The sequence below is a fragment of the Bufo bufo genome, chromosome 4 (genome assembly GCF_905171765.1).
Source record: "Bufo bufo chromosome 4, aBufBuf1.1, whole genome shotgun sequence".
Lineage (NCBI taxonomy): Eukaryota > Metazoa > Chordata > Amphibia > Anura > Bufonidae > Bufo > Bufo bufo.
This window is the reverse complement of record NC_053392.1, coordinates 155,321,572-155,393,660: the sequence shown is the minus strand read 5'-3', so window position 1 is coordinate 155,393,660 and position 72,089 is coordinate 155,321,572. Positions and strand designations below refer to the sequence as shown.

The following is a 72,089-nucleotide window of genomic DNA, read 5'->3' as shown; positions in this document are numbered from 1 at the left end:
ATGAAAGCTCTATTAGTGAGAAGAAAAGGAGGTAAAATTCATTTGGGTGGTAAGTTGCATGACCGAGCAATAAACGGTGAAAGTAGTGTAGGTCAGAAGTGTAAAAAGTGGCCTGGTCTTTCAGGGTGTTTAAGCACTGGGGGCTGAGGTGGTTAAAAAATCTGCTCACATTGTCCCTCCCTCTTAGATGTACTGCAGTAAGTGAGAGAAATTTTTCTGCCAGACAAAACATTTTTTGACTGAGGGACATAAGGCTCAGAGATCTGGTACCTCCTTGCCTGTTGATGTAGGCAACCGCTGTCATGTTGTCTGAATAAATTCTGACATTTCTGCCTCTTATTATCTGGAGACTCTTAAGGCCATCAAGATTGCGTTTAGTTCCTTGAAATTGTGAGACTGGGACTGAGTTCCCTGATCCCAAGATCCCTGAAGAAGAAGAGATTCCACATGAGCCCCCCAACCGTAGGGACTTGCATCTGTGGTCAAGGGTATGACAGCCTGTCTCTGCCATGGAACCCCCCTCTGAAGTTTTGCTAGATTCATTCACCACTCCAGTGAGGAAAGCGTCTGAGGTTACAGATGAATCCGCGAGTCTAGAGAGAAAGGATTTCTGGGCCAAATCTTCAGAATCTGCAGTGTCCTCGAGTGAAACTGGGCCCATTCTACCCCCGGAATGGCTGCTGTCATGAGCCCCAGAACTGACATGGCCTCTCTCAGGGAGACTGACTGATGTGATAACAGGTACTGAACCCTGGATCTGATCAGACAAGCTTTGGAGTCTAGGATTATTCCCAAAAAGGTGCACACCTGACTCGGAAGCAAACTGGACTTTTCTATGTTTAGATCCCACCCTAACCTGTCCAACACCTCCCTGAACCATGAAATCTGTTCCTCTAGCTGCTGGTATGACTGAGAAAGAAGGAGAAAATCGTCCAGATATGGAATGACTACTAAATCCTTTTCTCTCAAATGGGCCATCATCTCCGCAATAATCTTTGTAAAGACCCTTGGGGCCTGAGACAAACCGAAGGGGAGAGCTCGAAACTGCACATGTAGGATCCTCTTATCCAGCTGAATTGCCACTCTTAGGTACTTCTGATGACTGGGATGTATAGGGACATGGTAGTAGGCATCCCTAAGATCCAGAGATTTAGAATGACAGACTTGATTTATTCCATACGAATTCTTTCGTACACTAGATACTGGTTCAGAAGTTTTAAATTTATTATTGTACGGTAGGAGCCATTCAGCTTCATTACAAAAAAGAGAGTTGAAGAAACTCCTTTGTTCTTTCTTGTAATAGCACCTTCATCAGAACATTCTTTTCTAGCAGGGAAGATACCTCTGAAATGATGGGCGCCTGTTTCTGAGGGCTTGAACGATAATCTGTTACTATAATAATCTGTTACCTTTCTGGCGGCAACCCCAGAAAATTTATTTTGTAGCCCTCTCTTAGGATGGAGATTATCCATGGGCTGTTTGAGATCTTCTGCCATTGTTCTGTGAAGTGAGAAGGCCGACCTCCCACTGGGGCCCTGGCGTCATTGAGGCTGCTTTTTTGAGGCCTCTGCCCCGGAAAAAAGATACCCCTTGGTTTTTCTGGCCAGATCTGAAAATTACCTAGACCCCTCCTTCCTCCTATATCCACCTTTATTAAACTGAGAACAGAAGGTTTTTTAGGGGGTTGCTGACTGGTGGAAGGAAAACCTTTCTTTTTGTCTGAGGCCTTCTCAAGCAAATCATCCAAGACAGGCCCAAACAAAAATTCTCCTTGACATGGAATGGCACACAGTTTGGCTTTGGAGGAAGAATCTCCCTTTTAATCTTTTAACTAAATGGCTCTCCTTGATGAGTTGGATAGGGCAGAAGCTCTAGCATAAAATCTTAAGGGGCTTCTGTCAGCCCACTAAACTTTTTTTTTTTTTTTGCTTAATAATAACCCCTACACTGCGATTTATCCATACATAAGTAAAATAAGAATTTTGGTTCAGTAGAATTTGCTAAAACCCTATTTTTATAATATGTAAATTACCTTGCTACCAGCTAGTAGGGCGGCTACTTGCTGGTAGCAGCCGCATCCTCCGATGGTAATGACGCCCCCTCTGCTTGTTGATTGACAGGGCCAGCGGACGGGATCTTTCTCCGCTGGCCCTGCCTGTTTTCATTCAATATCTGGCGCCTGCACCGCGGCCGTACCTATCTTCAATCGGCGCAGGCGCTCTGAGAGGCGGCCACTCACTCGGCCGCTTCATCCTCAATGCGCCTGCGCCGGGTGTAGATGTGACGTCATTAAAGAATCCGCTGAAGCATCCGCCAAGAAATCAAAAACATTAAATATGGTAGGAAAGGAAGATAGCAGTAGCTCTCTAGGGGTTCCCTCCTTTATATGCTCTTCTAGCTCCTTCATCCAAATCTTTAGGGATCTGGCTACAGAAATGGCCGCAATGGCTGGTCTAAAGGCTCCCGCTGTAGCGTCCCAGTTCTTTTTTTAATAAATTTCAGCCCTTCTATCCATGGGGTCTTTTAGGGAACCCGTATCCTCAAAGGGAAGAGCCGCCTTTGAGGATATGTGTATAAATTATGGAAAAAATATAATTGTTTTCGCTAATATTTTTTCCAATAATGGGCCTGACACACACACACTATTATAGCGCAGATGAGACAATTCACTGCAGGGACAGTTTATAGGAAAATTATGGAAAATATATATTTCTTGTCACTAATATTTCTCCCAATATCTGGGCCTGACACACACACGCTATTGCAGCGCAGATGAGACAATTCACTGCAGGGACCGTTTATAGGAAAATTATGGATAGATTATGGAAAAAATATAATTGTTTTCAATAATATTCTTCTTATCTCTGCCCCTGACACACAGAAGGTATGGCTGAACAGATGTCACAAGTCACTGCAGACACCCTTTATAGAAAAAGAGTTGCAAATATTTGAAGAAAAAAAAATCCAAGATTAAATTGCTGCCACCACACACAATAGTTCTAAAAAGGAGTTTTGGGTCTTTGAAATGTTTTAAAATCGAATAAATTACGATCACAAACTTCCTTCACTATCGGTCCTTTCCTAAGCGCGGCTCTCACTGACTCGCAATGAGCCGAACCCGCGTCATTGGGTGCTATATAGCACCCGATGACTTGTTCCAGCCAGCCAATCAGTGTAATGCCAGTAGCCAACATGGCTACTGGCATTACAGTGATGGCAGTACATACCTGCACGTTTATTGGCTGCTTAGCAGCCGCAAAACATCCGGGGAGGAGACTCCAGCATGGCACTTGAGCACATGCGGTACTCGGCCGAGTACCGCCATGTGCCGAGCATAGCGATGCTCGAGCTGTACAGATATTCGGCCGAACATGATCGCTCAACACTAATATTTACATAATGTTTGATGATGTTATTTTTATTTTCCATGTCACTTGTTATATTTAAACTAAAACCAAAAATCCTGCAGTTTAGGCACTCGCCGCTATGTTTAGTAATTGGCACCACATCTTTGTACAGACCACTTTACCGCAGTTAACTCATTCTAATCCTGCCTGTAATTATACACTCACCTAAAGAATTATTAGGAACACCTGTTCTATTTCTCATTAATGCAATTATCTAGTCAACCAATCACATGGCAGTTGCTTCAATGCATTTAGGGGTGTGGTCCTGGTCAAGACAATGTCCTGAACTCCAAACTGAATGTCAGAATGGGAAAGAAAGGTGATTTAAGCAATTTTGAGCGTGGCATGGTTGTTGGTGCCAGACGGGCCGGTCTGAGTATTTCACAATCTGCTCAGTTACTGGGTTTTTACCGCACAACCATTTCTAGGGTTTACAAAGAATGGTGTGAAAAAGGAAAAACATCCAGTATGCGGCAGTCCTGTGGGCAAAAATGCCTTGTGGATGCTAGAGGTCAGAGGAGAATGGGCTGACTGATTCAAGCTGATAGAAGAGCAACGTTGACTGAAATAACCACTCGTTACAACCGAGGTATGCAGCAAAGCATTTGTGAAGCCACAACACGCACAACCTTGAAGCGGATGGGCTACAACAGCAGAAGACCCCACCGGGTACCACTCATCTCCACTACAAATAGGAAAAAGAGGCTACAATTTGCACGAGCTCACCAAAATTGGACTGTTGAAGACTGGAAAAATGTTGCCTGGTCTGATGAGTCTCTATTTCTGTTGAGACATTCAAATGGTAGAGTCCGAATTTGGCGTAAACAGAATGAGAACATGTATCCATCCTCTGATGGCTACTTCCAGCAGGATAATGCACCATGTCACAAAGCTCGAATCATTTCAAATTGGTTTCTTGAACATGACAATGAGTTCACTGTACTAAAATGGCCCCCCCAGTCACCAGATCTCAACCCAATAGAGAATCTTTGGGATGTGGTGGAACGGGAGCTTCGTGCCCTGGATGTGCATGCCTCAAATCTCCATCAACTGCAAGATGCTATCCTATCAATATGGGCCAACATTTCTAAAGAATGCTATCAGCACCTTGTTGAATCAATGCCACGTAGAATTAAGGCAGTTCTGAAGGCAAAAGGGGGTCCAACACCGTATTAGTATGGTGTTCCTAATAATTCTTTAGGTGAGTGTATCATTTCTATGTATAGATAAGACAAGATCCACAATTCACAATAGGTGATTGTCAAATCTTATCTATTCTTTCCATGTACAATAAACCCTGCACAGGGCACAGAGAATGCCTAGAAAACGTCCCCATGTAAGTCAATAAGGTCCCCTTGTGACCATTGTGTCTGTGGCCCATGTGGCTGCTTTAAAGCAATTTTTTTAATGCTTTGTAAATGCTGTGAACAGCAGCTCAGGCAAGATGGCAGCCCCCATAATAAAGTTCAAAAAATACATTAAAAAAAATCTACAATTATAAAATTAAAACAGATTATAAAAAAGGAGATGTGATACTATTTGATTTTAACTGGCAGATAAAAAATTTGGTGACAATACCTATAATACAAGGCACTTACTAATGTATTTTGAGTGTCTATATGGCTTCATTTGCTGGCTTAATTCATTTTTCTATGTCATTATACACTTCTCATTTTTATGGTTACAAACACCCTGCAATCCAACAGCAGTTACTGTGCTAGTTGGCTAGTGAAAAAGCACCAACTAGTGTTGAGAGAATCAAAGTTAACAAGGTGGAATTCGATCTGAATTTCGGGAAAAATAGGATGCATCACAAATCCGAATTTCCTCACTCTTCGTTTCTAAAATGGCTGCTGCTCATGGTACAAAGTGAAAGTAAGAAGCCCAGGAATGAGGGATCACCCATAATGCCGTGCAGTTAGCAAGCCCCTGTGATGTCAGGCAGGCAGACAGAAGTATTCCCTGTGTAACTTTCACGTTAAAGAGGACCTTTCATGCGATTTTTATTAAGGGAGATATATACCTGCCACCCTGCTTGATTTTTTAAAATATGCCCCGCTGTGCCCCGCCGGATTTCTCCCGCTCAGTATGCTAATACTAAGCATCGGAGCAAAGGGACTGAGATGCAGTCTTTCTCCGTTGGCATCTACTTCTCCCCTGGCTGTAGCCCTGTCCAATCGCAGCACAGAGCTTCACAGCAGGGCGTTTATTTCCTCCCTGGTTGTGACGCTCTGCGCTGCGTTTGGACAGCACTACAGCCAGGGGAAAAGGAGATGCCCACGGAGAAAGACTGCATCTCCTCCCCATTGCTCCGATGCTTAGTATTAGCATACTGAGCAGGAGAAATCCGGCGGGGCACAGTGGGGCATAGGAGGCATATTTTAAAAAATCAAGCAGGGTGGCAGCATCAGCGGCGGTACCCCTCAAGTACAGGTATATATCTCCCTTAATAAAATCGCAAGAAAGGTCCTCTTTAACCATTGGCAGCAATGAAATTTTCATCAAGTCACTGGAGGACGCCAGCAAGGTTGTGTGTAGAATCTGTGGGCAGAAGGTGAAGCATGGCCAGGGTGGCAATGTTGCCGGTTCTGCATCAACATATGGAGCGTCACCATAAAGTGGCCTGGGAGAACCATGGCGCTAATGTTGTGGTACAGCCTGAGTCTCCTAGTGGCCTGCACCACTTTTATAGCAGTCAAGGTTCCACCACGTCAGCAAAAGGGAGCTTTGTTTCCTTCCCATAATCTACTACTCCTGATGCTCCTCTTTCTCCTACTCCTTGTCACTCATTTTGCCAGCAATCGATCAGGGAGGCGATTGCAAAAAAATAACAGTATGCATACACTCATCCAACAGCGCAGAAGCTCAAGGTGCTCCTGGCCAAGTTGCAAGTTGTTTCATGTAAACTGTGCTTGTATATGTGTTCTCATAAAGTTGCATAGGGAGGGGGAGGTTCTAATAAGCCTCCCAGGGCTAACTCTGCCCTACACACAGTGCACAGAGCAGAAGGGGGCAAGAAGGTCAGTGTGTGCAATGTCTGACTTCTGCAGCCATTTTGGAGAGTTATCCAAACTCCATACATAAGTTTACAGAAGAACCAGGCAACTCAGAGAGAGAATGAGAATATTGACAAAGGAAGGTAACTGTTGTTTATCAGACGCCAGCCTCCTTTACATCAGGTGGAGAAATTCCTAGCTACAAGCTACCCACCATAATTATTTAATTACATTAGTTAGCTCATATTATATACATTATACAGATAGTTAGTGGGAGATAGTTAGTGTAGGTTAGATATTAGTGTCGAATACCGCATGTGCTCGAGCGCAATGCTCGGGTCTCCTCCCCGCATGTTTCTTGGCTGCTACGCAGCCAATAAACGTACAGGTATGTACTGCCCTTACTGTAATGCTGTAGCCATGTTGTTTACTAGCATTACAGTGATTGGCTGGCCGGAACACGTCATCGGGTGCTATACTGTATAGCACCCGATGATGCGTGTTCGGCTCAGTCTTAGTCAGAGAGAGCTGTGCTGAGGAAGGGACAGACTGTGTAGGGAGTGTAAAAGGAATAATTTTATTAGAAATACTTTTCAGAGACCCAAAAGTCCTTTTAAGGACTATTGTTGTGTGTAGCAGCAGCAATATATATTTTTAGCGCAACCTGCGCTAAATAGCGTGCAATAGTTAGGCCGTTGCAGACAGCGACATTAGCTGGACCACATCTCCTGTGTAAAGTGTGCGCATCCCAAAAATATCTGTGACATACAGTGTACTTTTTCCGTATACAGTGTCCGCTGCAGACAGTGACATTAGCTGCGCCACATCTCCTGTGTAAAGTGTGCTCATCCAAAAAATATCTGTGACATCCAGTGTACTTTTTCCGTAGACGGTGTCTGCTGCGGACAGTGACATTAGCTGCGCCACATCTCCAGTGTAAAGTGTGCGCATCCAAAAAATATCTGTGACATCCAGTGTCCTCTTTCCGTAGACGGTGTCTGCTGCGGACAGTGACATTAGCTGCGCCACATCTCCAGTGTAAAGTGTGCGCATCCAGAAAATATCTGTGACATCCAGTGTCCTCTTTCCGTAGACGGTGTCCATTGCGGACAGTGACATTAGCTGCTCCACATCTACTGTGTAAAGTGTGCGCATCCAAAAAATATCTGTGACATCCAGTGTACTTTTTCCGTAGACTGTGTCCGCTGCGGACAGTGAAATTATCTGCAGTGTAACGTGTGCGCTGAAAAAATGTATCTGTGACATACAGTGTACATTTTAAATAGACCGTGTCTGCTTCTGTCAGTGACATTACCAGTGCCACTTCTGCAGTGTAACATGTGAGCTGAAAAAATGTATCTGTGACATACAGTGTACTTTTTCAATAGACTGTGTCTGCTTCTGACAGTGACATTACCAGTGCCACATCTCCAGTGTAACGTGTGCGCATCCAAAAAATATCTGTGACATTCAGTGTACTTTTTCCATAGACTGTGTCCGCTGCGGACAATAACATTACCATCGCCACATCTGCAGTGTAACGTGTGCGCATAAAATTTTTTGATTGTGCACGCAGAGGCCGTGGCCCTGGGCGCGGAGAAACTGTGCCTGCTGCCAGAGCACAAGAGCACAAGAAAAACAATCATCCACAATACCTAGCTTCATGTCCCAGTTTGCAGAGCAGCGCAGGACACCACTCTTGAAGTCAGACCAGTACGACCAGGTGGTCGGTTGGATTGCAGCAGATAATGCTTCCAGTCGGTTAAGCACCATTCTGTCTTACACCAAGTCCAGTCTCAGTAGCCAAGAGTCTGCTCAAAACAATTCTCACCCTGATCCTCCTTCCTCCCACCATGGAGAGTCTGGGCAAACAAGTGATCCCACACTCGGATATTCCGAGGATGTATTTTCAGTGCCATTCCTTGATTTGGCCCTCTCGCCAAGCACGCTTGAAGAGGGACAGATCTTGTGCCCTGATTCCCAACCTCTTGAGCATCCATGATGGTGGCGAACGGCAATTACTTTTTAATGAGGTAGACAATGATGAGACACAGTTGCCAGTAAGTCCAAAGCAATTACAGTCTCAAGAGGTTGATGAAGAGGATGAGACACAGTTGTCAGTCACTGAGGTTGTGGTTAGATCAACAAGTCAGGAGAATGAGCAGAGGGAGGAAGTGGAGGAGGAGGTGGTGGACGATGAAGTCACTGACCCAACCTGGGAAGGTGGAAAGCCGAGTCGAGGACAGCAGTACAGAGGGGGGGGGGATCTGCAGCACCGCAACAGGCTGGAGAAGGCAGTGGGGTTGAAAAAGGTTGAAGGCAGGCCACAGCAAACAAGCCCACAACTGTTCCACGGAGCATTCCCTTGTGGAAATCTTCCTTGCCAAGGGGTAGGTGTTCTGCAGTATGGTGCCTTTTTGAGGAAAGTGCGGACGACAACAGAATAGTAGTTTGCAACCTGTGCCGTACCAAAATGAGGTACCAACCTCACCACCACCAGCATGATCAGCCATATGGCATCCAAGCACCGTAATAAGTGGGACGAACGCCTGGGTCCACAATCTGTGTCTGCGGGTCACACCACTGCCTCCTCTTCCCCTGTGTTATGTGTTGGCCAATCCCCTGTCAAAGGTGCAGGCCCGGATGGCTCCCGCCCTGCACCTGGACCTTCGCAAGCACCATCAGCGCCCACATCCACTTCCGTGTCCCAGCGCAGCGTCCAAATGTCCTTACCCCAGGCCTTTGAACGCAAGCGCAAATACCCATCCACCCACAGGCCATAGCACTAAATGTGTAGCTTTCCAAATTACTGGCCCTAAAAACGTTACCTTTTAAGCTTGTGGACACTGAGGACTTTCAGCAGCCTGATGTCGGCGACTGTCCCACGTCACTCAGTCCCCAGCCGCCACTAATTTTCAAGGTGTGCTGTGCCCGCCTTACACCAACATGTGTCTCGTAACATCACACCTGCCCTGACCAACGCAGTTACTGGGAAGGTCCACTTAACCATGGACAAGTGCTTTCGGCCAGAGACACTACGTTTCCCGGACGGCACACTGGGTGAACGTTGTGGAGGCCAGGAGCGAGTCATACCCTGGGATGGCACAGGTGCTATCGACGCCAAGGATTGCAGGCCCTACTTCCATCAGTGTTTCCTCCACCACCTACGTTACTGGCTGCAACCCCCCCTTCTCCTCTTCCGCCTCCTCCTCCACTTCCACCTCTGAATTATCATCTTGCAGCACCAGTCAGCCATCAGTAAATAGCTGGAAGCAGTGTAGCACTGCAGTGGGGAAGCGGTAACAGGCCATGCTTAAACTGATCTGCTTAGGTGACAAACAGCACACCTCCGCAGAGCTGTGGCAGGGGATAAGGGACCAGACTGAGTTGTGGCTCTCACCACTCAACCTACAACCAGGCATGATTGTGTCTGATAATGGCCTTAACTTGGTGGCGGCTTTGGAGCTCGGCATGCTCACACACATACCATGCCTAGCCCAGGTGTTCAACCTAGTGGTTCAGTGGTTTATCAAAACCTACCTCAATTTGCCTGAGCTACTGGTGAAGGTGCGCCGCATGTGTGCACATTTATGCAAGTCATCAACAGCTTCAGCTGGTCTGTCAACGCTGCAGAAGCACTGTAAATTGCTAGCTCACCAGCTGTTGTGCGATGAGAGCACGCGCTGGAACTCCATGTTGACCCGGCTATGTGAGCAGCAGAGGGCAGTAGTGGAATACCAGCTGCAACATGGTTGTCGCCTTTCCAGTCAGCTTCCGCTAGCGAGGAGTGGGCATGAATGTCTAACCTCTGTGAGGTTATAAGAAACTTTGAGGAATCAACACAAATGGTGAGCGGCGATAACGCTATTATCAGCATAACTATCCCACTTCTGTGTCTACTCAAACGCTCGCTGCTCACAAATAAAGACGACGCTTTGCATGTGGAAGAAGTGAAAATGGGGGAAGACATTACACGGGGTGATAGCCAGACCACCCTCAGTTCGTCTTCTCAGCGCAAATTGGACGATGAAGAGGAGAAGGAGGAGCAGGAGACGGGTGCCTCCGCTACAGAGGGTAGTACTCATAAAAGTTTAAATCCATCTATTCTGGTTAAGCAGAAGAGGAGGAAGAGGATGAGGAGATTGAGAGTCATCCTCCTGATGACGACAGCGAAGTCTTGCCTGTTGGGACATGGCTGACTTCATGTTAGGTTGCCTTTCCAGCGACCCGCACGTTATACTCATTTTAGACAACGCGGATTACTGGTCGTTCACCCTTCTTGACCCCCGCTACAAAGAGAACTTCTCATCTCTCATTCCTCTGGTGGAGAGGAAGAGCCAATTGGTGCAATACCAGAAGGTCCTTGTTGAAAAATTTCTCCAAAATTTTCCATCTGACAACGCTGGCGGCAGAGTCCCTAGTTCCTTGGGCAACCGAGGAGGGGAGACAAGAGGAACACACAGCAGTTCCAACAGAGGCAGGGCAACACTCTCCAAAGCCTGGGACAGTTTCATGACACCCCGCCAGCACCCTCACCCTGATGCGCGGCCTACTGTCACAAGGAGGGAAACATTTTGGAAGATGGTGAAGGAGTACATAGCAGACCGTGTCAGCCTCCTCAATGATCCCTCAGTGCCTTACAACTACTGGGTGTCCAAGCTGGACACGTGGCACAAACTGGTGCTCTACGCCTTGGAGGTGCTGGCCTGCCCTACCGCCAGCATTTTGTCTGAGCGGGTATTTAGTGCTGCTGGTGGCATTATAACAGATAAGCGTATCCGTCTGTCAACTGAAAATGCTGACAGGTTGACTCTTATAAAAATAAACAAGGCCTGGATTAACCCTGACTTTTCGACTCCACCAGAGGAAAGCGGCTGAACATAAAGGCACTTCAAATGTGATGTTTATAATGTACTGAATACACTGTTCCCATGCACACCTTCCACCACAAAAAAGGGTATATGGTTGAATCTTCCTTTTCTCATCCTCCTCCTCCTCTTCCATCATATCAACATGCTTATTTGTCGCAAAATGCCCTTGCATATAATGTTTTACAAGGTCTGCTCACCTAGAGGCCCTCGCATGTAATGTTTTACAGGGTTAGATCACCTGCAGGCCCTCGCATATAATGTTTTACAGGGTTAGCTCACCTGCAGGCCCTCGCATATAATGTTTTACAGGGTCAGCTCACCTGTAAGCCCTCGCATATAATGTTTTTCAGGGTCAGCTCACTTGCAGGCCCTCACCTACAATGTTTTACAGAGTCAGCTCACCTGCAGGCCCTCGCATATAATGTTTTACAGGGTCAGCTCACTTGCAGGCCCTCACCTACAATCTTTTACAGGGTCAGCTCACCTGCAGGCCCTCAACCATCATTTTTTTATTGTCAGCTCAGCAGCAGGCCCTCGCCCCTAATGTTTTAGATGGTCAGATCAGCAGGCCCTTGCTTCAAATGTTTTTGAGTGTCACCAGCAGGCCATCAATCATCATTTATAAAGGGTGTGTATGATGCCCTCCTTTATGTGTAACAAAGGGTGTATTGGAGTGCCGATTCCTTGTAATTTTTGGCAGCCCTTTCACTTAATGCATAGGATTTATGAATGTAGGTCCCACTACCTGAACAATTGTACCACAATGTGAATGAGGCCCTACATTATGTGATATACAGGTTGTATCGGAGTGCCTCTTCTGTGTAATTTTTGGCAGCACTTGCACTTTATATAAAAGTAAATATACACGAAAGAATGGTTCCTAATAATTTTTTCGCTAAAATCAATTTCATCTTCGGTTTTTGGCGTTTTATTGTCAGTCTGTAAAAGTGGCGTACTACTCGGACAACATCGTTCCCAGCACAGACCTGGGAGTCCAATATGCATCCAGACATCCTCCCCATGCTGATTTCGAACCATTCTGGTGTTGTTTCTATCAATTTCTGACCTTTTCCTATGAACCAGACACCCTGCCCTCTTCAGAGCAGGGGGTGCCTGGTTTAATGCTCGGGTTCTCCCATTGACTTCCAATGAGCTTGGGTGCTCGATAGAGCACCCGAGCATCCTGAGGTGTTCGGCCCGAGCACCCGAGCACTTCGGTGCTCGATCAACACTAATTCTCAGTTCACTTATGCAGTTATATGTGGTGAAAGCATTTAGTGGCTTATTTCAGTACAAAAAGAAACATATTCTCAGTTCGCATTGGCGGTGATATGTGTTGAAAGCATTTAGTGGCCTATTCCAGTACAAAAAGAAAAATATATACACACTTCACTGTTGCAGTTATTTGTGGTGAAAGTATTAAGTGGCCTATTTCATTGAAAAGCCTGTTGTGTAAAAATAGAACAAAATGTGGGCCTAGTTGCCGTTCTGCAGTGCAGTGATATATTCTGAAGCCCTGTTTTCAGTGTATTACTGGCGAAATAAAAATATATTCGCCGTCCAGCGTTGCATATATCTGTTGAAAAGCCTGTTGTGTAAAAGTAGAACAAAATTTAGGCCTAATTGATGTTCTGCGGTGCTGTGATATATTGTGAAGCCTTGTTTTCAGTGTATTAATGGCGAAAAAAAATATATTCGCCGTCTAGCGTTGCATATATCTGTTGAAAAGCCTGTTGTGTAAAAGTAGTACAAAATTTGGGCCTAATTGACATTCTGCGGTGTTGTGATATATTCTGAAGCCCTGTTTTCAGTGTATTAGTGGAGAAATAAAAATGTATTCGCCGTCCAGCGTTGTACTTTTCTGTTGAAAATCCTTTTGTGTAAAAGTAGGAAAAAATTATGACCTAATTGCCGCCCAGCGGTGCAGTGATATATTCGGAAGCCCAGTTTTCCGTGTATTAGTGGAACAAAAAAAATTATATTCTCTGTTCATCGTTGTATTTATCGGTTGATAAGCCTTGTGTAGTGTAAAAGTTGAAAAAATTTAGGCCTGTTTGCTATTTAGCGGTGCAGTTATATGTGGTAAAGGTCTTTTTGCTGTGCCATTTTTTCTGCGAAACAAGCTTTTTTGTGGAAATTTGGTATATGAAACAGGCTTTTTTTCATCAAATTCCTGGGTGACTGTACACCTCCTTTTGCTGTATGGACCGAATTACGTAGTGGTGAAATTTGTTATATGAAACTGGCTTTTTTTAATCAAATTCATGGGTGACTGTACACCTCCTTTTGCTGTATGGACCGAATTACGTAGTGGTGAAGTTTGTTATACGAAACAGGCTTTTTTTCGGCAAATTTATGGGTGATTGCACACCTCCTTTTGCAGTACTGGACGAATTACGTAGTGGTGAAATTTGTTATATGAAACTGGCTTTTTTGGGGAAAATTCATGGGTGACTGTACAGCTACTTTTGCTGTATGGACCGAATTACGTAGTGGTGAAAGTTGTTATATGAAACAGGCTTTTTTTCGTCAAATTCATGGGTGACTGTACACCTCCTTTTGCTGTTTGGACCGAATTATGCGGTGGTGAAATTTTTTATGTGACACAGACTTTATGAACTTCGCGACTCTTCTGGGCTCCAAGCAATCTTGAAGCTTTGTCTTCTTATTGTCTGTAGCTACTGGAGGCCTGTTCATGCAAGGCAGGTTCCTACAGAAGTATCTGGCTCGATGAGCAGCCGATACCGCACTTGCATCAATTTTGACAGGATTCGTCTCCAGGTGGAGAGAAATTGTTTTTTGGAATGCTTTCTCCATTGCAACCACGTCGTTGAATAAACAGAAGACTGGCCGATTCTCTCCTGTCTTAGGCAACACTTTATTGAGTAATCGTGGAAAGTCAAAAAACTGTTGTCCACTAACACCATAAAGGCCTTTCCGATGCAGGTTAACCACAAATAAGTCATTACAAGGACTGCCGCTAATTATCAGATCGAATTGTCCCCATTCTTCAATCTGTTTCCTGGTTATATTCTGTATGTCGCCCACATATACAATCTCCCCTGGATGGCGGACCAGTCCTATTGTGATGGCATCCTCACACACCTCAAATGCCATATATTTTTCAACATTGAGTCTAAGCTTTTTCCATGATGACTGGGAACTTGTGATGTTGTCCTTGACGAAGAGACCACGGGCTGGTAGGGTTTGAATCTTAATGAACTTCACGACTCTTCTGGGCTCCAAGCAATCTGGAAGCTTTTTCTTCTCATTGTCTGTAGCTACTAGAGGCCTGTTTATGCCAGGTAGGTTCCCGCAGAAGTTTTTGGCTCGATGAGCAGCCAATACCGCACTTGCATCAATCTTGACAGGATTAGTCTCCAGGTGGAGAGAAATTGTTTTTTGGAATACTGGCCCTATCTCAACCATGTCGGCGAATAAACAGAAGACTGGCTGATACTCTCCTGTCTTATGTAACACTTATTTTTTTAAATTATATTTATTAAATATTTAATTGAACCAAAACGTGATTAAAATTTAAGAAGGTAAACTTAAATTCCCCAATATATTATCCCAATCTTCGAGGAAAATTCCCAGACAATCAATTTGCCAAGCCTTTTGTGCTGGAGAACGTGTATTATTAAATTGTGTTTTAAGCAACACTTTATAAAGTTGAGAAATTTTAACCTTCTGTTCTGTCCCATATTCCTTATAAATGAATAGACAAAGTGGCCGTTCTGTGGCCTCCTCATGCTGCTGCCACCTCCGCAATCTCTCATCGTCGTGCCACTCTGTGGCCTCCTCATACTGCTGCCAACTCCAGACTTTGTCATTGTGCCACTCGGTGGCCTCCTCATACTGCTGCCACCTCCAGACTCTGTCATTAAGCCACTCGGTGGCCTTCTCCTCATGCTGCAAATCCAGGCTCTGTCATTGTGCCACTCGGTGGCCTTCTCTTGATGCTGCCAACTCCTGTCATTGTGCCACTCAGTGGACTCTTCATACTGCTGCCAACTCCAGACCCTGTCATTGGGCCACTCTGTGGTCTCCTCATGTTGCTTCCACCTCACCACTATGTCATAGGTCCACTCTGTGGACTTCTCATGCTGTTCCCACCCTCCCCACTTTATGACTGGTCCACTATTTTGTTTTTGGCCTGGCTGACATCATTTATTTGATCCTTCTTCTGATCTGCCAGAAGGAAGGAAAAATGAGACGCACAATCCTGTCTGTGTAGCAGCTGTAAGGCCTGTATGGTCCCATCAGAATTGGCTTATGATTTGGTAGCCATAAAGCAGGAGTGGGTACAATACACAGAAGACATGCAAATATTCCATTCACGTGCCATCTCTGTTTTAGATCCACTCCTGTTTTTGTTATTAGCAATACTGATGGATTATTGAGCAAATGCTGACCGAGTGAAGGGGGATACTCCACAGCCAGGATCAGTTTTTTTGTGGGTTATTGTTCTGACGGATCAGAGGAAGGGCAAATTAATCAGTGACGTCAACACAAACTTACTGCTGACACCCTCTCCACTCTGTCAGGGGGGCTCTACTTGTATAAGCGTTTAATAGAACAGGTTCTGGAGACATCTATGTGGAATCAGCTGATGACGGTGTAAAAGGACTGCGCTTCTTCTTGCTGCTAACATCGACCTGTAAGGCTGAATTGATACTTCAGTTATTTGGTCAGTTTTGGCCCCGTGACTGCCCAAATAAGTGAAGTATGCAGTGATTCTAAGAGCGACCCCTGTCAACTGCATGTCATACTGACTCACAGTATTATTTCACTACCACAGCAGACTCCCTATGCGTGTTACTGCAAAGCACAGTGTTCTACACCCCTATAAAGGATCTCTGCAGCCCAGAAATAGCAGTTTTTTTAACATAATTTGCGGCGAATAAATTCGGATCGGAGTGAATCTTTTCAAAAAACGAAGCAGCCGAATCGAATTTTGGAGAAATTCACTCATCTCTAGTGCTGATAATCCAGCGGGAAGATGCTTTCTCAAGCGTGATGGAAGAACCTGGGCCTGCCTCTCACAGGAGGATTTTCATCATTGTAACTGTCAGGATTGAAGAGGAAATATTTGCCTTTTCCAAGATCGGCCCTTTGCAGTTTCTTCTTTCTTTGTTTGCTCTGGCCTACTCCATCTTTGATTCCAAAAGGAATGTGATGAAAGAAATTAGATTTGGAATAGAATCCTTTTTTTTTGTGGGACAACTTATCTAAAAGGACATCCAAGACTGGTCACAAAGCCTGTCACCCTCAGATGGGTGGAGCAAAGAAAACTCTGGGACACAGCATTTACAGACCAGGAACATAGCCAAACAACATTCCGAGTGACATTAGAGAGGGCCTCTGATAGAGATGAGCTAATTTCTTGAAATTTGTTTTGTGTCTGATTTGCCAAATCTGTCAAAAAAATGTATTTGGGTCTGAATCGATTCTACTCTAATGAAAGGTGCTCCGGTTGGCCAGAGCCATCTTTAATATTGATTGGACCCTGGGCAAAAATTTACTTGGGCACCCTGGATCCCGCCTTCCCACACCCTAGCATGCAATCACGCCCTCCACCACAACACACACAGACAAAAAAATCCACACACCTGGTGGAGTTCAGTGAATGACTGTAAATACTTACAGTTCTGAAGACTCCAGCAGCTCAAGATCAGTGCTCTGGGCAGCTGGGCTCAGGCTGGAAGTGGGCACCGCTCTGCAGGAAGGAGACCAGGGCTCGGCTCACCCTAGCGTTACAGTGCACTCCAGCACCCCACAGTATGCAGTATAGCACCCTATAGTATGCAGTATAGCACCCTATAGTATGCAGCACCCCACAGTATGCAGTATAGCACCCTATAGTATACAGCACCCCACAGTATGCAGTATAACACCCTATAGTATACAGCAACCCACAGTATGCAGTATAGCACCCTATAGTGTACAGCACCCCATACTATCAGTATACAGCACCCCACAGTATAAAGTAGAACAGTATAGCAGCCCACAGTATACAGAACCCCACAGTATATAGCACCCCACAGTATACAGCACCCCACAGTATACAGTAGAGCAGTATGGCACCTCACAGTATACAGTATAGCACCCTATAGTATACAGCAACCCACAGTATGCAGTATAGTACCCTATAGTGTACAGCACCCCACAGTATATAGTAGAGCAGTATAGCTCCCCACAGTATATAGAACTTCACAGTATACAGTAGAGCAGTATAGCACACCACAATATACAGCACCCCACAATATACAGTATACAGCACCCCAAACTATACAGTATACAGCACCCCACAGTATGCAGCAACCCAACGGTATACAGCACCCCACAGTATACAGTAGAGCAGTATAGCACTCCACAATATACAGCTCCCTACAGTATACAGCACCTCATGGTATACAGCACCTCACAGTATACAGCACCCCAAACTATACAGAATACAGCACCTCACAGTATACAGCACCCCAGCTATACAGTAAAGCAGTATAGCACCCCACAGTATACAGCAACCCAATGGAATACAGCACCCCACAGTATACAGTAGAGCAGTATAGCCTCCCACAGTATACAGCCCCCCCACAGTATACAGCTCCCCACAATATACAGTAGAGCAGTATAGCACTCCACAGTATACAGTAGAGCAGTATAGCACCCCACAGTATACAGCCCCCCCCCACAGTATACATCACCCTATAGTATACAGTAGAGCAGTATAGCACCCCACAGTATACAGTAGAGCAGTATAGCACCCCACAGTATACAGCAGCCCCACAGTATACAGTAGAGCAGTATAGCACCCCACAATATACAGCACCTCACAGTATACAGTAGAGCAGCATAGCACTCCACAGTATACAGCACCCTACAGTATACAGCACCCCACAGTATACAGTAGAGCAGTATAGCATCCCACAGTATACAGCACCCCACAGTATACAGTAGAGCAGTATAGCACTCCACAATATACAGCCCCCCACAGTATACAGCACCCCACAGTATACCGTAGCTTACAGTATATTGGTATAACAGCCCCTGTCACCTTTTCCTGATGTAATCTTCTCAAAAAAAGCTCCACAGTTAAGGCAAACTTCTTCTGCAGCAACATTCCTGGTAGACAGGACCTTTGATGACCTCATAGCCATGTGACCAGTAATATTGCTAGGTTACTGGTCATATGGTGATGATGTCATCTAAGGTCCTTTAGAATAATAGCTCTCACAGTTCGCTGCCTGGAATGCCGTCAGGCAGGCATGGCATGGCAGCACCCCCCTATGTAGCTGACAGCCTGACACCCAGGGCAGTGCCCAGCAGGGCTCAAGAGGGAGCTGCCTTAGGCCCCCCAGGAGCAACTGGGCCCGGGGCAGCTGCCCCTTTTGCCCCTTGTTAACGACAGCCCTGCGGTTGGCCCCAAAATGGTACATGATACTCTGAGATCTCCTAGGATTCAAATTTTTCTCAATTTTTTTTTTTTGCTCTTTCTCACCCACCCCCCAACTTTTCAGCTTTTTAACGCAATGACAACAATAGCAAATAATGTCAGAGTGACGCTGACATATAGCCAGTGACACCATTGAGACAGTGCTGGTGGTACTTCCAGAAGGGGCCTAGTGAGAATGCTGTATTGGGAAGGCCCGGCGGTCAATGCAGTGACTCTTCCGCTGTCATCATTACTGAGGGAATTATGGGGGGCATTGTTATTAAGGGCTGCATTATAGGGGTATTAGTATTACTGGAGGCTCTGTTGTGGGCATTATTAATACTGACAGCGCAACTAAGGCATTGTTATTGCTGAGGGCACTATAGGGGTCAATATTGTTACTGGAAGAGGCGCTTTAAGTAGTATTATTGGAGGGACTTCTTTTCTGCAGTATAGCATTTGGGCGCATTGATGAGCACAGCAGGCCCAGTATTGGGGGTAGCAGCAGGATGACAATTTTGGAGCACTAGAAGGGTTATGATGATTGACACATGAGGAATCTAAGATATCTGTATGCCAAACTCTGCAGAGACAAGATGTGGCTATAAAAAGTTATCGTGGCAGTCTGGTCAGAATGGAAAAGATGAGGAAAGAGGAGGAGATATCACTGGATATCACTGGATGTAAGATGTATGCAGTGCTGTATTCTGCTGTATGTATGGTAGTGCTGAAAGACCAGATAGCATGCTGACAGTAGGGTCTGTATTAGTATATATCAGTTATGGGTATCAGAGCCTGCTTGAGGCTCTGAGCCATCACTGAGACATTACAGTTTTCACGGTATCAACAATGTACAGTGGCAATTCATTGTGTGAATGAAACTGCTATATTAATGCAGTTATTGCAGTACAATGCGTTCGCTAAAACTGGTATATTGCAGTTATTGCAATACAATGCATTCATTAAAACGGCACACTATCTTGATGCAATACATTAACTAAAACTGGTATATTTCTGCAGTTATTGCAGTAGAACTTGTTCACTAAAACTGCATGCTATCTTGATGTAATACAATGTGTGAAAAGAAACAGATATTGATGTAGTTATTGCAGTTGTTGCATAATCTTTATTTAGATAGCGCCAACATATTCCGCAGCGCTTTACAATCAGGGGTTCATGTACAAACAGAGGAATAAATTACAAAAGGTAAAAGTGCTTGTTTTGTACAGTGGTCCAGCCATCTTAACACAATAGTAGAGTAGATCTAAAGTTGCATGAGCCAGTCACCAGCGATGATGAAGAAAAGGGGGGGGGGGGGTGGAGAAGAATTGGATTAGGGGATGCGATAGGCCAACCTAAAGTTTTATGAGCCAGTCAGCAGCCGATATTTGTAGTGCTTCTGAGTGCATGAGGTGTGGATATTTGACTATGGATCAGATTCAGAAGAATGATGAAGAAAGGAGGGGGATGAATGGAGAAGAATTAGATTAAGGAATGTGATAGGACAACCTAAAAATGTTTTTTACAGAGCGCTTAAAACTGTAGATGTTGTGAATTAACATAATTGCTTGGGATAGGGCAATTCAGAGAACTGGTGCAGCTCAGGAGAAGTCTTGAAGATGGGAGTGAGAGGTTCGGATTATGGTGGATGTTAGGCTACTTTCACACTGGCGTTTCTGGGTCCGCTTGTGAGATCCATTTCAGGGCTCTCACAAGCGGCCCAAAACTGATCAGTTCAGCCCCAATGCATTCTGAATAGATAAGGATCCGTTCAGAATGTATCAATTTAGCTACGTTTGGCCTCCGTTGCGTTTTTTTAGTCGGTCACTAAAACGCAGCTTGCAGCGTTTTGGTGACACCGTCTGACTATGCGCAGCCAAACGGATCCGTCCAGACTTACAATGTAAGTCAATGGGGACGAATCCGTTTTTGCCTGACACAATATGGTGCAATTGAAAATGGATCCGTCCTCTATTGACTTTCAATGTAAGTCAAGACGGATCCGTTTTGACTTAGACTTTTTTTTAAATGAATAATGCAAACGGATCCGTTATTAACGGATACAAGCGTTTGCATTATTGGTGCGGATCCGTCTGTGCAGATACAAGACGGATCTGCATCAAACGCGAGTGTGAAGGTAGCCTTAGTCGTAAATCATTTGCAGATCATAAATCGCGGGTTGGATAGTAGACAGAAATGGGAGGGTGGATGGCAGCACTATGGAGGGCTTTGTGTGCGAGAATGAGCAGTCTAAATTGAATCTAGATGGGCCAAATGGTTCTTATCTGCCAACACATTCTATGTTCCTATGTTTCTATGAATCCTGTACTGTATGGACAACCAGTGCAATGACTGGCACAGGGCGGAGGCATCGGAGTAGCAGACAAATGAGCCTGGCTGCTGTGTTAAGAATAGATTGTAGAGGGAAGAGTCTAGTGAGGGGAGACCAGTTAGTAATGAGTTACAGTAGTCGAGACAGGAATGGATCAGGATCGCAATAAGTTTTTTGTTTGTTTGTTTTTTCCATAGTAAGAAAGATGCAGATTCTAGAGGTGTTTTTGAGGTGCAAGCGAGATGATTGATTGAATATGCGGGGTGAAGGAAAGATCAGTGTGACACAACACCAAGGAAGCGGGTCTGCTGCCTAGAGTCAATGGTAGTGCCACCCACAGAGGGAGATATCAGGATTAGGTAGGTTAGTAGATGGAGAGAAGTGGGGAGGGGTAGTGTTTGCTGTTGTATTTTAGACAGGGAATAGCAGAGGGCACCAATTGGAATTGATAGGGAAAATTCTGTATGTGACCAATCCGCTCAGTGCTTCAAATCACAATCCACATAGCATATGTGAGCGAGCAGAGTGTACAATCAGTGCGCATGTAATAGCGCAATTACCGAAGAGCATTAGACTGTGAGTCTCTCACCCCCATAGCACAACATGTCCTACATTGCAAGTCTAAACAGGCTGCAAATGTCAATACATTAAAAGGCTACATGTGGGGGTGCTGATATCACATAATAATAACACACTGTTCGTCCCTTGAAAACAGTGTTTATTAACAACATAGTGCTATAAAATAAAGCACTGAACGGACTACTGTTATACTAACATAGTAGTGGATTACAAATGTGTAGGTGATAGTACATCGAATGATCAATATCGCACTTGAATCACACTGCTAATAACCACCCCCAGAACATATTGTTGCTGTTATCAGCAACACATTACACTATGCACCGCAATACCATATAGGGTGCAAAAGTGAATATACAAAAAGGTTGTCTATGGAGGTGTTGATATAATAATAAAAAAAACATCACACCACTCCGTTTTCAACAAGCAGCATTTATTATCAAACGCAGTGTTACAACAAAAAGCACATCTCTTAGTACTGCCATATACTGGTGTTAAAACTGATACCCTCTGCTTAGTCCTGATAGTTTGAATCATACACATTTTTTCTTGTCTATAATAGAGTTTTAAGTGAATATAATAAGAGATGTAGTTTTAGATACATATATAGTTAGGACCCCTAAAGGGATTTCTTGGTCAGAGGACCGTTTTGTTTGTTGTCAGTAATTATCCCGAGGGTCCTAGCAAGGGCCCAAGTGTGTGTTTATTTAGATGGAGAGAACACACAAGACGTTCAGTTTTTGAAAGATTCAGTTTCAGATAAAGAGAGGACATGATGTTAGAGACAGCGGAGAGACAGTCACTGGTGTTCTATAGTACAGCAGGGGTGATGTCACAGGTTGAGGTGTATAGTGTCATTGGCATGGTACTGAAAACCAAATCTACGAATGGTCTGTCCAATCAGAGATAATGTAATGTGTGGAATGAAACTGGTATATTGATGCAGTTATTGCAGTACAATGCTTTCATTAAAAATGCACAGTATCTTGACATAATGCAATGCACTAACTAAAATTGGTATATTAATGCAGTTATTGCAGTACAACGCGTTCACTATAACTGCAAGGTATCTTGACATAATACAATGCGTTTAATGAAACTGTAACACCTCTAGGACAATGTATGTTCTGCATGCTATCCTTACTATGTTTATCTATTGTTTAACATTTATTATTCCCCTGACAAAAAGACACTGACAAACTGATGTTCTGACACTGACAGTCTGACACCGACGGACTGGCGCTGACAAACTGATGCTGATGGACTGATTCTGACCGAGGTTTGTTTCACACTACCGATACAGCGTTCTGACAGGCTGCCCAGTTAGAAGTACAGATGTAACTGTGTGACAAGGTGTACTCTTATATTTGGAGCACCTTGACATATAATTGTTTGTGTCATGATTTTTGTGGTACCAATAAAATCCATATTTTTAGATATTTATATTTGTTTGCTCCTGTCAAGGAAGGAAGGAAGGATTTCTGCTCAGTAACAAGATAAGCTGGTTTGTTTTCTGTCTAGGCTGTTAGAGAGACGCCTGTCCCCTCCAGGTCCTGAGGAAGCAGGCTGTCTCTTTCCCCCTTTCACCATCTTAGGGATTTTAGAGAATCTTCAGCCTTAGGCACCGGGGGCATGTTTATTCCCACCTTTAGGGTCTGAACGTGGGCACAGAAGTCTAGGGAGAGCTGGTAGGGATTAGTCAGGAGATGACCTTTATCCCCAGCTTCTGGCCTAGACACTTGTTTTGTGGTTTTCTGTTTGTCTATTGTATCTTGTATCCTGTCCAGTGTGACAGCTCCATTTGCATGTGTACTGTTTTTTGGTATCTATGGTGTGCCAATTTACTGCACACCTCAACGTACAGTTACGTCAGCTTGTGTGAAGGGTGTAGCTGTCCAGCTAAGACCTGTCCTAGGTTGCTAATATGGCTTATATGTGTATACAGCTAGACCTGCCAATAACCTTAATACAGTTCCTATGTTTATATGTTAAAAACAAAAGCAGAATTATTTACTATGACTTCATGTTTTTGGATGCCATGTATCTGTTATATATTGTGTTCACAAAAGCAGAAAAGATAATATGCCTTCATTATGAATGTAAGGTAAGCTCAGCGACACAGCAGAAAGCATAGAGTTAAACTGTACATAAAAGGTTCGGACCGCGCGTATCATAAATATAAGGTATAAAACAGGTTATTTTCTCTTCCTCCCTTCAAAAAGGTACCAAGGTCTGCAGATCTCCTACTGATGGATATCCTGCAACTTACAAAGAAAAACAATAGGGTAGATCCGTATGGTTGTTCTGCCCTGTAATGCACAGATTGTACTTACACGGCACTCCACCAATCACAAGCGTATCACAGATTTCCTCTGCAAACTAGTTGGTTCTCCGCAGTGAAGATGCACGCTCACACGCTGGTACACAGGGCTCAACCACGGACTTGATTACAGCAAACACCTGGTGAGTCTGCTGGGATTCCCAACTTCTTTTGGTTAAAAATTTTTTTTACAGCACCTGGGATGATGTCACACTGGTCAGCTGACAGTAAGTGATGCAAACAGGAAGCCACAGCACCCAAACTCGGCAGGTCGAGTTTGGGTGCTGTGGCTTCCTGCTTGCATCACTTCCTGTCAGCTAAGCAGTGTGACATCATCCCAGGTGCTGGAAGAAAATTTTCTGTGAGCGTGCATCTTCACTGCGGAGAACCAACTAGTTTGCAGAGGAAATCTGTGATACGCTTGTGATTGGTGGAGTGCCGTGTAAGTACAATCTGTGCATTACAGGGCAGCACAACCATGCGGATCTACCCTATTGTTTTTTTTTTGTAAGTTGCAGGATATCCATCAGTAGGAGATCTGCAGACCTTGGTACCTTTTTGAAGGGAGGAAGAGAAAATAACCTGTTTTATACCTTATATTTATGATACGCGCGGTCCGAACCTTTTATGTACATTCTTTGAAAGTGTGATCGACCCCACAACACTCCTCGGACCTGCAGCAGTTTTTTGCGGACTGGTGATTAAGTATATATTTTTATTATAGAGTTAAACTGTTGTTACTGAGTAGGAGGTAAGACCAATCACAGCCAGCCTCACACTGAGCAGGAGTCTTGGCTAATCATAGCCAGCCTCACACACAGCCTGTGTGGGGAATTCCCCTAGCTAGAATCATTACACCAGAGGAGAGGAGCTGAACAGACATTCACTCTGCTAAGAGCTGTGTTTTATGGAAGCAAGAGGCCAAAATAGGTATTTAGAACAGTTATGATATGTTCCTATTGTTAATGTAGTGATTAGAACTGTATACTGAACTAGTTATATATGTGTTTACTTACAGTTCCACCAAATTGCATACAAACTGTGAACTGCTCAGACCAGATCATAAGCAATTGTATAGAGCAAACTGCAAACCAAGTTGAGCAAAAAGAACTATTGGTTAACCTCAGATATACTTCTCAGAGAGATCATAAAGTGCTTAAATAACTTAAAGTGAGCGTACAGATACTGAAAAGAAAAATATATCCACCATCTTATGTTGAATGACAAGATTGAACAGTTAAACCACCATCTTATGCATGCCACCATTTTATGAATCTTTGTTTTGTACATGGACTATCTGCCGCGGAGGCGGCAGTGTTATATATGAAGAAAAGTTGAAGTTAATAAAGAAGTTATTTCAAGCATTTGGTGTGGTTTCCATTGAACGGCGCTAGAGGAATTACAGAGTAACAGGCCAGACTGCCTGTTACTCTGTAATTCCTCTAGCGCCGTTCAATGGAAACCACACCAAATGCTTGAAATAACTTCTTTATTAACTTCAACTTTTCTTCATATATAACACTGCCGCCTCCGCGGCAGATAGTCCATGTACAAAACAAAGATTCATAAAATGGTGGCATGCATAAGATGGTGGTTTAACTGTTCAATCTTGTCATTCAACATAAGATGGTGGATATATTTTTCTTTTCAGTATCTGTACGCTCACTTTAAGTTATTTAAGCACTTTATGATCTCTCTGAGAAGTATATCTGAGGTTAACCAATAGTTCTATTTGCTCAACTTGGTTTGCAGTTTGCTCTATACAATTGCTTATGATCTGGTCTGGGCAGTTCACAGTTTGTATGCAATTTGGTGGAACTGTAAGTAAACACATATATAACTAGCCACTAACCAGACTGTTAGACTAAAAAGTCAGAGAAATAAAAATTCTTCTAATGCCACAGCGCAAAAGGCACTTCATAGTGCTGCGCCTGCCACAAAGGGGGTAATAAGTTTTATTGTACATATGGTGGTGGGTTTTGGTGTATTTTGATGTACCTTTTAACGAGTGTTTACCCATCCAGTTCATGTTACTCTTAACGGCGTCTCCATTATACACATATATTGTATACAATGATACCCCCTCCGTCTCACTCTCTTCTACCGCTCTGCTGCCTAGGGTCCCTCCACAAATATCTCATCATCCGGCACAGTTTCCCTCCAGCATGGTCCAAAAAAACAAACAAACACACACACACAAGGGAAACTAAACCTTGAACCCATAGTTTTCTATGGGATCGTTCAAATACATCCGCCACATCCTTTATGATGATGGAAGTCAAATAGCGCTGTATAGAAAAATACTGATGATGCATTTTTCTGTCTGGTGCTGTCAGTATATAGACAACAGACCTGTCTACTAATAGTACATACATCAAGTTGTGATGGGTTCAGCAAAAAACGAACTAGCCGGACACAACTGATATATATGTGCATTCTGCCATCTTGTCCCCAAGTTCAGCTGCAGTCTTTCTATTCAGATGCAGTCTATCTGTACCAAGAAGCCTGTAGCCGACAAGGAAATAGTGCATAAATATATCCACAAAATCAATATATCTGGATTAATGCATACTATTATTTTATATCAATGTGTTGCAAATATTGATATTAATCTGGGTCTAGCTCTTCCCCCCTCCCTGGTAAGTCCTGTGTATATGTTCGTGTGTGCAGATCTGTGTCTGGTCATCTAGAGCCTTAGAAGTTGTCTTCTAGCTAGTCACACCTCAGCAACCCAAGATAACACATGGCTGGCGTCATAAAGCTCAAGAATCTAGCAATACTCAGGGGAGGGAGACTAGGGGCCCACCTTGCTCAGGGGCCCACCAAGGGATTTACCTGTACCCCTGTGGGCCAGTCCGAGCCTGGATGGATGGCATTTCTTGGGGGCTCACCAAAGTAGTGAAGATTTGTCCTGGTTTTCTGCCTGCCCTGGCATCGAACTCTATGTTATCTACCTGAGTGTTAGGTTCCTGGTTTATTTCCTGTTTGTACAATACTTCTGTATGTCTTTTGTTACACTTTTTCTTCATATTAAACTCCCTGTAATAAGTTCTGTCTTGTGTTCTTGAACAAACCCACGTGCTAAGCTCAAAGCACATAGATAATAGTTTGGGAGGAAATTGTAGTATTTAAAGAGGTTGTCCGTGTTCAGAGCTGAACCCTGACATACCCAAATTTTCACCAAGACAGCCCCCCTAATATGAGCATCAGAGCATTTCATGCTCCGATGCAATCCTTTGCCCCACGCTGAATCACGCAGGGCAAAGCCTTTAGGAGATCCAGTGATGTACCGGGCTCTCCATATGGACTGCTAGGCGAAAGATTTTGCCCAGCAGTGTATTCGGCGACGTCACCGGCACTAATGGACGGGCTTTAGGGCTACCCTAGCCTGTAAAACGGCTAGGGCAGCGCTAAAGCCCACCCATCGGAGCCAGTGACGTCACCGAATACACTGCTAGCTACCTAGCAGTGTAAAAACATAAACAAAAAAGCCCTTGGCCTGGTCTATACATATGAAATGCTTTAATGCTAATATCAGGGGGCCTGTCTGGGTGAAAATGTGGGTATGTCCGGGTGTCACAGCCTTTGCTGTGTGCGCTGTGACTGACACCTGTGCCATGCTTGCGGTTGCCGGTGGCAACGTGTTGCGTGTTGGCTGGTGTGTGCACTTCCCCTTTAAGTTGTAGCCTTCCCCCGTCTCGTGCTGTAAGGGTTAACTCCCTGGCTGGGTGTGGTCACTTGGGTTTTATCTCCTGTGGCTTCCTGGCTGGAGTCAGTTGTACTTCACCTGTTGTTGGTGTTGGAGCTCCACTCCAGTCCAGGGTGATCTATCTGCCCAGTCCTTGAGGGCCACCTTGTAGGACATCGATGTCATCTGAGATGTCATTCCTTTGTTTCCCTTGTATCCTCTATGTACCCAACATCACTTGTTGTATGTTTGGTGTGGGTTTATGTTCAGGGTTTGTCGTACGTCTTGTTTGTTGTTACATGTCTGGAATGTTGTTGGTGTTGGTCCCTACATGTGTGCAAGACATTACCCTGTGTGTATTGTACCTCCGTGAGGGGGCTGGTTTCCCGGAGGGGTGAACCAAAAGTCTGTATGCAGCGCTGCTGGGGGCTCTGGCAGAGTTGGTATGCTGGATTCCTGTGTGGTTGTTTGTACTGTGACCTGCTGTGTGTTCGGGCTCCTGTACTGATGCACGGGTTCCAGTTGTGGAGGCTTCGGCAGGTTAGTGAGTTGTCTTGTTGTTCTTACCTGCCGATCCTCTTGCTGCATATGGTCTTTTCCTTTCCCTGCTGCTAGGCCATTTGAGACTCCTGTTCATCCGTGTCTGGGAAGAACAGGTCGTCTCTCCCCTGCTCCTATGTGAGGGATTATCAGGGCGACTCAGGGCCAAAAGGTATCCAGGGTATGAGTCGTCCTACCATCAAGGTCCACTCATACGGTGAGGAGTTAGGGTGAGGATTAGGGACGCTTTAGGAGGTGACCTGCTCCCTGATTCCGGCGTCCTGGCCTAGCAGCTACCCCTTATCTCTTGACATTGTACGGTGGGGGGTTTCCCCCACTCCCCACCGTGACACCAGGTTCAACTCTGAACCCGGACAGCCCCTTTAAGTTACATAAACTTAGATTATAGAGAGGAGAAAAAGCAGGAGGGGGTACCAGAGAAGAAAATGTAATTTTGTGTAGAAAAGTGTAGTTTTACACTGTTCCAGCAGCAGTATTTGCCCGGCCGATTCTCTGCATATTTGCTGGGTTACGTCTGGATAATAAACTGTCTCCATTATACAGGGTGGGCCATTTATATGGATACACCTTAATAAAATGGGAATGGTTGGTGATATTAACTTCCTGTTTGTGGCACATTAGTATATGTGAGGGGGGAAACTTTTCAAGATGGGTGGTGACCATGGCGGCCATTTTGAAGGCGGCCATTTTGAATCCAACTTTTATTTTTTTCAATAGGAAGAGGGTCATGTGACACATCAAACTTATTGGGAATTTCACAAGAAAAACAATGGTGTGCTTGGTTTTAACGTAACTTTATTCTTTCATGAGTTATTTACAAGTTTCTGACCACTTATAAAATGTGCTCAATGTGCTGCCCATTGTGTTGGACTGTCAATGCAACCCTCTTCTCTCACTCTTCACACACTGATAGCAACACCGCAGGAGAAATGCTAGCGCAGGCTTCCAGTATCTGTAGTTTCAGGTGCTGCACATCTCGTATCTTCACAGCATAGACAATTGCCTTCAGATGACCCCAAAGATAAAAGTCTAAGGGGGTCAGATCGGGAGACCTTGGGGGCCATTCAACTGGCCCACGACGACCAATCCACTTTCCAGGAAACTGTTCATCTAGGAATGCTCGGACCTGACACCCATAATGTGGTGGTGCACCATCTTGCTGGAAAAACTCAGGGAACGTGCCAGATTCAGTGCATAAAGAGGGAAACACATCATCATGTAGCAATTTCGCATATCCAGTGGCCTTGAGGTTTCCATTGATGAAGAATGGCCCCACTATCTTTGTACCCCATATACCACACCATACCATCAATTTTTTTGTTCCAACAGTCTTGGAGGGATCTATCCAATGTGGGTTAGTGTCAGACCAATAGCGGTGGTTTTGTTTGTTAACTTCACCATTCACATAAAAGTTTGCCTCATCACTGAAAAAAATCTTCTGCGTAAACTGAGGGTCCTGTTCCAATTTTTGTTTTGCCCATTCTGCAAATTCAGTGCGCCTATCTGGGTCATCCTCATTGAGATGCTGCAGTAGCTGGAGTTTGTAAGGGTGCCATTTGTGAGTAGCTAATATCCGCGGAAGGGATGTTCGACTAATGCCACTCTCCAGTGACATGTGGCGAGTGCTACGCTGTGGGCTCTTGCTGAATGAAGCTAGGACAGCCACTGATGTTTCTTCATTAGAGACAGATTTCATGTGTCCACATTTTGGCAAATCCAACACTGAACCAGTTTCACGAAACTTAGCAAGCAGTTTGCTAACTGTAGCATGGGAGATGGGTGGTCTCGTAGGGTGTCTTGCATTGAAATCTGCTGCAATGACCCGGTTACTGCGTTCACCAGACATCAACACAATTTCTATCCACTCCTCACGTGTTAACCTCGGCGACATGTCAATGGCTGTAAACAAAGAGAAACTTGTAAATAACTCATGAAAGAATAAAGTTACGTGTGAAATTCCCAATAAGTTTGATGTGTCACATGACCCTCTTCCTATTGAAAAAACTAAATGAAAAATGGCCGCCATAGTCACCACCCATCTTGAAAAGTTTCCCCCCTCACATATACTAATGTGCCACAAACAGGAAGTTAATATCACCAACCATTCCCATTTTTTTAAGGTGTATCCATATAAATGGCCCACCCTGTACTTCCAGCAATACTGGATGCAGAGACATCAGTCAGGCTGTTCCTTGCTGAAACGGCCTGCTGGATCTGACTAGCGTTAGTGTGAAACTATCAAAATAAAAATAAAAAAATTAAAAGGATGGAAAAAAATGTTGGTGAATAATTGCTTGTTGTGTTGTTAACTAGCTACTGTTACTGATCCACACAACGCCCTGGCGATATATATCTAAGCTTTCCTTACATCCCACCCTACCCTACCCTCAATCTTCCAATTCCCTCTTGGCTTCCCCATATGTATACATACATATTCAGCTCAGTCGAACGTGTTTATATATTCTATGGGGGAGTGGAGAAAGCCTATGTCAGACACTGCTGGAGACAATTAGATCCCAAAGAGAGATTCCACAGCCTTTCTGTACTTGATGGTTTCTTACCTATTTTCTATTTTTCTGAAAATAGCTAAGAATATCTGTGCAGTAAAGAGGCAGTTTTGAGTGTGCAATACACAACTCTTCTGCTCAGCTACTCTTGCTCAGATACTCACTTCTTTAACCCCTGTACTGGGCCCATTTTTGGTTTTGCATTTTCGTTTTTTCCTCCCTACGTTCCAATAGCCATAACTTTTTTATTTTTCTGTTCACATAGCCATATGTGGGCTTATTTTTTGTGAGATAAGATGCATTTATTAATGGTACCATTTAATTTAACATGTCTTTTATTGGAAAACCGGAAAAAAAAAATCTTTGTGGCGTTAAATTGAAAAAAAATAAAAATTCACTCCACCAAGGTTTTTGGTGTATTGACATAACGATGTTCACTGTGCGCCAAACATTATATGATGTCCTTATTCTGCGGCTCAATACGAATCCAGCGATACCAAACGTGTCAAGCTTTTCTTTACATCGCCATTTTCTTTCAACTTTTTTATATTTCGGTTTATGGTGCTGTATGAGGGAGTGTTTTTTGTGTAGCGAACTGTAGTTTTTATTTGTACCATTTTTGTGGTACATACAACTTTTTGATCACTGTTATTCAATTTTTTGGGGGGGAAGGTGACTAAAAAATGGCAAATCACATGTTTTTTTGTTTTTTTTTCCACTACAACATTCACCAGACAGGATTTTTTTTTTAAATATTTTAATAGTTCAGAATTTTTTGGACACAGCGATGTGTTTTTTTATTGTTAATATTTTTTATATGTAAAATTGGGAAAGTAAACGTTTAATACTTTAATGTTTTTTTTTTGTTTAGTTTTTTTAACTTTTTTTATTTTTTATAACTATTAGACGCCTTAAGGGGCTAGTCCATGGGATCTTTTGATTTCCTTTCCTATTCACCCTAATAGAGAACTTTTAAGGTGAATAGGATTTTTACAGTCTCCATTCTGAGTTATGCCTCATGCATAGCTCAGCATGGAGATTGCCAGGACAGGCCTGGAGTGCTTAAGCAGTGTCCAGGCTGCCATGGCAACCAATGAGAGCCCCGAGATTTCACTGCAGGGGCTCCAATCACAAGACAGGAGGAACCACTTCCCTCTGCCTTCACTCACAGGTACAGAGATCAGCATTGAGGGAGTTAAATGACGGTGGCGTCCCGATCGCTGCTCCCCGTCAGTGCGGCCGGGTGCCTGCTGTATGATACAGCCGGCACCCGCCATGTATGAAGTGGGCTCACTGCAGAGGCCTGCTCTATAAATCCCCTGCACCACCGTGACCAGTTGAATAAGGCAATTTACACTATAAATACCTTTTTAAGAACACAGTGAATATTGATTCCATACCTGGAAGATTGGCCAGAATCTGCAAACCACTTCCCAGTTTTTCCAACATTTGTGTTGGATATTACAATTTGAAACATTGAAATCCAAACGAAAAGCAAAATCCAGCTCAGTCTCGCAGAGGTAAAATCGCTACTTTATTGACGTGGTATAAAAACACATCCGGGAAAAACAATCGTAGTCTACATGTTTTGGGCTACTTAGAATATAAGCCCGAAATATTGGCTCATATTCTAAGTAGCCCGAAACATGTAGACTACGATTGTTTTTCTTGGATGTATTTTTATACCGCATCAATAAAGTAGCGATTTTACCTCTGCGAGACTGAGCTGGATTTTGCTTTTCGTTTGGATTTCAGTTACCCGCATCCAGGTGCGTTTTTTTCCGTGCTCACAGCAGAGAAGGAGCAGATGAGAGCAGATTTTTTTCCTCAATTGTTATGTAATTTGAAACATTATATGTAATTCTATCAAGAATAAAGGTGTGTTTGATCATTTGACATAGATTCCGAGGAGTTAGTTCTGTCTCTTTCTCCCACTGGACAAATAAGGATCTTGGCAGCAGAGGGTCTTAGTTCTCATGTCAGCTGCACAGAGGCAGCTTCTTGAGCAAACGGCAAACCAAATAAGCCAGCTTCTATCGGGTGCAGATCTGGCACGGGATTGTTTGGAACCAGACCAAGGCAAGAGCAGAAACAACGGAAGTCCCAGCCCGTAAAATGGAATCAAATTCATGAGTCTTTATTGGAGCTTTACAACATCTTCACGGTATAAACGGACACATAGAAAAAACGCATTTACATGTTTCACATGCTTGGCATGTCCTTAGTCATAATGTAGCATCTTGAGCCTTATGGCACTTATATCCCTTAGGCCTCTTGCACACGAACATTGTGCATCTGTTCCATGCATGGGTCCGTGATCCGTCCGCACCGCAAAAAAATAGAACAAGTTCTATTTTTTTGCGGTGGGGAGGCACGGACAGACACACAACAGAAGCACTCTATAGTGCTTCCGTGGGGTTCCGATCAGTGCTTCTGTTCCGCATCTCCGTGATTGCGAACCCATTCAAGTGAATTAGATGCACTCTGTCAGTGTTGGACTGGGATGCCTTGGGCCCACCAGTAAAATTCATTCTGGGGGCCCACAATACAGTGACATGCAGATATTACCTGCCCACACAGAGTCAGACAGCAACAAGACGCTACAAAATAATTGATTATGGGGCTCTCTGCAACAACTTTAAAAGCTGGGTCCCAGGGAAGAGAGGATACTGGCTGGACTGGCTCTATTCCTAGAGGCCATCTTAATCTTTTGATGCATTGATAATAATAAACTGCATAGTCTACCCATTTTTTATATTGATATAGGTTTTTTGAGATGCTGTGCTGGTGGACTGGGGGCCCACATTTCTCAGGGGCCCACCGGGTATTCCCCTGTTCCCTTGTGGGTCAGTCCGAGCCTGCACCCTGTCACCCTATTATTTCAAGCCCATATTAGGCTGGGCAACATGACATCAGTGCTTTACTGTATATCAACAAGCAGGGTGGGAAGTGGTCAGAACCCCTTCTTAAGGAAATGGGAAGGATCATGGCATTAATAGACTTGAACCTGACCCTTCTGTCATCTGTACATATTTGAGGTTCTCTCAACATGGTTGCTGACTGACACAGTCAAGGTCCACGTGTCCTGGGTGATTTTTTTCTGAACCCAGAGATTTTCAAGCAGATCACCAGGATTTGGGAAGTGCCAGAGATTGCTCTCATGGTGACCAGGTTCAATGTCAAAGTGAATTCATCAGGTCTGTCATTATACTATGCTGCCCTCAGCGGTTCCCTACAAGCAAAATATAAAATACATTTTGCGAAGCCTTTATAATTTCCACAACTTTTGTACAAATTTGATATAATTGGCTTAATTTCCTAACCCATGGTCCAGTCAGTGTATTGATCCACTGTGATCCGCAGATCATCAAGGCAAATGGATTCTATGGAAAAGATACCCACCCAGTGAGTCTTCAGTGATTGCTGCTAGTTAGATTATAGACAATTTGGCTACCTAAGCCTCTTTTCACATTAGTGTTGTTCTTTCCATCAGTTTACTCTGTTATAGGAGCAAAGCAATCAAGGTAATAGAACTACCAGATCCGTTGCCTGACAGATATGAATCGCTCCCAATAGAGTCTATTGGGGTTTTGCCAGGGAGCCCAGAATTTTACGGAACAAAATAGTGCCATTTGCTGTGCTATTTTGTCAAGGCTCCTAATAGAATCTAGTTTTGGAACTTACGCCAGCACCCTCAGTATTATTCTCCGTGCCCATGGATACAAATTCAAAAGGAAAAGATGTCCAGCACATGAAATAAAATCTTGAGTTTATTGTAGAATTCATTAAAATTCCATCTCCAGAGTACAAGGATAGTTTACATCCAACGCGTTTCAATCAGAAATATCTTACTCATGGCATAATTAAGATCTTTCTGATCGAAACGCTTTGGTGGAAACTATCCTTGTACTGTGGAGATAGGATTTTAATGAATTTCACAATAAAGCTCAAGATTTTATTTCCTGTGCTGGATATCTTTTTCTTTTGAATTCCTAATAGAATCTCCAATGTTGATGTGAACACATCCTTATCCTTAGATGGGTGGTGAGTTGTACTAGCAGAAAGCAGTGGTTGGGAAATGGTTCAATTGAGAATTTCAGAAAACAAGAGCTGTATTATCAGAAAGTATCCAAGTTCAGAGAAGAGAGGTTAAAAATACATAGGAACAGAAGCTGCGTTAGCATTAGGGAGACAAATTCACAACATATAACAAATACTCAGAGCTTGGAAACGTGATTGGACTGGAAACAGACAAGTGGACAAATCAGACAAGTTATTCCTTTGCTGATGATTGAAGATAGCCCATGCCATAGGCTTAATCCTAGGCATGTAACAGTACCACTCCCTTTACCAAGTGACTTCCAAGCATTATATATAAAGATGAGCGAATTTATGAAAAGTTCGATTCGCTGATTCTCAGAATTTTACAAAAAAAAATTGCGAAGCGTAAAGCTAAGAGGGTAAGGGGCTACCTGTATTTTATGTGACTTGACAGGCATGTCCACTACTCACATTTACTTTCACATGGTACTGGAAATTGTTCATGCTTATGGGAAGATGCATTCAAAACTTTGCTATGAGGCCCAGCATTCCTAGCTATACCCCTAATTGAGGTTGACCACTTAATCAAAACCAGCAGCAGAGATAACAATGGAGAGATGACTGGCATTGTGATTGAGCATAGAGAGTTCACCAATAGTGAGGGTGAGAACAGAGAAATCTCAACGACAGTAAATGACAGAACATATGAAAACAAAAACTTTTAGTAAAGTAAAGTTTAGTAAAGTTCGTTGTAACATCGGGTGATAAATTATATTTAGGAATGGCTAACCATGCTGTTTTAAGACTATACACAGCTGAGTGCTCGGGTTTATGGGGAGATCATAGGAGATAGTTGTTTACAGATGAAATAAATATAGGGTATTTTTTAAAGTAGATTTTTTTTATTGCTGTTTTTGTACTTTCCTGTTTATATCATTAAAAGCAGCATTATTGATGTCAGTTCTAAATGGGTTTTCTGGGGGGAATAATAAATATAGACCAGAAAATGTTAAGAATAAAAAAGGAGACTCACTCACCTCACCAATCTCCAGCCAATGCTGTTCCAACACTGCTCCGGTCCTTGCTAATCTCCAATTTCTGTCCCAGCAAAACACACCAGAATTGCCAGGTAAGGCCTTTTCAGCCTACCATGGTGCTGACCCGCTCAGGCAGTGATTGCCTGAGCATTTCTGGTGTGTCAAGATGAGGAGATCGGGCAGAAACTGGAGAGCGGCAGAGTTCTGGAGCAGCATCAGAACCAAGGTGGAGGTGAGTAATTCTTTTAACATTTTTAACATTTTATAGTTAATTTTTAGCATTTATGTCTTTTGACCCTATTCTAGGTAAAGCTTTTTCAATATAAGATATAATACTAAAAACTTCCATTTTAAACACATTAGAAATAGATTGCGAACATAATGTATGACTGAGCTTTAAAGGGCCAGGTTAACAATTTTACCATGAATGTATATCTTTCTTCCAAAATTTTTTACTTTGCATGAAAAAAACTATAATCCTGCTGCTACACTCTTCAGTTTTCATTAGAATATTCAAAAAACATAAAATCCTGTAAAAAAAAAAAAAAAAATTAACATGAGACTGAATTCTGGGTTTGTAAAACAATCATACAACATAATAAGGGCTCGTTCACTACTGCGTTGGAGGGTCTATTTGGGAGAAGATTTCATTAAACAGAGTCCAGTAGCTGTGAACGTAGAGTGCACTGCACATGCTCAACCACCTCTCCATTCACTGTGATGGGACTGCCAGAGATAGGCCAGCAATCTGCTATTCTTGGAACTCCTACATCGATGAACAAAAGATGCCTGCACTTGCGTGGTGCATTCACCTTCACTTCAGGAGACCTGCACCTGTCTGACATTGATGGCATATCCTAGTGATATGCCACCAATTTCTGAGATGGGAACATTTCTTTAAGTAACAGTATGTGATACAATATATTAAACTTACTATAAGAAAACATGCCCCAAGCATTACTGCTTTGATTTTTACATCAAGATTTAATGGAAACTGGACCCCAAAGATGTCAGCATCTGTACACATCTCATTCACCAGGCCAGACCACTGTTTGGTAATTCTACCAACTTCAAAGGTCTCATCAACTGACATTACCTGTGGAAAACAAAACTTACTTCATGAATTTGCTTACAGTTACAATATATTGGTTAAATAATAGCAGCTATAAAATCTGAAAATAAATATTCTAGCCGCAGTGGTTGTAGAGATCCTGTGCAGAAAGTATGAGAAAGAAATGACCAAAGGCCCAGTGGTTGATCTGGGTAGTGAAAGCCAATCCTCTATAAGCCTCAAAACATGTCAAAGCCCAATGGTCTAGCTTATATGAAGAGGATTTTTTTTTTAATCATCAATATGGAAATGCCACCAGAGAGAAACACACCAAAAGTACCAAACCCTACCAACTTCATCCATCTCCCATACATGATAAGGATAGGAGAGAGAAAGGGAAGGAAAAAAAAAGAAAGCACCTGCCAAAAATCACATTAATATTACCTGTCTAACATCTTAACATCATCTGGTAATGCCACTAAGCATGGGGTTCCAAGAAACACAAAAACATCAGACCCACCTTTGTTGTAGAAACACAAGAAAGTAGAGCTCATAGTACCAAAGAATAAAAATATATATTTTATTTAGGACATAATTAAAAATACATAAATAAAGAAGCCAGTAAATGCGATGCCATGAACAAGGCAGGTAAGGGCAGAGGAAAAGATAGAAAAAACGCCACCCTGGGGTGTACACACAGGTCAATAATACAGCATAACAAAATGGATCATAGAAGAATGTGCGGTACAATGACCAGCCTATGAACCAAGTACAAGTAAAAATGTATAGGCGAGTCAATGGTCAGCAAGAGACCCCACACGGCGATGAAACATGGTTTGTTGCGCAAATGCAGATAAAAAGTAAACAACAAACCAAAACATAAGAAGCCCGGTGTGGTGGGATACCGGAATCAAGATACCGTGGAGGTGATAGCAAAGACCAAGGCTCACCTAGAGAGGACCATGTGTTGGACAACCCAGGATGGCGCTACCCCAACGCGCGTTTCGGACATAATATTTTTAATTATGTCCTAAATAAAATATATATTTTTATTCTTTGGTACTATGAGCTCTACTTTCTTGTGTTTCTGCTACTGTACTCGGGAGCTTGTACCGAGTTACCCATCAAGGGTGCCCTCTGTGGTTATATTGGGTGGGCATTGCCCCTCCTCCTCCCTTGGGACACCCTGGGTCGTTTTTGTCTTTCCAGCTTTGTTGTAGAAAGACCCATTTTTCATTGGTAAACATAAGGTTCTGTCACATTCCGCCGACAGTGTACTCCTCAGCAAGCAGCACCACCAACATTCAGTTGTCCCGGAAAACAAGGCCAGCATTTCTGGTTCAGGAAGCGCTAATCAATCAGAAGTGTGCTGATGCCATCATTCATGTAATGCTGAACGGGTCACATGACTAGTGTTGGGCGCGAATATTCGAATAGCGAATATTAATCGCGAATGTCGGCACTTCGAGAATTTGCGAATATTTAGAATACAGTGATATATATTCGTAATTTCAAATATTCTAGATTTTTTTTTTCTTCAGTGACCTCCCTTTTTGCTTGTGGGCCAATGAGAAGGCTGCAATGTCTTTGTCTGAGCTTAGCAACATCCCTAGCAACCAATAGGAAAGTTTCCTACCCCTTACTATATAAGAACCTTCCTGGCAGCCATTTTCTACAGTTTTTTAAAGTTCTGAGATCGAAAGCAGTGTCATTGCTGTGCTCTGTGCTTTGCTCTATCATTACATTAGATAGATAGTTAGCTTATATATATAATACAGATAGTTAGTGGGAGATAGTCAGTGTAGGTTATATCCTGATATAGTGTAGCTGTTGCCGTGCAGGGTGTTTAGGTAGTGTGATACGTTCTGCTGTCCATACATACATAAATACATATATACATAGTGCACCACAAGTTCACAACAATACATAGTGCTATCACAAGTTCACAACAATACATAGTGCACCAATCAGTAATATGTAGTCAGACCTGCTAAAATGTGAATATATTGGAGCACTCTATCTGCATATAAAGCTATTGTAATGTTCTGCCGTGCCAACCATTTTCTCCAGTCTCAGGAAACTTCTAGCAGCTTGGAAAATGTAGCAACAGTGACCCACGCCTGTATTTCGACCGCATTACGTGAATATTACATTGCCGATTTTTCGCAATCAAGAAAATATTCTCGAATTTGCGAATATATGACGAATATTCGCCCAAATATTCGTGTAATATCGCGAATTCGAATATAGTCCCTGCCGCTCATCACTACACATGACCAGGAAGTGCTGCCTATTTAAACAGACAGCCTGCTAGCCACAGGTTTCCTGTGATTAGTGTGGAAATCCAAAGGATGGAACCAGTGTTTGTTCCTGCGAAGTTGCTATTGGAATCCTGACCCTAGCTTGTACCCAGACTCTCAGGCCTCGTTCACATTTCCGTTTTTTACTGACATGTGCTGTCCACATTTTCTGCGAACAGCACACGTACCCATTGACTTAAATGTGTCTGTTCACATTTGACCGTGGGTCAGTAAAAAAAATCACGGGGACATGCACTACTTTGATTTGTGATGCGGACCAAGCACGCCCATTGAAGTCTATGGGTCCGTAAAATCACTGACACACACCCGTGTCACCCAAGACTCATAGGAGATTCTTTGGAAAAAGAATTTCAGCTGAGCAACATCAGTGAATTACGGATGACACACAGATGTTAAAAACGGACACACGGACCAACCACGGATCCTTCACGGACATCTTCACAGAGGAAACACGAATGCTTTTTTATCCACACCGACACAGAAATGTGGACAAGGCCCTTTGATTTGACGTGATCTCCTGGTTTTGACCTCTGGCTATCCCTGGTTCATGTTACTGGTTCTGATTTGGTTTAGACTCTCCCGGTATTGGCCTCAGCTTGGCACGTTCTCCGATTCTGTCTTTGTCCGCTGTGCCATTCTGTCACTAGTCTTCTGTTATTTTGTTTCCCTGTGTTCCCCTCCCTGATTCAGTCCCAGCACATATAATAGGAAGGCACTGCCATCCAGTTGCGGGCTGCCGGTTGTGGTGGATTGTGCAAATACTTGGGGACAGAGCTAGGATGGAGTACAGGGCTCATTATACCCTACCCTGACTGGTTCAGTGACTTTTTCCAAGCAAGAGAAGAAGAAACTGTTTTGGACATCCAAAATCTTAGAACCAACAACATTAAAGCTCTAAAAGTCACCCCAGAATTATATTGAGTAGTCTTCAAAAGAGATACAACACATTCAGAAAGTCTTCAGACCCTTTCACTTTTTTCACATTTTTGGTAAGTTGCAGCCTTGTGCTAAAATATAAAAAATCCTAGTTTTCCCCCATCAATCTGCACTCATTCCTGCTTAATGAGAACTCAGAATTTTAGAAATGTTTGCAAATTTATTAAAAATTAAAAACTTAAATTTTGCATGGATATACAGTGCCTTGCAAAAGTATTCACCCCCCCCCCCTTCCCTCGCTAACTTTTTTCATATTTTGGTGCCTCACAACCTTGAATTAACATGGATTGTTTGAGGATTTGCATAATTTAATTTACAGAACATGCCCACAACTTTGAAGATTTAAAAAAAATTTTTTTATTGTGAAGCAAACAACAAATAGGACAAAATAACAGAAAAAGTCAATGTGCATAACTATTCACCCCCCCTAAAGTCAATACTTTGTAGAGCCACCTTTTGCGGCAATCACAGCTCCAAGTCACTTTGGATAAGTCTCTTTGGAGTTTGCCACATCTTACCACTGGGATTTTTGCCTATTCCTCCTTGCAAAACTGCTCCAGCTCCTTCATGTTGAATGGTTTGCGCTTGTGAACAGCAATCTTTAAGTCTGACCACAGATTTTCTATTGGATTGAGATCTGGGCTTTGACTAGGCCATTCCAACACATTTACATGTTTCCCCTTAAACCACTCAAGTGTTGCTTTAGCAGTGTGTTTGGGGTCATTGTCCTGCTGGAAGGTGAACCTCCGTCCTAGCCTCAAATCACGCACAGAGTGGGACAGGTTTTGCTCAAGAATATCCCTGTATTTAGCACCATCCATCTTTTCCTCAACTCTGACCAGTTTCCCAGTCCCGGCTGCTGAATGGTGTTCTTTGGGTGATGTGAAGTGTTGGGTTTGCGCCAGACATAGCGTTTTCTTTGATGGCCGAAAAGTTCAATTTTAGTCTCATTAGACAAGAGCACCTTCCTCCATTCATTTTGGGAGTCTCCCACATGCCCTTTCGCAAACTCACAACGTGCCTTTTTGTTTTTAGCTGAAAGTAATGGCTTTATTCTGGCCACTCTGCCATAAAGACAAACTCTATGGAGCGAACGGTTTATTGTCGTCCTATGTACAGATACTCGGGTCTCTGCTGTGGAACTCTGCAGCTCCTCCAGGATCTCTGTGCTGCCTCTCTGATTAATGCCCTCCTTGCCCGGTCCATGAGTTTTGGTGGGCGGCCGTCTCTTGGCAGGTTTGCTGTTGTGCCATATTCTTTCCATTTAGTTATGATAGATTTGATGGTGCGCTCCTGGGGATCATCAAAGATTTGGATTTTTTTTTTTTTTATAACCTAACCCTGATTTGTACTTCTCAACAACATTGTCCCTTACTTGTTTGGAGAGTTCCTTGGTCTTCATGGCAGTGTTTGGTTAGTGATGCCTCTTGCTTAGGTGTTGCAGCCTCTGGGGCCTTTCAAAAAAGGTGTGTATATGTAATGACAGATCATGTGATACTTAGATTGCACATCATTTCACTAATTATGTGACTTCTGAAGGTAATTGGTTGTACCAGAGCTTTTTATGGGCTTCCTAACAAAGGGGGTGAATACATACGCACATGCCAATTTTCTGTTTTCTATTTCTAAACAATAGTTTTATTTATATATTTTTCATCATTTCACTTCACTTCACCTTACACTATTGTGTTCTGATCCATCACATAAAATTCAGATTAACAAAACATTGAATTGAAGGCTGTAATGTAATGTATTTTGCAAGGCACTGTAAGTATTCAGACCCTTTGCTATGACACTTGAAATTTAGCTCTGGTGGGTCTCCCATTTTCTTATTCATCTTAGGCCTCATGCACACGACCGTTGTTCTGATCCGCATCCGAGCCGCATTTTTTGCGGCTCGGGTGCGGACCCATTCACTTCAATGGGGCCGCAAAAGATGCGGACAGATGCGGATAACATCCGTTGCTCCGTTCCGTGGCCCTGCAAAAAAAATATAACATGTCCTATTCTTGTCTGTTTTGCGGACAAGAATAGGCATTTCTACAATGGGCCGCTTGTTCCGTAAATTGCGGAAGGCACACGGGTGGCTTCCGTGTTTTGCGGATCCGGTTTACGGTCGTGTGCATGAGGCCTTAGAGATTCTCACAGCTGACAATGTATATCAGAGCAAAAACCAAGCCATGAGGCGGAAAGCAGTGCATGTAGAGCTAAAAGACAGGATTGTGTGGAGGCACACATGTGGAGAAGGGTACAAAAAAATTCTGTTGCACTGAAAGTTGCCAAGAGCATAGCGTTCTCCATAATTCTTAAATGGAAGTAGTTTGAAACAACCAGGACTCTTCCTAGAGCTTGCCGACCCTCCAAACTAGGTAATTGGGGAAACAGGCCGTGGTAAGAGATGTCACCATGAACCCAATTGCCTTTCAAAGATCCTGTGTGCATATCAGTGGCGGATCTAGAGCCTGGTCTCGGAAGGGGGCACTTCCCCGGGAAATAGGAGATTATGGGGCTCCTGTGTCCCCGCCCGCCCTCAAGCCACACCCACAACCATATATCGCACCCATACCGCTTACATCCAGTGACGTCTCCTTTGATGTAGATGTTCTCTTTCTTTAACTTCTCCATTCAGACCAGACCACCATGATGATTTCTTTCAGCCATCTCTCATCTCTGCAGCGTTTGACAGACAGACATCTTAGTTTCCTACTTTTCCTCTGACCTTCTCAACATCCCATTATGCACCCCCAATACTGAGACGCTGTGCCCCCCAAAACTATACTGTAGAAACAGATAAACCCCCTGAAAATACTAGTTACACACAGATAGTGCCCCCTTCAATAATTATTGGAACACAATGCCCTAAAAAATAACTGCACCCAACAAATAGTGCCCCTGACACTAATAGTGTAACCATAATGTCCCCCAAAAATAACTGTACTAAGCTGATACTGTGCCAGGGTACCCCCACAGTAATAGTGCTCCCCAAAATGCAAACAATAATAATAATTCTGTGCCAGAGTGCACTTAGTAGTAATAGTGCTCTTACAGTGCCCCCAACAGTAATTGTGTCCCAGAAGTAATAATGCTCCCATAGTCCCCCAGTTGTAATAAAGCCCCCTTATAATGTGCGCCAGTACAAAAAATGCTCCGTTGTGTGTCAGTGAAAAATAAAAATCCTCTTAGTGCCCCCAGTATAATCAATGTCCCCAGTGCCCTCATGTGATTAAATGACCCATACTGTGTGCCACTGCAAAAAACACTTAGTGCTCCTAGTTGAGCTAAGGTGCTCATAGTGCCCCTACAATTTGTGCCAGTATAAAATACTCCTATATAGTGCTCACAGAAGATGCCCCCATAGTGCCCTTCATAATGTGGCAGTATAAAATGCCCCTATAGACTGCCCCACATAGATGCCCCAATAATAAATGGATGCCAGTAATAAATGCCCCTATATAATGCCCTCATAGTGCTCTTTTCCCCCCTTCTCCATAGTGCCCCCCATAATGTGACATTATATAGGGCCCCCATAATGTGCCAGTATATAGGGCCCCCATTAGCTGCCCCCATAGTGCTCCTTTCTCCCCCCTTCTCCATAGTGCTCCCCCCCCCATAATGTGCCAGTATATAGGGCCCCAACCCCCTTCTTGCCATACTGTACTAAAAATAATTAAAATAATAAACACTTATTCTTCCCTCCATGGCAGCGATGCGATGCAAGCCTCTTCCGGCCTATGTCCCGCTCTGTACGGCTCAGGCGGCGCGATGACGTCATGGCGCCACCTGCACTGGCCTCTGATAGGCTGCAGGCCTAGTGCCTGTAGCCTATCAGAGGAACGGGAAAGGGAGACGCCTCTCCCCTGCTCCTCCGCACCATTCATCTGTATCGCTGTCCTGAGGACGTCGATACAGATGAATATGGAGATGAGCGCTTCCACAATGGAAGTGCTTATCTCTCCCTGCCGCTGCCACCGCCGCAGGGCCCGGAATGTTTAGTCCACTGTCAGCCCCTGGCTCTCACTACATTCTCACTACGTTGCCCCCCTGGATCCGCCAATTGTGCAGATGGGAGACAAAGAAGGGCAATCATTTCTGCAGCACTCCACAATCTGGATTTATAGCAGTAAGGAAAAAATAAAGAGTCTCAGACTGTGAGAAACAAGATTTTCTGGCCTGATGCAACCAAGATTGACCTTTTTGGCCTCAATTCTATGTGTCATGTTTGAAGAAAACCAGGCTCTGCACAATAATTACCCTGCATTGAAGCATGTTGGTTGCAGTGGTTGCATAATTCTGGCTGTGGGTGTGTTTTTCAGTGGCTGGAACAGGGAGACTGGTTAAGGTTGAGGAAAAGCTAAATGGAGCAAAGTAAAGAGAAATTCTTAATGAAAACCTTATCCACTGTACTATAGATCTCAGACTGGGTTGAAGGTTTACCCTCCAACAAGACAATTACTCTAGGCACACAGCCTAGACAACACAGGAGGGGCTTAGGGACAACTACGTGAATGTCTTTGAGTGGCCCAACCAGGTCCCTAACTTGAACCCAAGTGAATATCTCTGGAGAAACATGAAAATGGCTTTCCACCGAATGTCCCATCTAACCTGTTGGAGTTTGAGAATATCTGCAGAGAAGAATCGCAAAAAAAATAAAAAATCCAGATGTGCAAACCTTGTGGCATCATACCCAAGAAGACTGAAGGCTGTATTCGCTGCCAAAGATGCTTTAACTAAGTCCTGAGTAAAGGGTCTGAATATTTATGTCAATGCAAGTCTTGTCACCCTGGGGGTGACAGGACTCAGACCCCTGTTAATGTGAAAACAGCTTATGATTGTAAATTCCTGAATAACCTCGAAGATGTTCAGTGTTGGGCATGTTCTCACTGTAGAGTAAATGTTCCCTGGCCTAAGTCATTGGGATACAACAGGATCCATTATGAAACATCTGTCATGTCAATCATGGCTCCTGTAAAAACTAAACAGAGCCTTGTAAAAAGTGTTAAGAGCGGTGGTGGATATTGCAGCCTTAGCACATGGATTTTTATAAAGATAGTTGTTCCTATTTTTTGGCCAGGGCTTTAGCTCATTATTATTAACAAAATAATATATGGAAAATGCAAATGTGATCGCACACTGCATCCAGCACTCTGCCCTCCATGCTGGATGAGACATTGGTTTATATTTTGGCCAAAGCATAGTAAGCCACTCACCGCGTCAAGGTCGTCTCATGAGTGGTCCCTAACTCTTGTTCCTACCTGCTTATGGGCCATGACAGCCACATAAAATCCAGGGAATGCAGGTCAGCATGCAAGCCAAGTACACTTTGCTTGTAACCCCGTCCGGTGCCATTACAGCTTTCATCGGATCCAGGGATGCAAGTACCAACATGCATGCTGAACCCACCATATACTTCTCCTGGAGCCAGATGGCTAATGGTAGGTTCTATATAAGCAGACTCAGTTTTATACTGACTTTAAAACCAGCCTCCAGGACAGATTGACTGGTCAGGTGTGCTTGACTCAAAGGAGATCGCCACGCCTCCAATATATGCTACAAAGAAAAAAAGTGGGGGGTTGAGTCAGCACAACCTGCCTGCAGGTGCAGATCGCTATGGCGAAATACATATACAAACGGAAAATGCAAATGTGATCGCACACTGCATCCAGCACTCTGCCCTCCATGCTGGATGAGACATTGGTTTATATTTTGGCCAAAGCACCACTTTTTTTCTTTGTAAAATAATATATGTGTATAATATATTTTTATACCTGGAAGTTGATATCTGAGCAGCAACCACAGGAAAGAAGGGGTCCAATGATCCTCAGAACATTTTCATGTCTCTCATTTTGTATTGTAAATTTTGGTAGAAAAGGATGCCAATTCTGAGCAACATAACCAACTGGTATTCCTGGAGGAGCCTGAACTTCCAGCTATGTATAAAGACAAAAACACATTAGGAAAGAAGCATGTATAATATATAAAGCAATTACTGTTGTAAGATTAGGTTCACATATATAGCAAAATTTCAGTTTTCTATTACTTTATAGAAGGAAAACCAGAATTACCGGATCCGGCATTCATCGGATACCACTAGTGCCCCATGGATCCCATTGACTATAATATAGATACTGATTTCTGCTATGCTTTCAGGTATTCTCTTTCATGCAGTGATATTTTGTCCCTTTTTTTTTTTTTTTTCTTCACAATCTTCAATGGATGTTGGAACATCAGAGGCTGATGTGAATCTAGCGTAAATTTGGTGCTTGCTAAATAAGCTGAGAATTAAAAGACAAATATTATTAAATGATAATATTTAGATGGGGGGAACCAGGGCTGCAGGACAGCCTCTACTGAAGTTGGAGCCCCAGGTCAATGAGGTGGTGTGCCAGGGCCTTCCGAACTTCAGGGCATGCGGGTGGCAGCTCCACCCAGAGTGCAGACACAACAACATGAGCTGCCTTCTTCATGTATAAAAGGCCGGCACCTTCTGAATGTGCAGGTAGAGATGGATTTCTTGATCTATGGCTAACCCTACTGGTTCCTTGCACTTATTGAAGACTCCTCTGGCTTTGGATTATTGGATTTGGTATTGTGGCAATGTTTTTGGCTTCTGGTGTTTTGGTATAATATTGATCTCTTGGTTCTGACTTTCTCGTTTGCCTCTGGCGTTACTTGTACTGCATTGTCCAACTGGCATTTGACCGTTTTTCCATATGACGACTCCCTTAGTGTTTGTCTGTTTGTTTGTTCCCGTTTGTGTGCCGTCCATTCACATATTACAGTATGTCGTCCAGTTGTTGGATCACTGCCTTGGGTCGGGATAGTGGGTCCGAGTTGTTTTAGGGCTTCATTATCCCCGTTTGTATGTAAAGGTAGTCGTTATCCTGACAATAACTAGCGTTACAATATGTCCTATTAGACTCATATTATAATAAACTACAAACACAAAAACTTTACAATCTCCTCCAATTTAAATGAATTTCAGTGAAAATGCATTGTTATATACATTTCAATAAGAGCAGTGACTGGTACTAATAGTGTTAGCATAAATCTACTCTTTCTCATTGCCTTTGGAGAAGGGTGGACACTGCAGACCTTATATTTTATTTCTGAAAACATTCAGAATTCTGTCACTTCTCGATCTAAACTATGGATAATTGAAGCAGTTGTGAAAAAGAAAATAATAAAATTATTAAATTACAGAAGGTAGGGATCTGATATTAGCATATGTCAGCACAAGACGAGGGGCAGGTCAGTAGCAGCATGACGTAGGACGTGCTGCACCCCGCCCCCGTACCTCCGCTCCCAGCTCCGCCGCACCTCTCTGAGCGTCTGGGTAACGCTGTATGCTGGACGCCTAGATGCCGGACGTAGGATGAAGATGAGGAGGCCGCTCCACAGTGCTCCGTCCCCCTAGGCAGGTGCTTGACTGCCTCGATCGTTTTGGCTGTCCGATGCAGCCGGTTGGGTGCCCAGGTGACCTCCTGCTGTTGGCTATATGTTTGTTATATGCAGCTCTGCCCCCCGTATGGCCGGATGGTAGTTGATGACTGGGGGAAGTTTGGTCCGTGGATGTGAGTCCCTTTCGTCTGCTGTCTCTTCTCATCTCCTTGCCTTATAAACTCTCTACTACAATAAGCACTAAGCTGCTTCAGGAGGTGGTAACTCCGCTGGACTCTGAGGCGCCTGACTTGAGGCTGTGGAGGCCCGGCTACAGGTGTGGGCATATAGCTGGATCTGGTGGTGCCCCACTGTGCTCTTGGGTGGCGTTAACCGGCAGTAACTGTCCTTTATTTGAGCACAGACATAGGGCCAACTTGATTTCTCCCTATCTCCATTTGTGTGTGGTGCAGCTGCGGGGGGTAAGGGTCTTTTTTTTAAAAAAAAAATTGGGGGGGGGGGGCCCTGAGTTTGTTAGTAGGCTGGGCTGAAGGGCGCACTTGGTGAGAGTAGGAGTGCCCCCCAGCCCGGCCACAGCCAAAATATTGACAGTTTTTTTTACCCCCGGTATTGGTTTAGCTGTACAACTAACACACTAACATACTAATTTGTCCTCCGCATCACCCCAGACGGGGAAAAAGATTGGATCCCTGTGAGAGAGGGAGAGAGGGAGAAACCTGCATGCACTTTCTCTCCTGCTTGTGTTACTCTGAACAGCATTGAACTTTATTGAACATATTGTCTGAATTTTTCAGGCCCGTTTGACAGTCTTTATACTCTCCCTGCGTTGAAAACCAGAGAAAAGGGCTGAAGATTGGTGAGAGCTGCAGAGGTTCTCCCCTGTTGTGATGTTGGATGTATGACCTCTACTTTTTCAGCTATCTAATCTTGAACATACTACATTCACTAACAAAGATTAACTTGGACGACTGCTCTGTCTATATCCCTGCTATAATAATATTTAACCCCTAACCCAGTCCATCTCTCTAATATGTGTTTTTTTTATTATGCCTGGAAATTATGTTTAGAGCTATGTGTTGTTCGATTCACTTTGTATGAGCTGAACTCCCCCCCTTTTTTTCAGGTTTTGTAGCGCTCTTTATTGGTGTAGTTTAGGTATAATGGCCCCTAAGTTTCAGAAATCGGGGGGAGGGGGGGGTAAGCCCCTTGAGGAGGCCCTGGGAGTAGCCCTCAGGCACGCTTAGATACATTTTTGAGGTCTCCAACCCCCAAAACTAGGGGTGGATCCCAAAAGGCCGCTGCCCACCTTGAAGCGGCAGGAAATAAACCTGCCTCTGCCATGTTGGCTTCTATGGAAACTGGGGAGGCTGATAGGGAAGGTCTGCTCAGTGTTAACAATGAGTTAGCTGAGATTTTGGGGGCAGTGAATATGACTAATAGCACCATATCACAATTAACAACTACAATGGCAGCATTACAGGGGGATATTACCATAATTAGGGATGAAATCACAAAATTAAGAGCTGTGAAAAAGGAGTTGGGTTTAACAAAAAAACGTCTTGAGGATGTGGAGCAGAAATCTCTCGGGTTGAAAAATAAATTGATAGATTTGGAGAGATCTCGGAGGAACAATATAAGATTGCTAGGGTTTCCTGAGGGGGGTGGAACAAGAGAACCCAGCGGACTTTGTGCAAAAGTGGCTGGTGTAAACATTGGGAGCGGATTATGATCTCTCTATGTTTTGTGTGGAGCAAGCTCATAGAGTCCCCCAAAGGAAGCCCCCCCCCCAGGCGCACCCCCTCGTGCCTTAATAGCTAGACTGGTTCGGGATTGGGTACTTAGACGTAAAAGAGAACTCCATAAAGTTGGTTTTGATGGGAATGATATTCAAATATACCCAGATTTTTGCCGTGATACACAAAATAAAAGGCGGTCTTTCTATGACATAAAAAAAAAGATTAATCTCCGCACATATAAAGTACGCGATGCTGTATCCGGCTAAACTCAGGGTGGTCTATAATGACTCTGTGCAATTTTTTCCCACACCTACGGAGGCTGCACGATGGCTTGATTTGGCTGGTCTGTAGCCTCCGTAGGGATTTTTCATCTTTTGAGTATGTTTACATTTCTATATGCTGGTTATATGGTGGTGTGGAGGGAGGAGTGGGGTTTGATCGGGAGTGGGGTTGGCGAAATGAAAGAGGCTGACGGGGATTATATTCTCTGTGAGTCAAATAGTGGGTTGGGGTAATGGTATGGGTGGGGGGTGGCTATTAGTGATTGGGAGGGGATGGGGGGTTTGGCTGCTGTCGCTGGGCCTAGGGGGCCCCGCTTCCCCCTCCTGCCCGCCTGCGGTGCGTTTTGGTTTCGGATAGTTTAGAATGACGCATAGGGTTTTGTGCTGGAATGTGCGAGGGTTGGGGGATAGAGTTAAAAGGACAGTGGTGTTTGATCTTATGGCTCGGCACCTCCCGGCAATTGTGGCCTTATTGGAGACGCATGCAACGGCTGATAAGCTCCCCCAATTAAAGAGGCGTTGGGCGAAATTGGAATACCACTCGTACCTCTCATCATACTCGAGGGGTGTGAGTGTGTATATTCATCATGGGGTTGATTTTCAGCCGCTGGATGTTAAGGTGGATAGGGAGGGACGATTTGTTTTCCTCTATGGCCAGTGGAGTGGACAGGAGACTATCTTAGCCATTGTCTATGTCCCCCCCCCCCCCCCTTTCACCTCCACTGCTCTATCTTTGCTGTCTATGTTTATTTGTAGTAAACCCTCGTGCCCGTTGCTGCTGGTAGGGGACTTTAATTCGGTATTGGATCCGAGACTGGACAGGTTATCTTTCTCCCCTGAGCAGAGGCACTCTCGGTCTCTCCTGTGTAGCATTACCCAGGAACTGGCATGGGTTGATGTTTGGCGCCATTTGTATGGAGAAAAAAAGAGTTTATTCATGCTTTAGCCGGACGTATAGTTCAATGTCAAGAATTGACTTAGCATTTGCAAACGGGGCTGTGTCCGATCAAGTGGTGAAGATGAAATATGAATTGCATGGAATTTCTGACCATTCCCCGGTATTGCTTCTGCTCAGGGGAGTGGGGGTGAACATGGGCCCCAATAGAACCTTCAGATTGAACCCCTATTGGTTGGAAGTCATTGGTGAGAGGGATTTAATCAATGCGGAGATTCTCGAATTTTGGCATCGAAACGAGGGCTCCACCCATATTCATTTTGTATGGGACGCTTTAAAGGCCTATATCAGAGGCCTTTATTGCGTTAAAATAAAAAGACAACGAGCGGAGTTTCATAAGCAGGAAAACACATTGAGGGAGACAGTTAGGAAGTTGCAGGGGGCTTTGACGAAATACGGTATGGATTCACTACGTATAGAATTGAAGGAAGCCAACCAACAATATAAGACTTTTATGGTAAATAAGGCCCAACATAAACTCTTCTTTCAAGGACAGAGACGTTTTAGTGAGGAGGGGAAAACAGGGAAACTGTTAGCCGCACTGGTCGCAAGTCAAAGGGGTGGGACTAAAATTAGGCATATTAGAAACACTCGGGGTCAGATAGTTAAGGATTCAGACTTGATCAGACAGGAATTCGCCGAGTATTACTCTGGTATATATAGATCTGAAACGGCATGTAGTCCCTCAAAAATTGACGATTATCTGGATCAATTAAAAAAGCCCTTCCTCTCGCCTCAGGAAACCAGAATGCTCGATCATCCTATACGACAGGCAGAGTTAGAGGATGCTCTTTTCTCGGCTAAATATAACTCCTCTCCTGGGGCGGATGGTTTGCCATTTGAACTCTATAGGTACCACGCTAAGGCACTTCTCCCTATTCTGCTGCAGGTTCTAAATGAATCATATAGCTACGGATCCCTCCCTCCATCCTTCAGGAAGGCAATTATCATTTTAATTCTTAAAAAAGATAAGGACGGTAGTGAGGTTGGGTCTTATAGGCCCATATCATTCCTCAATACAGACTAAGATTTTTGCAAAATCCTTAGCAAACCGTCTTAAACGAGTAATTGCAACCCTGGTTCATTCTAATCAAACAGGATTTATTCCCGGGAGACAGATTCAGGCGAATCTTTACGGGATGTATCTGAACCTGTCGGTAGGGGGGGGGGGGGGGGCCGGACCACTCCATCTTGTCATTGGATGCTGCTAAAGCGTTCGACAGGGTGGAGTGGTCCTTCCTGTGGCGACCTATCGCACATTTCCGATTAGGGACCACTTTTATCGCAATGACTAAACTGCTATACACCCAACCAATAGCCCGAGTTAACATTGATGGGGTTGACTCCTCTATTATTGAGCTTCAACGCGGTACGAGACAGGGTTGCCCGCTCTCTCCCCTCTTATTTGCGCTATTTATGGAGCCGTTGGCTTGTAGGATCCGTTTGAATGATCAGATTCGGGGTAGCGGGAGAGAGTGATAAAATTAGGCTCTACGCAGACAATGTTATTCTCTTTCTGGATCAGGGCTGGAAAGCTGTCCCTCATGTTATGCAGGTGATAGAGGAGTTTAGTCTACTTTCTGGTTATTTAATCAATTGGACTAAGTCCTCACTCCTCCCGCTAAATCGAAATGCCCCCGAGGGGGGTTCGCGGGTTCGGATGTTGTCTTTGGATGACTCTCTGGACTATCTGGGGATAAAGATAGGTGTCCCTATAAGTAGATTTTACAACTAAAATCTTTCCCCGGTAATAGATAAAGTAAAGGGGAAAATCAGAGCCTGGCAAAAATTTCTAATATCGCAATCCGATCGACTGGCATTAGTTAAAATGACCATATTACCTCTGGTTTTATATCCGATCTGTGCCTCCCCCATCTGGATAGAGGATGCCTTCTTTTATAGACTAGAAGCTTTAATAAACGACCTAATTTGGAGGAGGAAGAGGGTTCGTATAGAGGTACTTGTGGCTGGCCGAGTCAGAGGGGGGATTGGCACTTCCTTTCTTTCAAGGGTATTTCTTTTCTGTGCAGCTACAAAGATGCTGTAACTTTAGAGAGAATGCACTTGGGCAATATTTAACTAGGGTAACTAGTAGGTCACTTGATAATATTTTTTAGCACTTAGAAACAGCACAGTTTAGAGGTTTGGACACTAGTTGCTTGATCCCGAGGGCTCTCCAGAGGGTCTGGGATACATTGAAAACGACTCTGCAAGTGTCACATCTGCTTCATTTTACCCTTTGTGGGAGAATCAGAACTTACCAGAATGTTTGAAAATAACTGATTATACTTATTGGAGTCGTAGGGGTATCACTAGAGTGGCATATTTGTTTGTTGCAGACCGTTTTAAGGTATTAGGGGACTTCAATTTCACAAATATTTTGTTTTTAGACCAGTTTATGTATGCACGCTTAAAACATGCATACGAAGCTACACTTAATAAAACATATATGATCACCCAACAACACTTACTTTTTGATTATTGTTTTTCTCACTTAGGGAAAAAGATAAAAATGGCACAGATTTATGCAAAATTGCGAGTTTCACTGTCCACGGTGACTTCCTTTAAAAGTATGCCTAAATGGGAACGGGAGTTGGGAATCTCCATTCTCCCCTGGCCACAGATTTTTAAAAATACAAAAAAGGTAATTTCTGCAAACAGTTATAGATTGATCCAGTTAAAAATTTTGCATATGTTGTATTATACACCACAAATGCAGGCTAAGTTTGCTAAAATGACAGAGGTCGTGAATTTTTCTGTTGAAAGTGTGGCAGCCCTAACGTCGGATATATCCATCTTTTATGGGAATGTTGCGTGATAAAGCGGTTTTGGGAGCAGGTATTTACAGCACTCCAGGGGGATTTCCCCCAATCTTGTGTACCGGATATGATCTCGGTGATTTTGGGCGCCTATATACCAGAAAAGCCAAACTCTTCTGTATACCATTTGATCTGGTTGAAGGGCTGCTTGATAGCAAAGGTTCTGATAGTTAAGAGATGGGGATCCCCCATATCCCCCGTATTTGAGGAGTGGAGAAGGATTATGTCCCAAATAAAGCTGTATGAGGAGATTGAGAAGCAGAGAAGGTAAGGTACGTGATACCCCTTTATCTGTGCCAGCGAGGTGGACTGATTACTGTGCTCTGCTGGGTGGTGTACGTAGGCGGGTACGGGGGGCGGGTATCGGGTCCGGTCTTTCAGCGACAGCAGCCAAGGGAAGGGGGGGAATATTCGGGAATAAAGATATTAGGCTTGACTTTACAGAGCCGGATTTATTCTTATGGTTGAGATGATGTTAAAATGATAGTAATACCCTCTTTATGTGTATAAACATACTTTGTGTGTACTTTTTTTTTCCGGCTTTGTTTAAATACTATGTCATTATTATTGAAGAAAATAAAATATTTATTGGATAAAAAAATATATATATATTAGCATAGGTCATTCGTAGAGACATTGTGAAGATGTGGCATTGTGTAAATGCCCTCATAAGGCAGAACTGCTGTGATAACCACATGTGATATAAATGAGAAAAAAGGCAGTTTTTTTACTCCTATACTGTCTCTTATACTTACTTTTTGCAGGCAGCAAGGAGCGAGACAGCAAGTACATCGAAGAGGTCTTAATAGCCGTATGACTTCTTGGCCCCTGTTATCAGTAATCACTATAGCAAAGGAGCGGGCACTTCCACAGAAATATCGATTGCAGCAACTGCTTTCTTCTGCTGCAAAGTATATCCTCTGGCCCATGCTGTTTTTTATTTCATACTTATTTTTTGTTTCAAATCCTGTAAAGGCTAAAACACAAAATAATTATACAATAACACAATGTATAATATTAGAATACCTTTATAAATGATGGTTCATTTAATCTAGTGCTAGCATTGGGTTCAGCTCACAGACTCAAGGGCTTCTGACATCAAACGACAGGGGTCCTACAATATGCTTTTTAGGGCTGGCCTAATGCAAGTAATTTTGACTGGGGTTTGGGTCTTACATAGAAATAGAAGGTAAGGGTAATGGCCTCTAGGTAAAAATCTCTTGAGTAGACTTTTCCAGGAAGGAAAACATTAATGGCTAGACAGACCCTGATGGAATATCACTTCGTGGCAGCAAATCGATTTTCCCTGAAATAGTGTAAAAAACAAAAAAAATCATACGACTGTGCCGCTCCCCGTCACTGTACCCCTCAGATGCCACATTCATACATGATCGTGGTATCTGATAGCAATAATCCAGTGTAAAATAAAATAAAAATCATACTTACCTCATCCATATGCTCGCGACGTGCCGACCGCCGCCATCATGATTTAAGATCTCGCATGAAATCCTGTGCGCAGCGAGGTATGATATCACCACGGGCCGCGCAAGATTTCACGCTAGATCTTCAATCAAGATAGCGGCGGTCGTCCCGTCGCGAGCAGATAGATGAGGTAAGTATGATACAATTTATTGATTTTTTTACACCCGATTGTTGCTATCAGATGCCACGATTATGTATGAACGCGGCATCTAAGGGGTACAATGACGGGGAGCGGCACAATCGTGTCATTGCACCCACTACTTACAAAGAAATGCACTTTGTGACAAAGTAGCCAAATCGAATTTCTGAATATTCAGCTCGTCTCTAGTTATAACTTTATATAGTCCCTTTGGTTTTTATTATACATGGACTGTACTGTAAACAGTATTGTGTATTGTATTTGATATGTATATATAGTTTAAGCTTGTTGCACACAGGCCGTTTTGATAACAGACAGCATTTGAACTGAACACCGACACATTCTTTTCAGTGAGTAGATGCACATGGTCCATGAACATTGTTTTTAACTGATCAACTGTCCCTTCAAGAAACTAAGCACTGCTGACAGAGAGGGAACATTAATAGGCTTGAGCCAAATAAATCAAATATTATTTATGTGCTCACTTGCTCAGACATGCACGTGATGATGCGACATATTATAGGACTTTCTAGAGACATCTTTGCTGTTCACCTTTACCTGACTCTGGTAAATTATTGATCCTAAAATAAGCATACTTCGATGCAACAATTAAGTTCCAGACAAACATTGTGGAACTGGAGTCTCTGATATTCTTGGCTTGTGTAGACTTGTGAAACCTCACACGCTACAGCTATTACCATGAACACTTACTGTGTCTATTTGCACACAACAGCACATTGAGATAAGAACTGAATGGATGATGTAATAGGACAAGTATGGAAACATAAATGGCCCCAGCAACAGCAACAATAAACCACACAGCAGATCGCCAGCGTCATGTTCATCAGATTTGGCTAATTAATTACATTGTACCATTTCTATACATCTACTAATCCATGAAATGAATTGAAATCTAATGTTACCATTGTAGGACTTTGTACCTCTATTATGTCTGTGGTATCAGTTTATACTGGAATTGGCAAATATATTGACTCTTACTTCCGCTTCAGGTACAATCTAAGATTTACTGTATCTTTATATAAATTGGATTACTTTTTCTTTCCAATATCATCAATGAAACTCCAGCTAGGTAAATTTATATTAGGAACAATTCATTAGCGTCCCTTAGTAAGGGCACACATGCCATAGAAACAGCGATGCAGTTGTTACAAGCCCCTGAAGAGACAAGGCTCAGTCCAGAAACATCTCATCCCTATTTTAATTGGTGGGAAGTATGGTGATATGGTCTCCATGGGTGATGCAAGATTAGCAAGCAAGAAAGTGGAAAATGTGATGGTCACTAAATAAGCAATAGGTACTCCCAAGTGGTGTCAGCTCCTGAGAGGAGCATTATTTTTAGCTTTGCTACAGTGTACTACAATCTCCAACCTGGGCTATATCTACACCTCACTATATGGAAATATTAGCACTGTGAATTGTTTGGAATTGTGTTTTTTATACTATTGGATGTACTATAACCCCCATTCTTAGTAAAGAGAGATATTTATCTTTAACAACTGGCCTGGTTACTGATTGAAGCACCATAAGCCAGTCACTGCACTTACATCTGCCTTGCACCCATTTAACACTCATAGCACCAAGGGCACCCCAACTACCATCAGACAGGAGCCTCAACATTTGGTTGTGCCCCAAGAAAAGAAAGGTTGTGCCCTCCTATCACTGTCCTGGTCCTAGGGAGCATAGGTTATGAGGACTGCCACTGTCAATAATTATTGCAGCCAGAGCCACCAACACTCCCATCCTCCACTTCGCTCTTCCAGGGCTTGTGGCAAGTAGGCCAGGCAAGAGTTTGTATCAGGAAAAGGAAGATATCTAACATATGTGGCAAGATGCCACAAATGTATCATACAGCATGTTCCAGTGTGGTAAATTTGGTGCAGTTCCTGTGTGTTTCAACTATTTTTATGCTGTCTTAATTTAGGAGTAATAATAAATATGCCCCATTGAGTGTGTTTTTACCTACCTTCCAACAGTTCTGTCTGCTGGTGAATGATTAGTTGATCTATCTGTAAAAAAAAATATAAAATACATGAGAAAAAATGATAAAGAATGACCAATAGTTACACTATGTATATCAAGGTACAACACAAAGTTGCAAGCAAAAAAAAACAAAAACTGTACAAAAACTTGACAGTGTCTTTGTGGATGGGATGTGGACATAGGCTCACGTGTGACTTCCTATCAGACAGAGAAATCTAGAGGAACAGAGGTAGTAGCAGAAAGCTGCAGTACAGGAATGTGGGTTGATCTCTAGATTATCATTCTGGGTGACATTTATATGGGACACTATTTCTGGTATTATTGTGATGTTATGTAGACACTACGGGGGAGATTTATCAAAACTGGCAGTACCTACAATAGCCTTGATCTCCCGTGCACTGAAGTGAGAGGCACCGCCCTGTGTGCACCAGAAACCCAAATCTACACCAGCTAGGTCAAACTATGAAAAATCTGGCTCCAGACCCTCTAACTAGGCTTTCCCCTTTTATCAAAAGTGGCGGGAGGCACCCAAAGTCAAGAATTATTGTTCAATTATGGCACAGGCCATAATTTGTGACTTTATAATGCCTTGCAAAATCCTTGATAAATCTCCCATGGTCTGGTATCAAATATACCTTATAGCTGGTGGTAGGTATATTGACTAGCACATTTGTATACATTTTACTGTAGATATGTCCTACAAATATAATTTTTTATATAAACTGTGGCAAATGCCAGTATATTGGCAGATGGACTGATATTTTTGGGCTACATCAGATAACATTTCACGAGGACTATAAAGGTTATAACTAGTGTTGAGCGAATCGAAGTCTGTGAAGCAGACTTCGATCTGAATTTCAGGGTAAATTCGTTTTGCAGCGAAGCCGAATTTCTCCGTACTTGGTGGTAGCGAATCAATTTTCTCTGAAATTGTGTAAAAAAATAAATACTACTTACCTCATCCATTTGCTCATGACAGGCCGGCTGGCGCCATCTTGATTTAAGATCTCGCATGAAATCCCGTGCGCGGTGACGTATGACGTCACTACGCCGGCCGACCTGATGACGTCACAATGGCCGCATCAGATTTTGTGCTAGATCTTCAACCATCTCGAGCAGATGGATGAGGTAAGTATGATAAAAAAAAAATTTACACTTGATTATTGCATAGTGCCATGCTAACATCCCCCAGTGACTATGTGAAATATTCCCACACTGCCGAGTATCACACTTTCCCTCCACCACTGTGTAATGCTTGCTGCTGCTTTTATGAACCCCTGCACTGCTAGTGTGTTCCTCACAGGTAGTCTCCCAAGTAGCAGACAGTGTACCCCTCCCATGTTTGGCTCCAGATCTCCCACTGCTTCCACCCTGCTATCTCACGGGCAAACTGCCACTCTCACCCCCTGATGATGACGATAGCCTCTCTTCACCTGGCCGTCACGTGAGATTGGCTGTCACCCTCACCTGTCTCTTGTGCATGTCCCTGACTTCTCGCAACATGTGCTCCTTCCTGATTGTCATAATTGGTAGTTGCACACCTAAAGGAGTCCACAGTGGACCTCTCCTCCAAGTCTCTTCTGGCCTGTAACTGCTGACTGTCCCCACAAAGGTCATTCTTGCTGAAAAGCAGAGCAGGTGGCTACCATTACTTGCCTAAAAGATGGAGCAGCAAAAGCAAGAGGCAAGTTCAGGACAGGTGAGAGCATACAGGTAGTTCCTGGGCCATGCCAACTAAGCGTGGTATCAGAGGAACCCACCAATTCCTGGCTGTTTGTATCTGTTTTAACTTAAGATGATTGTGAAGCTAGATTATTGGTCAAAAAACGACTACTGCATGACAGTGGCAGCTCTGGCCTGTTGCTGCAACTGCTACCACCACCCCTTCTTCTGCTGCTACTTCTGCTGGTTACAGCAACATTTTTGCCACTGCTCGTTCTTCTGGAGGGCCCAGGCAACTGTCTCTTAGCCATAGTGTATAACAGTATCGGTAACAAAACGGATTAGCGATGACTCTTGGTGCAATGCACACTTATGTACAGAGCAAAAATTAGACCTGTCTGTAATACTGAGGGCACAGTAACTCTACAGCTAACTGATCGGATTAGCTATGACTCTTGCTATGTACACAGTGATAAACTGTAGCAAAGTCTGTAGTTCAGCAGTCTCCCTGCATTCTCCCTCTCTAATATTGTCCTACACTCTCTGTTAATAAACAGTTTGCAGCAACACTCTCCCTAGTGAATGAGCGTCTTGTCCCATCTCTCCCTATGCTCAGCTCACAGGAAAATGCAGGTGACCACGTGGGACCAGGTTTTTTTTTTTAGGGCTATGCCTAGCTGTGACATCATAGAGGGGTGGCTACCTGTGGATTGGCTAGCTGCACGGCATTATGGGTGATCTTGCATTCCCGGGCTTGTTTCCTCTACACTTGCTTTCACGTGCAGCCGCCATTTTAGGAAAGCTGATTCATTACCACGAAGCACAAGGAAATTCAGATTTATTTAGAATCAAAGTTTTCCTAAACTTCGTACCAAATTCTGCTTTAAATGCTTTGCTTTGCTCAACACTAGTCAATGGCTCAGTAAGAAGAAACAGAGCACACAGGCAACATCCGTGTTTGGTCCGCTTTTCACTGATGGTTGCAAGGAGATGCTGTGTGTTATTCTCCCATTTTAGTTCACACGTGAGAACAAGGGATGCCAAAACGATGGTATACAGACATGAAAAAGATGAAAAACTGAGTACAATCTCAGAAAAAAAACGGATTCAATCCGCATGTAAAATCATTTACTGTTTACTGAATAGGCTCTGACACGTTCTGTAACGTGAGTGAGGCCTCATCTACTTTCATATAAATTCTACCCAAAATTTTCCCCATTGAAACATATAGTAACAACACTTATATAAAACTGAAGTCACAAGAATCATAGCGTTTTCCAACCTGACTAAGATATTCTACTCCTGGTGGACAGTTCGGTAGTTCTGCAGGTGCTGGCATCCACGCACTTCTGAAATCACCTGAATGTGGTGGATGATTGCCGAAAGTGGGACTTTCACCAAAAAAACCATAGCTAGTCTGCCCAGTGACACCTGTTAAATAAGGAATAGAATATCAGAGGGAATATACAGTGTACAGAGCATCTAACAGTATTACATTTGTTATTATACAAAGCTTCTGAAATTTTCTGAATGTTTCAAAGTTTTCTTGGTTAGATGTTAGAAACATAAAAATTAGGTTTACACTGTGCAGTTGAACAGTTTTTGATGACTGGGTCGTAAAGGGAACAATAAAAGGCATCATAACTGAGCTGGGTGAACAATGGCTAATAGATCCTGTATAATGGTTAATGGACGCGATTAGGGCAACAAAAGTAAGAAAAACCCTGCAAAAACAAGCTTAAAGGGGTTGTGTCCTCTGCGACATGTGCGGTTTGCTCTCCATTCACTATGGGAGTTCAGATAGCTGAGCGTGGCTATTTCCAGAAGACCTATAGAAGTCAAAACGAGAGCCTACCGCACATGTACGGCCACCTCACCAATCACCTCTATCGGAACTCTCAAAGAAGTTAATGGAGGGTGGCCGCACTTGCGCTGTTCACTCTCATTCACTTTGGGGGCTCTGTTCTTGAGGTAGGTGTGGGTTCCAAAGGTGTGACCTGCACTTATCTTATATTGGCGGCATATCCTGACGATATGCTACCAATGTCTCAGATGAGACAACCTCTTTAAAATCTAAAACAATAACTAAAAAGCATCTGTCAGCGTGATCAATGCTAGTAAACCATGCATACTGCCTGGTAGGGTTGATTATGCTGATTGCAAGGACCCCTCTCTTGCAGTAATCAGATGTGTCTTTAGTGAGAATTCCTACTCTTATTTTTATGCTAATAAGGTGCTAGGAGCCCCGAGGGGTAGGCCTAGGCAAGAGGCAGAGCATTACATCATTTCCATCTTTTTCCTAATTCACTCCCTTTCTCCCAGTAACAGGTCCAGGCATCATTACTGTTTCAGTGTCTGACTTTGAAATGTTGTACATGCGCCAGTGAGAGATCAGTCACCGCATGCACTGTAGATCTCATCCAGCTGTCCCTGCTCCAGATATTTGAACTGTGCCGATAGAACTCACTATGAAGCATGCTTGAGATTTCAGGGCCAGGCAAAAGGTGGAGGTGAAGTGGTGTTTTGAGAACCTCATTAGCATAAAAATCTAAGTAAGTACAAACCGGATTCCAAAAAAGTTGGGACACTATACAAAATCGTGAATAAAAACTGAATGCAATGATGTGGAGGTGCCAACTTCTAATATTTTATTCAGAATAGAACATAAATCACGGAACAAAAGTTTAAACTGAGAAAATGTACCATTTTAAGGGAAAAATATGTTGAATCAGAATTTCATGGTGTCAACAAATCCCAAAAAAGTTGGGACAAGGCCATTTTCACCACTGTGTGGCATCTCCCCTTCTTCTTACAACACTCAACAGACGTCTGGGGACCAAGGAGACCAGTTTCTCAAGTTTAGAAATAGGAATGCTCTCCCATTCTTGTCTAATACATGCCTCTAACTGTTCAATCGTCTTGGGCCTTCTTTGTTGCACCTTCCTCTTTATGATGCGCCAAATGTTCTCTATAGGTGAAAGATCTGGACTGCAGACTGGCCATTTCAGTACCCGGATCCTTCTCCTACGCAGCCATGATGTTGTGATTGATGCAGAATGTGGTCTGGCATTATCTTGTTGAAAAATGCAGGGTCTTCCCTGAAAGAGATGACGTCTGGATGCGAGCATATGTTGTTCTAGAACCTGAATATATTTTTCTGCGTTGATGGTGCCTTTCCAGACATGCAAGCTGCCCATGCCACACGCACTCATGCAACCCCATACCATCAGAGATGCAGGCTTCTGAACTGAGCGTTGATAACAACTTGGGTTGTCCTTGTCCTCTTTGGTCCGGATGACATGGCGTCCCAGATTTCCAAAAAGAACTTCGAATCGTGACTCGTCTGACCACAGAACAGTCTTCCATTTTGCCACACTCCATTTTAAATGATCCCTGGCCCAGTGAAAACGCCTGAGCTTGTGGATCTTGCTTAGAAATGGCTTCTTCTTTGCACTGTAGAGTTTCAGCTGGCAACGGCGGATGGCACGGTGGATTGTGTTCACTGACAATGGTTTCTGGAAGTATTCCTGAGCCCATTCTGTGATTTCCTTTACAGTAGCATTCCTGTTTGTGGTGCAGTGTCGTTTAAGGGCCCGGAGATCACGGGCATCCAGCATGGTTTTACGGCCTTGACCCTTACGCACAGAGATTGTTCCAGATTCTCTGAATCTTCGGATGATGTTATGCACAGTTGATGATGATAGATGCAAAGTCTTTGCAATTTTTTGCTGGGTAACACCTTTCTGATATTGCTCCACTATCTTTCTGCGCAACATTGTGGGAATTGGTGATCCTCTACCCATCTTGGCTTCTGAGAGACACTGCCACTCTGAGAAGCTCTTTTTATACCCAATCATGTTGCTAATTGACCTAATTAGTGTTAATTGGTCTTCCAGCTCTTCGTTATGCTCAAATTTACTTTTTCCAGCCTCTTATTGCTACTTGTCCCAACTTTTTGGGGATTTGTTGACACCGTGAAAATTGGAATCAACGTATTTTTCCTTTAAAATGATACATTTACTCGGATTAAACGTTTGATCTGTCATCTACGTTTTATTACAAATAAAATATTGACATTTGCCATCTCCACATCATTGCATTCAGTTTTTATTCACAATTTGTTTAGTGTCCCAACTTTTTTGGAATCCGGTTTGTATTTCTCAATCATAACACAATGGATTGCTGCAAGAGAGGGGTCCTTGCTCTCACATTATCAACTCTACCAGGTAGTATGCCTGGTTTAGTAGGGTTGATCATACTGACAGATGCTCTTTGGGTATTTATTTGGTGATATCTAGTTTTTGCATATCCCATGTCTTCCAATACTGTAGGGCAGGGATCAGCAACCTCCGGTACTCCGGCTGTTCTGAAACTGCAACTCCCCGAATTTCACTTCTGGGGGAGTTAAAAAAATAGCTGAGTAAGTGTGCATACTGGGAGTTGTAATTTCACAGCAGCTGGAGTGCCGAAGGTTGCTGAACCCTGCTATAGGGTAAGAGATCCAAATCGCTTTCGTGGTTCCTGCTAGACACTAATGTGAATTGAGCCTTTGTCTTTATTCATGATATGATCAGGACATTTGACAACTGCACATCATGGAGCAGGTAAGTATACTGTGATGTGGCTTTTATTGGAGCACTAAAGCTTGTACCTTAGCAGGGAGAGGGCAACATACTTGGTACTGATGAGCTCAGGCTAACATGGAGGCCGCAGTGACCATCTTGATTGAAGATTCCATGCAAAATCTTGCGTGCGTTGACATATGACATCACCCGGCATGATGAAGTCAATATGTCACCTCATGAGATTTTGTGCTGGATCTTCAGTCAAGATGCCCGCCGCAGTCTCTACGCGATCAAATGGATAAGGTATTTTTTATATATATATTTTTTCACCAGATAACCCCTGAAATCCCTCAATGTCTATCTCAGATTCCGCGATCAGCGATGAACGTAGTATCTGAGGGGTTCAATGACTGGGGGGATGGGGTTGGGTCGCCGCAATCTCCGTTCACCATCATTGTGCCCGTTAATTACAAAGAAATGCACTTTGTGACGAAGTAATTCATCACAAAGCTAATTTCTTTGTGAAATTCGACGAAGCAGAAAAATTGTATTTTTGATTACTTCGCTCACCACTACTGCAAATGTTAATGAGCAATGTGTTAGGGCACGGAGGAGGGGTTCCACACAAATGTTTTAATGAAATAGTATATGATCATTCACCCACGTTACCATTTGGTTCCATCTTCACAGTGACAAATGGCCCTTGAAAGAAAATAATAATAATAATTAATAGCAATCATCACACACTGTTCATGTGCAGAATTATATTGTAATATTGTACTCATTGTTTAATAATGTTGTGCAGGTTTCATGTGTTCTGCTTGGGTTCATTAAATATTTGAATCTACTACATGGAGAAGTATTATCATGAATGTAGACATCACTCACATTAAATATTTATTACATGCCACATTATTTATGAGGCATCCATATGTCAGTAACAGGAATACTCGTAATCTTGTCTGAAACAGCAGTTGGAGTGCTGCAGCATTGTACAGAAGATTTTCTTAAAAGTATATATTCCGTCTTTATATCCAAATATAGAGATGAGCAAATTTCTTGAAATTTGTTTCAGGTCCAAATCTCTTGAATGAGTCAAAAAAAAAAAAAATTTCTAGTTTGAATCAATTCTACCTATATCAAAAGTGCTACAATTGTCCTGAAATGATGTATGATACTCGGAGGTCGCCTAGCACTCAGTTTTTTCTCTCTTGTCACATGATGGACAGGCATACACTGGCTGTGGCATGATTGGGCCAGCATCAAAAAGCCACTGTTAACAAAGGCAGATAGTGGCACAGAACCAGCATAGCATAAGTTTGTCTGCTTGAGTGTGACGCCACCTGCCATGCTGAATGCCCTCTCTGGCACTGCACTGGAGGCTGGACAAGACAATAGATCAACTGCAAACTGGGCCAGTTTGGCGTGGCACCTGAAAAAACTGATCCATGTCATGTTCAAACTGAATTTGCTTCTGCTGTTGCTATTGTGGCTCCTGCTAATTGTAGTAGTGTAGAATTGGTGTGAGTTTGGTGACTCAGTAGCTGCAGAGAGGAGCCTCATGGTCAGATACATGGGCGGCAGACATATGCTAGGCAAAAGCTGCGGCAAGCTGTGTACAGAGTGTATCCTGGTAATACAATTTTTTTTCCCACTTTCGGCATCAGGAAAGCAACACAGTAGTCTTAACTAGGTCATTAGGGTCAAGAAAAGTGGTCAGTATGTAAGCAACCAAGAATGCCGCTTGCCATACCCCAACTGAAATGATTGGTCATGGCCAATGTCATCATCATTAGCGAAGTGAAGCATCCGAAGTGGAATTTGGTACGAATTTTAGGAAAAATTCAATTCACTATGAAGCCGAATTTCCATGATCTATGTGGTAACGAATCATTTCTCCTAAAATGGCAGCTGGAGTTGTCTTAGAAAGAAAAGGAAAAAAAATACTCACTTCATCCACTTGCTTGCGCAGAGGCAGTTCACTCCTCTCGAGTGGAAAAGACCTGCCAAAGGACCTGTGCTGTGCATGATCATGTTGTGATCACACTGGGAGTGTAGTGTGACATCATCACGCACAGCGCAGGTCTTTTTCAATCAAGAGGAGCAGACTGCCTTTGCGCGAGCAAGTGGATGACGTGAGTAATTATTTTTTAAACCCAAAAGACATGTTGCACTAGCGTATTACTGTTTTTAACAGCCGTTAGACTGGTGCACTTCTGTTTAAGCATCCATTAAAAACCCATTGATTCATAGGCTGAATAGGGTAAAACTTCAGTGAAGCTGCCGAATCAAATTCTTCAATACATTGCTCATCTCTAGTCATCATCATCAGCCTAATCCTCCTGGACTACCAACTCCTCCAGTGGTAGCTCATCATCCTTATCCTCTACTACTTCCTCCTTCATTGGATTTTATCCAAACAGGTCCCCAACAACTACAGGGCAGTGAGCAAGACAAAAGCTGTTCTTCCATAACCCCATTGTTGCATCAGCTTGAGTGTTTGCTCTGTTGTACAATGTGAAATTTGGGTCATAAATACATAATAGCATACATCATGTAGGATGTGTTCAGTTCAGTCTTTTTGACTGATCAGGACAGAGATAAAACCGCAGCATGCTACGGTTTTATCTCCGGCCAAAAAAATTTAACACTTGCCTGAATGCCAGATCCGGCATTTTTTTTCCATAGGAATGTATTAGTGCCGGATCCGGCATTCAAAATACCAGAACGCTGGATCCGTCCTTCCGGTCTGCGCATCCGCAGATTGAAAAAAAAGTTTAAAAAAAATGCCGGATCCGTTTTTTCCAGGTGACACCAGAAAGACGGGTCTGGCATTTCAATGCATTTGTAAGACGGATCAGGATCCTGATATGTCTTACAAATGCCATCAGTTGGCATACGTTTTGACAGATCCGGCAGGCAGTTCCGGCAATGGAACTGCTTGCCGGATCACTCTGCCATAAGTGTGAAAGTAGCCCTGAATTGATTATGAGCATCACACTAAATACAGATTAGCATTACAATATTATATTAACTTAAAATACTATAGGAATTCAGATAGATAAATACAGGGTGGGCCATTTATATAGATACACCTTAAAAAAATGGGAATGGTTGGTGATATTAACTTCCTGTTTGTGGCACATTAGTATATGTGAGGGGGGAAACTTTTCAAGATGGGTGGTGACCATGGCAGCTATTTTGAAGTCGGCCATTTTGAATCCAACTTTAGTTTTTTCAATAGGAAGAGGGTCATGTGACACATCAAACTTATTTGGAATTTCACAAGAAAAACAATGGTGTGCTTGGTTTTAACGTAACTTTATTCTTTCATGAGTTATGTACAAGTTTCTGACCACTTATAAAATGTGTTTAATGTGCTGCCCATTGTGTTGGATTATCAATGCAACCCTCTTCTCCCACTCTTCACACACTGATAGCAACACCGCAGGAGAAATGCTAGCACAGGCTTCCAGTATCCGTAGTTTCAGGTGCTGCACATCTCGTATCTTCACAGCATAGACAATTGCCTTCAGATGACCCCAAAGATAAAAGTCTAAGGGGGTCAGATCGGGAAACCTTGGGGGCCATTCAACTGGCCCACGACGACCAATCCACTTTCCAGGAAACTGTTCATCTAGGAATGCTCGGACCTGACACCCATAATGTGGTGGTGCACCATCTTGCTGGAAAAACTCAGGGAACGTGCCAGCTAGATGAACAGTTTCCTGGAAAGTGGATTGGTCGTTGTGGGCCAGTTGAATGGCTCCCAAGGTCTCCCGATCTGACCCCCTTAGACTTTTATCTTTGGGGTCATCTGAAGGCAATTGTCTATGCTGTGAAGATACAAGATGTGCAGCACCTGAAACTACGGATACTGGAAGCCTGTGCTAGCATTTCTCCTGCGGTGTTGCTATCAGTGTGTGAAGAGTGGGAGAAGAGGGGGAGAAGAGGGTTGCATTGATAATCCAACACAATGGGCAGCACATTGAACACATTTTATAAGTGGTCAGAAACTTGTAAATAACTCATGAAAGAATAAAGTTACGTTAAAACCACCATTGTTTTTCTTGTGAAATTCCCAATAAGTTTGATGTGTCACATGACCCTCTTCCTATTGAAAAAACAAAAGTTGGATTCAAAATGGCCGATTTATAAATGGCCGCCATGGTCACCACCCATCTTGAAAAGTTTCCCCCCTCACATATACTAATGTGCCACAAACAGGAAGTTAATATCAGCAACCATTCCCATTTTATTAAGGTGTATCCATATAAATGGCCCACCCTGTAGATTCCTACATTCAGCCTAAAGTCTATCAGATTATATATATATATATATATATATATATATATATATATATATATATATACACACACATACACCATAAAAAGATTATTTATGAGCTCACACAGAATTTAAATGGATCAGCAATGCATATATACACAATTAATGTCCATCCATCTCATGGTCGATTGGGCCACTTATCAGAAATTTTGTCGATAGGTAATAAGTTGTCATTCTGGCACGACCCCCTTAAAGAACACATAACAACAGATTTCCAGGGAACCTCTACTCCTATTTCTACCTAAAGGAGAAGATGGTATATTTTGACTGAGAATTGTACATATTGCTTAATTTCAGGCCAACCTTAAGCAGACAGAAAACTGTTTGCCACTAATGTGTTGCTGTAGTCTGCACAAATGCACTGACCAGGTCGCAAAGGGTATCAGGGATGTCAAGGAACCCCAGTTTGAAAACACTTAAATAATGTGTTATCTGAAATATTTGTAATTTAATATTTTATTGGATATGGATGGATTCTGCATTCCAGTTGACCATGTACAGTGGGTTAAAACCTACTTTCAACATATTGAGTCTTTCCCATACTAAGCTTGGTATTCTCACAACTATCTGGTCTACTTCCTGAGGATCTATTAGCTTCCTTGGCAAATTGTTCAGATAAACACAATTTTACTAAAATCGGTAGTGATGGACGAACATCGTCCGGGACGATTCGCGAAAACGATCAAAATGTTCTCGAACCGCAAGTTCGCGGTGGGCCCCATTCACTTTACTGGCAGTCGAACCTGAAAAACCTTCAGGTCATTTTTGCAGCCACCAAATACTTACTAAAAGTGCACAAAACGTCCCACAACATGGACAGTGACATACCAGAGAGGGATCAATGGCAAAAATTCCCACAAAAAATATGTATTTTAACCACCTCAGCCCCCTTAGCTTAAACACCCTTAATGACCAGGCCACTTTTTACACTTCTGACCTACCCTACTTTCACCGTTTATTGCTCGGTCATGCAACTTACCACCCAAATGAATTTTACCTCCTTTTCTTCTCACTAATAGAGCTTTCATTTGGTGGTATTTCATTGCTGCTGACATTTTTACTTTTTTTGTTATTAATCGAAATTTAACGATTTTTTGGCAAAAAAATGAAATTTTTCACTTTCAGTTGTAAAATTTTGCAAAAAAAACGACATCCATATACAAATTTTTCTCTAAATTTATTGTTCTAACATGTCTTTGATAAAAAAAAATGTTTGGGTAAAAAAAAAATGGTTTGGGTAAAAGTTATAGCGTTTACAAACTATGGTACAAAAATGTGAATTTCCGCTTTTTGAAGCAGCTCTGACTTTCTGAGCACCTGTCATGTTTCCTGAGGTTCTACAATGGCCAGACAGTACAAACACCCCACAAATGACCCCATTTCGGAAAGTAGACACCCTAAGGTATTTGCTGATGGGCATAGTGAGTTCATAGAACTTTTTATTTTTTGTCACAAGTCAGCGGAAAATGATGATTTTTTTTTTCTTACAAAGTCTCATATTCCACTAACTTGTGACAAAAAATAAAAACTTCTATGAACTCACTATGCCCATCAGCGAATACCTTGGGGTGTCTTCTTTCCAAAATGGGGTCACTTGTGGGGTAGTTCTACTGCCCTGGCATTCTAGGGGCCCAAATGTGTGGTAAGTAGTTTGAAATCAAAATCTGTAAAAAATGTCCGGTGAAATCCGAAAGGTGCTCTTTGGAATGTGGGCCCCTTTGCCCACCTAGGCTGCAAAAAAGTGTCACACATGTGGTATCTCCGTACTCAGGAGAAGTTGGGCAATGTGTTTTGGGGTGTCATTTTACATATACCCATGCTGGGTGAGATAAATATCTTGGTCAAATGCCAACTTTGTATAAAAAAAAAAAAATGGGAAAAGTTGTCTTTTGCCAAGATATTTCTCTCACCCAGCATGGGTATATGTAAAATGACACCCCAAAACACATTGCCCAACTTCTCCTGAGTACGGAGATACCACGTGTGACACTTTTTTGCAGCCTAGGTGGGCAAAGGGGCCCACATTCCAAAGAGCACCTTTCGGATTTCACCGTCCATTTTTTACAGATTTTGATTTCAAACCACTTCTCACACATTCGGCCCCTAAAATGCCAGGGCAGTATAACTACCCCACAAGTGACCCCATTTTGGAAAGAAGACTCCCCAAGTTATTTTGTGATGGGCATAGTGAGTTCATGGAAGTTTTTATTTTTTGTCACAAGTTAGTGAAATATGAGACTTTATAAGGAAAAAAATAAATAAAAAGAAAATCATCATTTTCCGCTAACTTGTGACAAAAAATATAAAATTCTAGGAACTCGCCATGCCCCTCACGGAATACCTTGGGGTGTCTTCTTTCCAAAATGGGGTCACTTGTGGGTAAGTTATACTGCCCTGGCATTTTCCAGGGGCCCTAATGTGTGGTAAATAGGTAAATGACCTGTGAAATCCTAAAGGTGCTCTTTGGAATGTGGGCCCCTTTGCCCACCTAGGCTGCAAAAAAGTGTCACACATGTGGTATCGCCGTATTCAGGAGAAGTTGGGCAATGTGTTTTGGGGTGTCTTTTTACATATACTCATGCTGGGTGAGAGAAATATCTCGGCAAAAGACAACTTTTCCCATTTTTTATACAAAGTTGGCATTTGACCAAGATATTTATCTCACCCAGCATGGGTATATGTAAAATGACACCCCAAAACACATTGCCCAACTTCTCCTGAGTACGGCGATACCAGATGTGTGACACTTTTTTGCAGCCTAGATGCGCAAAGGGGCCCACATTCATTTTATGAGGGCATTTTTAGACATTTGGATCCCAGACTTCTTTTCACGCTTTAGGGCCCCTATAATGCCAGGGCAGTATAACTACCCCACATGTGACCCCATTTTGGAAAGAAGACACCCCAAGGTATTCAATGAGGGGCATGGCGAGTTCATAGAAATTTTTTTTTTTGGCACAAGTTAGTGGAAATTGATATATTTTATTTTTTTCTCACAAAGTCTCCCTTTCCGCTAACTTGGGACAAAAATTTCAATCTTTTATGGACTCAATATGCCCCTCACGGGATACCTTGGGGTGTCTTCTTTCCCAAATGGGGTCACATGTGGGGTATTTATACTGCCCTGGCATTCTAGGGGCCCTAAAGCGTGAGAAGAAGTCTGGAATATAAATGTCTAAAAATTTTTACGCATTTGGATTCCGTGAGGGGTATGGTGAGTTCATGTGAGATTTTATTTTTTGACACAAGTTAGTGGAATATGAGACTTTGTAAGAAAAAAAATAATAATTTCCGCTAACTTGGGCCAAAAAAATGTCTGAATGGAGCCTTACAGGGGGGTGATTAATGACAGGGGGGTGATCAATGACAGGGGGGTGATCAGGGAGTCTATATGGGGTGATCACCCCCCTGTCATTGATCACCCCCCTATAAGGCTCCATTCAGATGTCCGTATGTGTTTTGCGGATCCGATCCATGTATCAGTGGATCCGTAAAAATCATACGGACATCTGAATGCAGCCTTACAGGGGGGTGATCAATGACAGGGGGGTGATCAATGACAGGGGGGTGATCAGGGAGTCTATATGGGGTGATCACCCCCCTGTAAGGCTCCATTCAGATGTCTGTATGTGTTTTGCGGATCCGATCCATATATCAGTGGATCCGTAAAAATCATGCGGATATCTGAATGCAGCCTTACAGGGGGGTGATCAATGACAGGGGGGTGATCAGGGAGTCTATATGGGGTGATCACCCCCCTGTAAGGCTCCATTCAGATGTCCGTATGTGCTTTGCGGATCCGATCCATGTATCAGTGGATCTGTAAAAATCATACGGACATCTGAATGCAGCCTTACAGGGGGGTGATCAATGACAGGGGGGTGATCAATGACAGGGGGGTGATCAGGGAGTCTATATGGGGTGATCACCCCCCTGTAAGGCTCCATTCAGATGTCCGTATGTGTTTTGCGGATCCGATCCATGTATCAGTGGATCCGTAAAAATCATACGGACATCTGAATGCAGCCTTACAGGGGGGTGATCAATGACAGGGGGGTGATCAATGACAGGGGGGTGATCAGGGAGTCTATATGGGGTGATCACCCCCGTCATTGATCACCCCCCTGTAAGGCTCCATTCAGACGTCCGTATGCGTTTTGCGGATCCGATCCATCTATCAGTGGATCCGTAAAAATCATACGGACATCTGAATAGAGCCTTACAGGGGGGTGATCAATGACAGGGGGTGATCAGGGAGTCTATATGGGGTGATCAGGGGTGATCAGGGGTTCATAAGGGGTTAATAAGTGACAGGGGGGGGTGTAGTGTAGTGTAGTGGTGTTTGGTGCTACTTTACTGAGCTACCTGTGTCCTCTGGTGGTCGATCCAAACAAAAGGGACCACCAGAGGACCAGGTAGCAGGTATATTAGACGCTGTTATCAAAACAGCGTCTAATATACCTGTTAGGGGTTAAAAAAATCACATCTCCAGCCTGCCAGCGAACGATCGCCGCTGGCAGGCTGGAGATCCACTCGCTTACCTTCCGATCCTGTGAACGCGCGCGCCTGTGTGCGCGCGTTCACAGGAAATCTCGCGTCTCGCGAGATGACGCATATATGCG

At 43.3% G+C, this 72,089-nt stretch overlaps 1 protein-coding gene across 1 annotated transcript; it reads right to left on the bottom strand.

The window, feature by feature from the left end:
* Positions 1 to 36,268: 36,268 nt before the first annotated feature.
* Positions 36,269 to 59,897, bottom strand: LOC121000011 (phospholipid scramblase 2-like). Its single transcript, XM_040431041.1, has 6 exons — positions 59,838 to 59,897; positions 56,877 to 56,919; positions 54,027 to 54,247; positions 45,848 to 46,009; positions 36,709 to 36,870; positions 36,269 to 36,304 (listed from the first exon to the last, which is right to left on the bottom strand). The coding sequence occupies exons 1-6, from the start codon at positions 59,892 to 59,894 to the stop codon at positions 36,269 to 36,271; spliced, it is 681 nt and encodes a 226-aa protein (XP_040286975.1). The 5' UTR covers positions 59,895 to 59,897.
* Positions 59,898 to 72,089: the final 12,192 nt, after the last annotated feature.

Excerpts from the sequence above, each read along its gene's own strand:
- LOC121000011 (XM_040431041.1), bottom strand. The coding sequence starts at position 59,894 with ATGCCAGCACCTGCAGAACTACCGAACTGTCCACCAGGAGTAGAATAT. Across the intron at positions 46,010-54,026 it reads CTCCTTGCTGCCTGCAAAAA|CTGGAAGTTCAGGCTCCTCC; the intron begins GTAAGTATAAGA and ends CTTTATACATAG. Across the intron at positions 36,871-45,847 it reads GCTCAGATATCAACTTCCAG|GTAATGTCAGTTGATGAGAC; the intron begins GTATAAAAATAT and ends TGTTTTCCACAG.